This window comes from Xiphias gladius, chromosome 20 (genome assembly GCF_016859285.1).
Source record: "Xiphias gladius isolate SHS-SW01 ecotype Sanya breed wild chromosome 20, ASM1685928v1, whole genome shotgun sequence".
Taxonomy (NCBI): domain Eukaryota; kingdom Metazoa; phylum Chordata; class Actinopteri; order Istiophoriformes; family Xiphiidae; genus Xiphias; species Xiphias gladius.
In genome coordinates this window covers 17,033,487-17,090,534 of record NC_053419.1, presented here as the reverse complement: position 1 = coordinate 17,090,534, position 57,048 = coordinate 17,033,487, and the positions used below count along the sequence as shown (strand labels likewise).

The window sequence follows — 57,048 nt, the reverse complement described above, 5'->3', positions numbered from 1 at the left end:
TTTAATGTATGCCTGGCATGTGCCAGCCACATCCCCTGGTCCTGGAAAATCAGCACATTACAAATGAGTTAAATTCCAGTCTATATGGGAGGTGGTGATATGTAAACAATAATTACCTCCACAAAATCAAATCATCAGGATGACAGTTAGTTTATTTACAAAATCCCATTAAGTATATGTGAATGGGGGTGAATCTGACTGGTGTGGAGTGTGTTGTGGTGCGATTCTGGGAGACCTAGTTGAGGAAGGTGACAGAGGACTGCCACAGTGTTGAATGTGGAGGAGGAGATGTCAGCAAACATGATCCTGGCTGGGTTATTAAGGTGTTGGAGGGTCAAGTGTAGGGCCAGGCTAAGCACATATTGTATTGATCTGTTTGATCAATAGGGTCAAAGCAGTCAAGCAAGAGTGGGGTCAGAGTAAATGACATACGCTGTCAAATGATCACTCAAAGAGTCAGCAGCAGTACGTGAATCTGTCCAAACCTTCCAGGCACGTGTGCGTTTCTTCGGCAGCCATCATTATGAGACTTAAACCCTGAATGTAACTTATTGGAAAGCGCTGGATATTTGCAGTGTGGTTGTTCATTTGTTGCTACAGCGCAACCAAAAAATCATCCGTTTGGCACACTGACCTTGCTACATCTGCTATGTCCAGCGCTTGCTCTTGCGCATTAACCGTTAGGTGTACTTGGTTGCACACTTTTTGCACTTTTTGAGTCCTCTTTGTCACTTTTTGTTACCCAATTTGAAACGTCCTTATTAAACTGAATAGCATGTAATTGAAAGACTAATTCTCAAAATGATTTTTTTTTTTCATTTTCAGCTGTGAAAAGATATTTATATTCAACAGTGAACTTTGAGAATATAGTAGAATTCGTTCATTCCAATAAAGTTGAATCACCACACAGAAGGTGAGTTTTTCAGGTGTCATTAGAAAGCCTCATTAGATCAAATGAAGATTAAATGAAACGTTGAGAACAAACAAAAGTAGAGTCTGAGCCATCTGTCCTCAGCCATCCCTCAGCATGTTCTATAATATTTGCAGGACATGGAATGCTGAACATGAAACACTGTGACCTTGTGACGTAAGAAGTGGCCATCTGTAAACAAACTGGAGCTGCATCTACTCCCGTGAGATACTCGGGGGGACTCTATCTGATAGCAGATAACTCATAAGAGTAGAACTGAAGAATCTTCGCAGAGGAAGCCTCTGGGAATTAAAATATTCTCAATGGGTCTGCTGTTCTCATGGCCTTCGAGTCAGGGGTTTTGGACAGTTGGTGACTTCTGGACAGATAATGAAAATCTTTTCAAGGCCCACAGACAAAAAGCCTCTCCCAGTGGACTGAGAGGACACTAGGACTCAGTTATTTGATGTTATGATTTTCAGGCTACTACCATTGCAATATTAATATGTAGTACCCACTTTTGACCTCTCACTGCTCTGTACTTACGGCTATAGGTAAATGTTTGATATTTAATAGTGTGTTGCATGGTATAAATACTGATATTGTGAATGAAAGCAGTAGTTGAACAACATCGGTTGGTCAGTGTCCAGAGTGTGTGCATGACCTCTGTTGGCAAGTGTCCGGCAATGGCAGCAGTTCCTGTACACATCAAGTAGTGAATATCAACAGAAAGGAAAAAGTTGTTTGTGTAAACATGTGTGTGTAGCCAAAGAGAGCAGTCCAACCATACAGAGAAAAAAAAAGGCTGGAAGACTGACAAAGAACTAAAGAAGCTTTTAGATGCAAAAAGATGCATTTTTTTAAAGCAACAACAATCAATACTTTGATATTATCAGAGGTGAAAAAAACCTTAAAAACCCAATGTGGGCCCATCACCAAGCAGCAGAGAGACAAAGTTAGCAACTAGCTGGTGAGCATATTGAAGCATTTAGCAGCTAGTATTTATATAGAAGCCAAATATTTTGGCAATTATAGCTCTGTTTTGGTATCCGCCAAAACAGAGCTATAAGAGGGTGAATAGTGGAGTTAAATTCATCAAGTGAACATAAACATGGCTTAAAATGAATGCTACTCTTTCTTTGTATCTGCTGGACGCGTCGATCGGCAACTGTTTGCCAAGAAATTCGCCCCATCAACTTAAATAGGGGTGATCACATGTCCATGTTTACACTTTGTTTCTGCTGCCCCCAAATGGCCAAGATCAATCATTGCCAGTTTAATATCCAAAAAGATGACCATGACAAAAATTGCTTTCTGTCATAACAACATCATCAGCAAAACAGCAAAGTAATAAATAAAATTCTTAGTAATTGAAAGTGCTGATCATGAACCACAATGTCTGGGGTTGAACTCCATCCCATCTCGCTCTTCCCTCATTTCCTGTCAGCTTTCCACCGTTGACTCTCAAATGAAAGCATAAAATGCAAAAAAGTAGATGGTACTTACAAGAGTCTATGAAGGAGTACACTATGCTGTTGTCTGTCAAGGTCAAGGTCACCCCCTACGTCGTTTTATAGACGTCACCTTGTGTCCCAATTTTGTCTCCTGACCTAAACTGAGAAACAAAAATACAGGAGGAAGGCTGCATTCCGTCTTTTAACTTGCTGACACTTGTTTTGAAAGGTCAACAGAAACACACAGACCCAGGCAAAGACATGTCCAGACTACAGTAAGTAAGTGCACACACACACACACAACTCTTTCTTTTATTTATTTGTCTGCGCCTGGGGCATTTTTTCCTCCTCCCATCTGCATTAAACTGAAAAATCCACTTGACCTTGACTTCCATAAACTGGAAACATCTCTTAACCTCTACGTATGCCAATACTGCACCTTAGTATTTATAGTTTTTTCTTTACTACTGCAATAGCCTAATTTTCCAATAAAGTTGATCTTTTCTTGGGAGACAGCAGTGCCAGCTTTTCTCCACACCAAAGATCATGTCTCATTGTTTTCCTTGATGCAATATTGCTCTCTGGTGGTGACTTCTGTAACTTTTGGATCAGGAAATTTAACAAGCTTGTTTATAGCTATTTCTCTTCATCTTTAAAGTCGTGCACACACATTAATAGTCATCACATTAATGTATTATTAGAAGAAATTATTTGTATGCTGACGTACTGCACTGTGACAGTAGGCCATCATTAGCGTTGGGTGAATGATGTAAAATTCATATCAGATTTAATGCAAATAGATGGACATAAAACCCAAATTAAAAACAATCAATTGGTAAAATCTCAGACTGTAGTATCTGTCAGTGCTTCAGGAAAAAAAACGAACGGAAAATAAATGCAAAATACGTATATGATACAATACCATCAAGGAGCCACCAGAGGTCCGTGTGTCATACCAGAATAAGGCACTCAAAAATCATTGTTCATGCATTTTAAAACCCTGGACTAAATGTGTATTATTTATGAGTAGTTTTTCACAGCACCAAAAGTTTTGTTTTATCATTATATGATGCACACTCACCGAGCAATTTATTAGGAACACCTGTATACCTGTGTATTCATGCAATTATCCAATAAGCGACTCCTGTGGCAGCAGTGCAATGCGTAAAATCATGCAGATACAGGATTTCAGTGACTTTGACCATGGTATGATCGAATCTGGATTTCTGCTGAGATGCGCAGATGTAAGGGTCAGAATTTGGTATCAGCAGCATCAATCCATGGACCCAACCTGCCTTGTGTTAACGGTCCAGGCTGGTGGCGGTGGTGTAATGGTGTGGGGAATGTTTCCTTGCCACGCTTTGTGCCCCTGAATACCAATCAATCATCGTCTAAATGCCACAGCCTGTTCGAGTATTTTAGCTTCGAAAATGTGCATCTCTTTATGGCCACAATTTACCATCTTCTAATGGACACTTCTAGCATGCACCATGTAACAAAGCAAAAGTCGTCTAATACCGGTTTCATGAACACGACAATGAGTTCAGGGGACTTCAGTGGCCTCCCCAGTCACCAGATCTGAATCCAGTAAGACACCTTTGGGATGTGGTAGAACAGGAGGTTGGCAGCATGAATGTGCATCTGACAAATCTGCAGAAATGATGTGATGCACGATTCATGTCAACACGGACCAGAATCTCAAAGTAATTTTTCCAACTTCTTGTGTAATAATATGGTGTCCCTAAGGCCCGGTGACTTTACTTCTGGCGCAGGGAGAGTAGCAGAAAAAGGACAAAATGTCAATCAGTAGGAGGGAATTTGTAAGCCAAACAAAATACTCCAACTAATTATGACCAAAATGACCAAAATATGATTCCACCAATCATGTAACAGGAAACCACACTCAAAGTAGTACAATTACATCAAGAGACTACCTGACAGTTATGCAATATTTTGATTTATTTTTTTGGCTGGCTTCTAAAACTAACATTAAAAAAAAAACTATCCATAATCTTGTGGGGTCAGCCATTATTAAAAAAGAAAAAAAAAAAAACCCGCTGGAAAATGTTCCCTCTGACGTCACATTGTCAAGAAAAAGACAATCCCTCCAGGGGTCAGCAGCCTGTCGGGTCGATGAGGTCAGGGCTACGGCTGCTTGTCTGGCCAGTGCCAGTTAACTGCGAAATGTTTCTGAGAACTATTAAAAAAAAAAAAAAAAAAAAAAAAAGACAAAGAGAAAAAGTAGGGGGAAACCCTGGGATGAAAGAGCCACAGAATTTCAATAATCAGACTGGGTTCCACTTGTTGAATCTAGTGACGCCGCGGTGAGGGACCTAGAGGGCTTCTTGTTACTTTTCATAAGCCCCAGTTTCGATATCTGCTGTCAATGTAATCAATCGTATCACTTAATTTCCTCGTTCACGGTGTCTATGTGTTGTCTCCAATAAGCCTTGTCATTCTGCAGCTACAATAAACAACCTGTTGAGGCAGGGCCAAACTGTAAATACCAGAACATCTATTTGCAGTAAATCAGTGTTATTTACTACTCCGTTCACGCACCTTTGTTTCTGCAGAGGCGGCAGTGACGTGTTCAGGGAGTCAGATAAAGAGTATTTCTCACCAACGCTTTCCTGTTATTTTCCAGGGTCCTTTGTTTGGTTGCGAGGCCTCGGCCTGTCGGTTCTCAGGGGAATGAGAGGAACATTCAAGTCTGAGCACTAAGAACACTCCTGCTCCCATACCTGTATCGCCGCGTCTGTGTGTGTATGTGCATGCGCGCGTGCACGTCACTTTGTCCTTGGATTGAGGAGATACATCCCTGTAGTGAGTTCATGTCTTGCAGGGAACTTTACTCTTTATCAATTTGACAGTTGTGTGATCATACAAAATTGTGAAGACTGGGAAATAAATTTCGCTATACATTAATATGCATTATTGCTCTGGTTTAGATTCAGAACTACATTAATTCTAAGTTTGATCCTGCAGATTTTTTTAGTCCCTCTTGTAACATTTATATTTGTAATTTTTCGATTCCAATTTTTTTTTTTTACCGAAAACATGACTTAAAACTATAATGTAGAGTTATAGAATAACTCTTTGTCACTCATATTAACCTGATTAATACATACAAGTTAACCCTATTTCAAAATTTGTCTCAGAGACAGTGTGTTTGTTGAGTGGTGTTTAGGTGTTGAGCTTTCATTTAAATCATAATTGAATAAATTAGATAGGAAGTGTCCCCTTCTAACTACCAACAAGAGGATAAGGCCTCTGCAGTTGTGTGTCACTTAGAAATTCCAAGCTTTTGGAGTGTCACTTGAAAAAAATCCTTGCTTTTAAATTCCTGTCCTGGACAGACACAACAACAACAGGAAGAAGGGCCATTTTCACAGGTGTCAGGAAGCACAGGAAATAAACAAGCTGAATACTGGAAAACATTTTTGTACCAGTAAGAGTCAGAGGTGAGGCTAATAAGAGATATATTTAACGGGGACAGGATTATTTTGAAATTTTAATCAAATTTAATGAAATTTTATTTTATTTTATTTTAAAATTATTTTATTCTTAGGCTAAGTGCCATTGGATATTGGTGTGCCACTCACGTACAAAATGAAGATATCTGGGTCTACTCTCTCAGGAAAATGATTCAGTTCAGTTCTACTGCATAAACTGAAATTCTCAGGATTGAGAGAAGAGCTGAAAGACCTGAATGGGTCATGAATAGGTCATGAGTGGGTCAAGATTGAATAAATGTTTTCCTCCAGTAAGGAAATTCTATCATATGCATTTCCCAAGAAAGATCTTGAGAATTGTCTCAAAATTTAAGTAATTTCTATTTCTATAATTTCTATATTTTTTTCCCATGTTGACTAATGTAAGTCTCTCCTCTTGGCTCATCTGTTTCAATACAGCTTTATAGGCAAAGCCACGTTGAGAAAAAATTCTCCATATAGCTCCAAAGACGTCTCCAAATTCTCTCCCACCAGTGAGAGAATTTTCACAAATGACACTCTCATTTGTAAAGCCTTTAAACCCCTGTTTTTGCTCTTCAGTTTTTATTCTATTAGTGGTAAAAGTATTTTTCCATGACTGAGAGGTTTTTTGCATGGGAAGAAAGAATATTTTGCCATTTGTGGAAGCTGAGAAAGTAGGGCGTTCCACAAGGATGCCTGACAAGGATTCCTGAACGATTCTCAGCACCAATAACCATTTCTGCTCCTGTGTTTGGATATACTTACTCATATCATCATGGGAAACAAGAATTCCTTTTCCTCCAAAGACATACTTCTATCCAGACTTCTTAGCATTTTTGCAATTTTTCCACCTCCCATAAATAATGTTATCCTGAGAATATAAATATCTCCCCCTCTCTTTTCATAGAAATCCTATTCAGAATTTAATTTACTACAGTTTCTGGGTCCACCCAATTTTCAAAGGTGCAAGGTGTCTCTGCAACATGTAGATGTTTCAAATTCTTCTAGAAATCCTGCATAAATTTCACACACAAGTCCTAAACTTTGCATGTCGGAGATCCTCCTCAGTCTTCAGGACTATCACTCAAAGTCAGCCGGCAGTTTATTTGCCTTTAATCATGGAACAAAAAACAAAAAAAAAACAAAACAAAACAAAATACAACAAAAAAAACACAATCCCAAAGATGTTTAAGTAAGAACTTTTATTCCAACATGGTCCAGAAGTGCCCCAGCCTCCACATGAATACAATTACCGATAATCTTATAATTTATATTAATTTCTGTGTCCCACTGTAACAGAGATTTGTAGCTCCCCTGCAAAGAGAGAATCTGCCTGATAGACATCAGTCTCTGCAGCATTTATGCGACTACTGTCTCTACTTAGAGTAGAGAGGCTACAGAGAGGTGAAATACAGGTAACCACTCTTCACCTAGATAATACAAACCCTGAGTGCGTGAGAGCGCTGGTCTTGGATCTTGGCATCACGCCATTGTTTGCGGCCATATGACAGTAGACTGAAGTGTACAGCCAAGACAACACTGGAGTCTTTCAATACTTTTGTCATCCCCCTCCCAAGCCCAGGCCTGGACTTGGGAGACCACACAGTTTGGGAGGTTTCAGACTTTCCAAATCCAGATCTGTAAGGCCGACAGCGACAGTCCCAGAAAGGGCAGGAAGCTGTGATAGGTGCTCACAGTGTTTCAATAATGCACTGAGGAAATAGTCAGAAGAAAACTTATCTTTTCATCTTTTGCTTTACTTTTCCAATTTACGTAATGTACTTTGCCCATGGTCATTTGATCGTTATTTGTCCTTCTCATTTGGTGATTGTGGGTTATGTATCTTTTATTTTATAGCATTTGTTTGTTTAGCTACCCTGTCACGGGATGTTTCAGTCACAGGATAGTATATTAAATTCCGTCTATAGATTTTATACTGCAGTTAGTTAGGTGGCATTTACTTTTGCCTGAAATATAAATCTGCAACGAGCTAGATTGTGACTGACAACGTCATAAAACCACTGAATGTTTTTTAGTCATGGTTGTGTGATGATGCAGTCAGTGTACGAAATGATGCTCAGCTCATAAAATTAACTGGGCAATGAAAATCAAATGACAACAGTCAGTGGTAACTTTGGTTTAATGTTAAGAGCATTCTTTACATTGGCTGGTGTCATATACATATTTCCCGTATATACAGTACAAATAAAATATCACCATGGAGAACTTCAAAACATTGCTTTATCCAGTTTGAAAATAAACGCATTGCCCTTTCTCGTGACATTGACTCTCACTTCTTCAACAATAATGTACGAAGGCACACTAAATGAGAGAATCAGATCTACACTGAAGCTAATGGGAAGTGGATAATTTTAGTTAATTTACTCTACATACAAATAAAGAACAATAAAAGAGACATAGAGACTTTAAAAGATAATTACATAGTCTGAATATTTCATTAGAAAAGATGATGGTGTCAAACAAGGACCTAATAAACCAAATAAAAACTTCAAAATGCTGTAAAAAAGTCTTTTTTATCATTTAACATAATAAAATATATCTTTCAGCTCATTTATAAGTTAATGCTACATTTACACTGAATAGATTCAGTCTTGTCAGCACTTGTCAGCGAGGGCTGAGCCGCTTTGGAGCAGTGGATCCGTCTCTGTGTTGATCTGTGTTCTGGGTATTGCTGACCTCTCCTGAGCCCACCTCTCCCCCTGGAAATATAAGGGAAAGAAATCATTAATGCTTCAGTCCATGGAACCGTGGAATCTCACACCCCGGGTGTCTTTTCAACACTTAATTTAGTCCTCTTGGTGAGACATTTGACGACTACCGGCCCACTGGGAAATTTAGTAATGATACAAACGATTTTAAAAAAGCGGTATTTTAAGAAGTCTCACTAATTTTTACCTGCTTGTGGCTCAGTCTTGAGCTTGCTGGCGATTTTGGCAAAGAATTTGAGACAAGTTCCTGTCTCCCTGTCACAAATGCCCCCTTTGCAGTTGCATGTCTTGCGGCACTCAATCCCATAGGTTCCATACATACAGTCTGTAAAGAAGAAAAAAAAAAAAAAAAAAAACTTAAAAATTTAGAACAAAGAATAGACAGGGGAAAAGATTTCTGTGCCTGAATGGCTCTGATACGGGTCTCACTTCTTAGTTAGTTAGTGTTACAGACTCATATACAGAGTCAACATGAGAATCAGTGATCAACTGATCAGTGATCAGCAGCAGCAGCACTGATGTTTCAGTGCTTTAACTCAAAGCCTCAGATGGTAGAAAAGATAATGGACAAATCATCAAGTTAAATAACCAATTCATATTTGAAGCAGGGATGCACAGGTCTGCACGTGTGCCTCTATAAAGATTGGCTATATGGCAGTGGTGCTATTTATTGTCATAATTAATGAAATACAGCCTAAAAGACTGAAATAACATCATGGGATACTGGATTTGGTGCAGCAGAGCATCAGTCTATTCGAAATGCAGCACGCGGAGACAGCAGCAAGATTTTCAAATAGGCTATTTAATGGGAATATACCTTTGCAAATTCCGTATTCGTCACCATAGTCGTCTTCGTCTTTGTAGAACTCGCAGAATAATCCTGGTCCGCACTTCGCCCCGTGCATCCCCGACACCGTGCGGTAACAGTGCTCCCCTCTGCCGGCGGCACAGACCTGGCAACAGCCGCAGTCGTCCAGGACCGTCCGTGCGCACCGCTGTGTCCCGCCGCAGCGCTCCGCGTTGCATCTGTCGGGGCAGTTCACCGCGTACTTGACATTGGCGCCCCACGCCTCAGCATCTCGCACGAGAAGTGAAGACAGGGCCGTGAAGAGGAGAAAGGACATCACTGGATGCAGGGAGAGTCCGGGGGGCTTGCGGAAGGCGGCTGTCATTTGGGTGAGCGCTTGTTCGGGGAGAGGCAGAGAAGCGGGTCGCCTCTGGGAGACTCGAGCGGAGTGACCTCCGGTTCATCAGGTTGCACGGTTATCAGCGATGGACAACTTTGTTTTGCACATGGTTTGCCCTCGTCAATTTCCTCATTCCGGTGTTGTCGTCCCTTCTGCCAGTCAGCCCCCTTTTTAGAAATCCGGCTTGGAAGTGGGATTAACTCTGAACCGCCATCCAGGAATTGAAATCCGTGCGACCTGATGTCATAAATTATCTTGGGTTTGTTTTTGTGTGAGTGACGGAACCCCCAAACCTCCGACAGGTTTGTCGTGACTGGTCCGGCTTTGAAGAACTCACTCTAGTGCCCAGATGTTTTCAGTCACAACGTCCTATGATGGGAAATCACACTCACGATATTTAGCACAGTAGAAGATAAATCGATGTTTGGCTCAGCGAAGCAATCTGGAGGGCTCGCGTGAAAATTAATTAAGTACATTTCTTGAATTAAGATTGTGTGAAATTAAAAATTCTTAACTTTAAAGGTGAAAAATGAGATGAGACGTAAAAGGCGTTTATTTAACATAAACTCTGGCTGAGAAGCAAAAAGAAGAAAAGAGCATGAAATTATGGATTAGCCTACATGGACAGACACCTGTAAATTATGTTTTAAATATAAAACCCTAGATTAGTCTCTTGTCATATTATTATTATTATTATCGAATTCTGTAACAAAGAAGAAGGAACTGACTAAAAATTAACCATGCCACCAAATGATGCAACAGCAGTTTAAACCACTATTTAAATTGGGAGTATTTTAAAGTTTCCCAGAAGAGCCTGACCTGTAGTTGTTGATTTTGTCTTTCATTTTTCCTCCATTTAAAAAAAAAAAAAGAGTAAAATTGATTAATTGATTGGTAATACGGGAAAAATACAATGCTATTAGGGTATAAAAGAGACAAATCATCTTAAAATAACAAACACAAGCGAATCACAAATGCAAAGTGCTTTAAAGGGGTACTTCAGCAATTTAGCAGTGCAGTGCCTCAAACTTGCGCGACTCGCAAGACTAAAAAAGAAAAAAAGAAAAAAGAAAACAAAGAATTGATGAAGCAGAGGGCCTGAGATATCCCGATCTTTAGTCCCGACTGTGGGTCAAGGTCCAAAAAACACACTGGCTCCCACTTTTCCCACAATGCGGCGTCGTCAAGGTTATTTTCTCAGACCTGACAATGCTCCGTCCAGAGCCACAGAGGGACGTCGTGATGCGTCTGTTATCACAGGCCGAGTAGTGAACCTCGTGACAAGTAAACTGCCCTTCATGTTAAACCTAAATCAGTGGATTGGCCCTTTAGGTAGCCCGTTTTTGTCTTTCCCTGTTTATTATAGTCTGCCGCTAGAATAATAAACACATATTTACATCCAATAAAGGTATGCTGAATGGAGTCGTTGTTTTATTGGCTGAATTTGGGTTCCTTTTATTTTTATTTTTTTAATTATCTTAATATAGGTTTAAGGATATGGGGTTGGGGGCCCCGGAAATACTCGGGTCTGGTCATGCATCGGGGCTTCATGAAACCAGAAAACCACGGGCCAGGAAGCCGTGCAGAGGATGCAGACGCGTTGACACATAAACCGGACTGTGTCTGTGTCAGGCAGGCGTCCGGCCTGGAATGGAAAATAGAAGAAAAATTAAAGATGGATGAATAAAAACCTTGACGATGACCGTCCCCACTCCGTGACACGGGGGGGCGGTAGTGTGGTCAGCCGCCGGTGGTCTGCCGTCAGTTGGTCGAGACTCGAGCAGACGAAGAAGAAGAGGTCCGAGGAGAAGGTTGATATGATATTTGCGTCCGAGGGAGACCTCACTGGGACGGGACAGGTAACGCATACCGTTTATCGGCGGAGGTTTACTGCTCAAGGTAACTTGAGGTGCCTGCGGTCCGTTTTAATTTTTACAACACCCAGGTTGACATATTTGCGCGACGTCGACGAGCCGCGGGAGTGTTTTGCCGAGAGCTGTCAGCGAAGAAGCGGAGGGGCTTGGTCGGTTTCTGACAGCCATGGAGCAGACTAGCAACTGCAGTGCAGCCCGCGTTAGCTCAGCTGTCACCGCAGATGCAGAATAATGTTACCGGCGTCCTGTGAATGACACGGCGGAGACTGCGTTTCAGATTCACATATTTCGCCGTCTATGTCGGCGCGGCGAATGTGGGCTACACGAGCTAACCCATGCCAGACACGAAAAGCACATAACCTTAACGCCACAAGATGTTGACAGATGCTTCAAAGTAAGAAAGCCAGATAGCCATGATGGATAATGTCGTTAATTGTAAATTACTTAAATTGTCCCGTCAGCTTAAGTCGGTAGCATGAATGCCCGACTCAGTGCCTAACTTCTGTCAACATGATAATGTACCTTATATTGAATATAAAGGTATGTTGTACCTTGCTGTCTTTTTTTTTTTTTTTTGGCCTAGCCGCTTAAGATAATTAAATTGCTGCCGGACAGTATGTAGCTCATACTGGGGATGAATTAATGTCCCCTGATACCACCTATCCACTGCTTACATTGGCGAGTTTTTTTTTTAAATTAAATCATCCATGCGTCCATTGTTAAAATGCTTATTGTGGTCAGGGTTGTCCTGGCAACAGCAGCCCAAACGTCCCTTGGCCCAGCAACTTCCTCCAGCTCATTCTGGGTGATTTTTTTTTTCAGGGCCCCATCTGGTCACAGGGGAAAAGTAAAACCGTATCTCTTGTTATGGGTCTTCCAAGGGGGTCTTTCACCAAATGGAAGTTGCCAAGGGGCCAAGGGGCCATGCAGGTGCCAAAACCATCTTGACCGGCTTCTCTCAATGTAAAAGAGGATGGATTTGATACAGAGATACAGAGCTCCTGCTCTTCTAGACTGAGTCCTGCTATCCTGCAGAAAAATGCAGTCTTGGCCAAACATAGTTATGCAATGTCATCAGTTCATCATGACCCTAGGTGGGTGATTGTGTGCTATTTTTCTTGAAAATTCAATATCTTTGGGGTTTGGATGGTTAGTTGGACAAAATAAGCAATTCGGAGATGTACGCTGTGGGAAATTGTGATGGGCATTTTTCACCTTTCTATTGTTTTATAAAGTAAATAATGAATAGGTTAATAGAAGAACTAATTTACATACATTCGATGATGAAAATGGTCATTAATTGCAATCCCAGTTAGAATTAAGATTTTTAGAATAAGAGCTTTTCTTAATAGTGTAACTCATCTTTCTCTGTGGCATCATGGTCCAATAAGAAGCATGTGTTACTGCAGCTGATTCCACTAACCAGCATTCAGTATTGTGACAGCTATTTGGAAAAAGAAGACACGTTGACAAAACTTTGAATCAAATGTGACCCAGTTCCACAGTCGCTCCCTCTAATATCACTGACATTTACTTTTCCGCTGATCAGTCATTGATATTGTTTTTTGTTTTTATCATGTACGCTTACACATGAGCCCACATGTAAGCCTTTACGTTTTTATTATTTTTTAATATTATTTTACTTTTATAGCTTAGTGGAAATTTGTTGGGATATTTGGCTCAATTTGTAGTCTGTAATTAATAAAAAGTAACATAAGATGTTTTTGGTGTGGGCATCGTTTTAAATGGATCGACAATTGTGAACTGTGTATTGCAGGCTAGATAAAGTCTAAAGCTAGCTAGGCTGAAGGAAAAAGAGAGCCAAACCCAAAAGGTGTCCTGAATCTTTGTGGCCTACTCCTTCAGATAGTTTGTAATCTGTGATGGTTGCGCCTAACATTGCTGGTGGTTGCTTGCTGTTGGTTATCTGACCGAAGAGCCCATTACTATATCAATGCTTGCTGTTATTTTTGGCCAAAGTGGAAACCATATAGCCCCACAGGCCTCGGCCAAGGCAGGAGAGATGAGACTCTGTTACTGTGGACTATAGTGAAAGTGGCATGCTCACATGTTTAGCAGGCTGTAGCTAGCACTCTCTCATTCATACCGGTTCATGTTTTTGTATCAGTTTTAATTATAGCAGGAGTCTCAGCCATGTCCTGAGAGTATGGAGATTTCTATTCTACACATCTGCTGATTTCACTCGTTAGTTTATCCTCAACCTTGTGTGTTGCTTGATAGGAATGAAAAGAGAAATGCATTTGTACTGCACTTAATATCATGCAACTGATATTCCCATTTAATTACCCACTAAACTATGAATGTTGACCTCCATATTGTGACTGTCACATTTTAAGCTCCATGTAAGGAAAGGATTACATGGTTTTCAAGTGGTTCGGACCTGTTAACAAACCTACATATGATTTTCTAAAATGCAAGCTTGGAAAACTAAAATCTTTATTTCTTAGTTCTGGGAAAGCTGTTCCTTTGGAGATCTAAAATTTCCACTCAACAACAGTCTGGCTCTTTATTTGTTTGGAAAGCTGACAGGCAGAGTGGGGTTTAGGTGGAACCCCAGTGATCTTTACAGGAGATTGTATGTCAGAGCATCAGGTGATCAACTTTGAGACGTTGACAGAGACAGAGAATATGAATATACTCACAGGGGGATTATATTATTATCACCAGTAGGCCTAATCTCTCAAAGCAGGTTTCATTCTTTGGCCATATTATGAAACTATTACTTTTAAATGAAGATGGACAGAATACATGTCTTTATAGTGTGTACCACAACGGCTTGTGAGACAGAAGTCCCTGCATTAGCGTGGGTGTGTTAGACGTAGTCATAGGGTGACCTGAACTATTTCAGTGATACCCAATGGGTCTGTGGCAGTAGCCTGGATATACTGTATATTGGAGAAACCTGACACATTTAAAGTGAATTTACTTGACAGGAATGTCATTAGAATATTGGCATTCAGCAGCAAATGTTGCCTGTAATTTGATGATGGAGATAAAAGTGCCATTTCATTATATTAATCAACTGTGAGTGATATGTGTGAATTCTATAAATTTGCCACTATACGTTCCTCATTAGCTCTTATCATATTTCCCTCTCTTTTTTCCAGGTGAACATCAGAGTATAGATAATGCTCAGACATGGTGCCTTGTCAGACCCATGTATTGCTAAAGTGGCAGGAGCATTTCAATAGCTCCTGGGCAGCAGAAGATAGTGTACAGACAGCCAAGAGGCATGGAGCTGCTGTGCTCTACAGTAAGCTTCTTCACAACAAGGAAGTGGTGACTCTGGCCCAGCCTGTTCAAGAACTTGTCGGCCCACGCCTGCCAGACTTTGAGTGTGAGTCCAGTGCCTCAGAGGAGAAGGAAGAGTACTTGTCATCCCTGCTTCACAGCCAGCGATGGCTGGCTCACCGCATGCTGACGCAAACCTCCTACACCTTGGGCCTCCACCACAGGCTGGTAGTTCTCCAGAGGATCTACTATGCACTTCACAGCAAATACCATGACAAATTCCGTGTGCAGCTGCCCTCCCAGTCCACAGACAGTGGAACTGAATGTGGCCAACTTGAGCTGGCCTCAGAGCCTTGTCTGCCAGGAGGAGCATCCAAAGTCAAGTCGGGTACAGATGTTCTGATCGAGATGGGTGTGAGGACAGGTTTGAGTTTGCTCTTCTCGTTACTGCAGCAGAACTGGAGATACGCAGCTTCTGTGCATCCTGAGTCGGTGCTTTGCAATGATGTGCTTGCCACAGCGTCCTCGGTGCTGGCTTCGCTACCACCACTCTCTCTGGCCAATGAGAATAAGATCCCGTCAGTGGGGCTGGACTGCCTGGCGCAGGTGGCTGACTTCCTTAAGAAGACATCCGTGAGCAGCGGGACTGGTGGGGCAGACCCCACTGGTCGGAGGCTAGCACTAGAGCTGCTGCTTGGCCTGGCCATGCAGAGGGGTTCTCTGAAGTTTCTGCTGGAGTGGGTGGAGGTAGCTTTGGCTGCTTCCATGTCCTCCTGCACCTCTACACTGTCTTCCTCCTCCTCACTGAGCTCCCAGCAGTCAGCTGGTGTTGGCTTTGATGTAATCCATCAAACCCTTTTCCAAATGAGGCAATATTCGGTATGTCACATGTTATTCTAATTTGGACCTTTGTTTTTTTTTTGGTTTCTTTTGGGTTGATCTTTTTTTTGGTTTTATGTTCTACCAACTCTATTCAGTCACAACTGTTATTATGAACACCACTGGTGTCTATGTTATAGAATGTTGGCAGCATTTATCAAGCTACATGTGGACTAATATTAAATTCCTTTGTCTTGAGATCAGGACAAAGAAAATTGGATTAATTATTTTTTATTAGTTTTTAGAAGTTTAACATTTCCAGAACATAACATTGGATCATATGTAGTAACACACAAATGTATTTCCAATGGCAGCAGTGGTTAGTTCATACATTTCGATGTAACTTACATAAACATTTATGAATATTCCGATAAATGAGGCCCTTTGCCTGTTGAGAAGGAAAATGGTTCTTCACTGCCAAATCCCTCCCTGCTGTAGATTGTTCTTTTGAACGGTCTCATTTGATTCTTGGAGTGATGCATTAGTGTGCAAATAAGGATTAAGATTGAGTCAGTTTTCCTGTACTCTCTAGATATGCGTATTGAGTCATCCTTAAGCAGGCTAATCAGTTTTGCAATATTTCTGTACAAATGAGAGCTAAGGCTGACTGGGCATTGCCAACAACCTCATGATACTGTACATGATTACAGATTTTCAGATTACAGATTTAGGAGTTTGCATGTACATCCCACGTATAAGATAAAATAAAAACCTGTGGGATCACACCTTTTAAATACAGTTTAGTTTTGGTTTCCGGTGAAAGAAAAAGGGGAAAGCAGCTTGCTGCTCTCTCCACTATGTAGTATCGCCACAAAGAGCTGTGTCATATCCGCTTTGTCATTATTTCCTTCACCGTGTACCTGATCATGCAATGATATGTCACTTTTTTTGTTCCGATATATACCTCTGGTGTAGAATTAATGAATTAATCCCCAGTAAAATAATATTTAAACACACTGAGTTATATTTAAAATACTATGTTGGAGGCTAAACATGATTTTTTTTTTTTTTTTTTTTCAGGGTTTCCGAGGAGACTCTGTTAATACTCAGGTGCTGAAGAAGGATGCAGATGGACTTTGTCGGCTCTCTCATGCAGCTCTCTGCCTCTTTGAGGAGGTATCAGTAGTCAATACTCACATACTATAACATATAGACACAATTAAGAACTGTTATACTTCCCAGTAACTGATTTAAAGGACCTCACCTTCCTCCCCTTTGGCAGATTTGTAACCTAGCATCCTACTGCCTGTGCTCCTGCAGCACTGATGCAGCTTCTCCTGGTACAGAGAGCGACACAGTCATGGTGTATGTGTGGGGCAGCAACAGTAGCCATCAGCTGGCAGAGGGAACTCTGGAGAAAATCCTGCTGCCAAAACTGACGCAAGGCTTCAGTGATGCCCAAATGGTATGGCTACCCATAAGGACAGGGCTAACACTAACGACAGATGTCACATCATTCCCATTTTACAGGTTTACTTATTTTTATACTTTATTCATTATCATTATTCATATTAAGTCATTACAATTTAGAATATTCAATATATTAAAAGAACTAATTAGAAATCAGATTTATATACAGTATAAATATAGAACATTTTTAACTTTATCAACCTTTTTTAAATTTGTTAGAAGTTCTTTTTCTCTTTCTCTCATGTCAATTCAAAGTACATCTCACTCCGTTATGTAACTACTTATGATATTTCTTTATTTTTTAGATCGTACAAAGTTGTGCACGTCCATTTCAAGTCTGTTTTGTTCTTTCAGCAAAAACATACATATGTCACTTGTCTGCTTGTGTCATTTTCATTGTCCCATATGTAATGCCAGCATCAGATAGGCATAGTAATTTTATAATCAGAAATATTGTGCTAGATGTAATATAAATCACATATGCCATATATACCACAATCACTGCAATTTGGATTATTGACTTCTGTGTTCATCTATGCGTGGGAAAAACTGAAAGCATGCCAGAAAATTTAAAGCCTATTTTTTACATATGTTTTTAAAATAATATTATTCTGCTGCATAACATCTCATACTTTAATATTCTTACTATTATCTATTTTTTTTTTTCTTTAAGATTGAGGCGGGTCAGTACTGTACATTCTCAGTATCTGCAGATGGTTCAGTGAAAGCATGTGGAAAAGGCAGCTATGGCCGTCTGGGCCTGGGGGACTCAAACAACCAATCCGTGCCCAAGAAACTTGTGCTGGAGCCACATAGGAACATGAAGAAAGTGTCATCCTCCAAGGGCTCTGATGGTCACACTTTGGCCATCACTGTAGAGGGAGAGGTAAGAAGTTAAAATGACTGCTGGAACTGAAATGACTTGTGATTGCTTGTCGATATTTCAAAGGTTTGTAGACTGCATTTTGACAGTGTTTTTTTTCCGCACTGTTTCTGTTACATAATACAAATGAGTAATGGTTTTTCTCCAAATGTATTAAAGTAGTTTATATTTACTATAAACTACACCAGCAGTGTGAAATCAAACAACAAAGCAAAAACACATGAGAGTAAAAATTCCACTTCCACTTACTCTGTCGGTATTTGAGAGATTTTAACTGAAAGATAAAATTCTGGACTTTCTTTATTAAGAAATTTAAGATTTTAAAAATATTTCTTCCAGGTGTTCAGCTGGGGTGATGGAGAGTATGGGAAGCTGGGCCATGGCAACAGTGCTACGCAGAAATATCCCAAAATCATACAAGGACCGCTGTTAGGCAAAGTAAGCATGTAGGAAACACATCAGCTTGTAGGGAGTGGCCATGTACATTTATCATATGTAGTTTTTGAAAAGGCACAAAGGGATTTCTAATTTTTTTTTATGACCATCTCTCTGCCAGATTGTCGTTTGTGTGTCTGCTGGCTACAGACACAGCGCTGCTGTGACTAACGATGGAGAGCTTTATACGTGGGGAGAAGGGGACTTTGGCAGACTTGGTACACATCTTATTTTTGAAGTGGCTTGTGCTTATTTGACTCAACATTTTCAAAGGGAAATCAATACTCTGGTATGGTAGCAACATGCTATGTTTCTCCCCGACCAGGTCACAGTGACAGCCAGAGTCGGAACGTGCCCACACTAGTGAAGGACGTCAGTGGTGTAGGTCAGGTGGCCTGTGGCAGCTCCCACACTATTGCTGTGGCACAGGACGGACACACCGTGTGGTCCTTTGGAGGAGGGGACAATGGTATGTTGACAGATGACATGGCAGTTTGAAATCACACACTTACTAAAAGGCTCTCCTTTGTGTACAAAATATGAAAATTTCATAACAGAAATGTCTTGAGCTAGTGTGAACTGATACTGATATGACTCATCCTTGCAGGTAAACTAGGTCATGGAGACACCAATCGTGTGTATCGCCCCAAGGTCATAGAGGCCCTGCATGGGTTCATCATCAGGAAAGTGTGTGCTGGCAGCCAATCATCTCTGGCCCTTACCTCTGCAGGACAGGTGAGAAGTGGCATTTTGGCTTAGAGATTATTTATTATTCAAAGTCAGAACTGACTGGTACCATATGACAGTTGTTTACAATTTAATACCAAAGTTTGTGCCTATAGCTCTTTGAAAAAACACCTTACTTATATAAAACTGATATTCTGACAAAAAAAACAGTCTAACCAATTTTTGACTAATTTTACAATAGATAATTCAGCTCTTTCTAAATTCTCTTTGGTGGCAAACTTTTATTTTGAAGTAGCATACTAACATCACCTTAACAATTGTCACTCTCATTCTTCATCAGCACTTGATATGTTCGGTCCAAATAATGTATTTGCATTTGATTACATCCTAAATACAAGGACTAGATATGAGTAATGCTTAGCTTTTGTTTATTCATGTTATTTTTGTAGGTGTTTGCATGGGGCTGTGGCTCTTGTTTAGGGTGTGGCTCTTCTGAGACGACCTCTCTGAGGCCCAGGTTCATAGAGGACCTGAGTATCACCAAGATCATTGATATCTCATGTGGAGACAGCCACTGTCTGGCTCTCTCCCATGGTAAGATACCTTCTTACAGCTAATAATCAGATACTCAGATGATTAGATGATTTAAAAACTGTTGTAACCTTGCTTTCAGAATTATTTTTTAATTTAGGGTAAGAATTATAATTTTTAGGTTTGTAAATGGAATGTTAAAATTGTGAATGTGCTCTGACGGCAGTGCATGCTGCTCTTCTTTCATCAGACAATGAAGTGTATGCCTGGGGGAACAACACCATGGGCCAGTGTGGGCAAGGCCACACTTCTACACCTATTACCAAACCTAAGAAAGTGCTTGGTCTAGATGGGGTGTCGATTCAGCAGATCACTGCTGGCACCTCTCACAGCCTGGCTTGGACTGCAGTTCCAACAGACAGGTAAAGCCTCCACTCAATATATTCTGTTCCTCTGCAATGTAAACATATGTGATCTCACCAAAAAAATCAGAGTAGCATCTGTTTGTTGCAACACTTCCATTGAGTGTGCAGAGTTTTGCTGTTGAACTTTTCTTATCCCTTGTCAAGTCAGTGGTTCTATCTTATCAGTTCTGCCACCTTTGTGCTGGCATAGATCTTTTTGAGTGACTTAGTCTTTTTCCAGGCAACTGGTGGCTTGGCACAGGCCCTTTTGTGTTGACTTGGAAGAGAGTACATTTGCCTACCTACGCAACTTCCTTGAAAGTTACTGTGATGGCATTGGGAATGACACTCCCCCTGCTCCGTTCTTATCTAAAAGGTATGAAATTAGCATACATTAACAATCAGTTATGATAACATACTCAGTTACCTCAAGGTTGTATTTTCTTATCTCTGTTTGAAACTGTAATCAGTGTAGAATCACACACAAAAAATGTTTTTCACCGCCAACAGGGAGGCCAAGCGAACTCCCAAACACTTACTCCCTACCCGCTGAACCCGCACTCATAATGCTCTCTGTACTTGTTCCTTAGGGACCACCATCAGTTTCTTTTGTTGTGCATGAAGCTGCTGGCCATCCACTTGTCTTTGGCCCATGCTGGTGGGACTGGTGCCATGGTTTTGGGGGCTCAGAGCAGACCCCTCAGAAACCTGCTCTTCAGGCTCATAGATACTAACATGCCGGACTCCATACAACAGGTAAACTAAAAGTCTGTCCTAGCTAAATTATTTTAATAATATCCCTATGGTCACATGTGACAGGAGGATTTGGAGGAATTGTTTGTGTCGACTGATGGAATAAAAACTATTCATAATAACTATTAATAACTATTCATTTTGTCTAAATCAAAGTGTGAATTGAGTTGTTATAGCCTATTTTATACTAATTTTGTTTTATTTATTGCTTGCAGTACACATTAACTCATCCTTGATCCCCATGTGTATTTTCATATTGTGCTGATATTCCATCCTCAGGCAGTTTTGAACACACTGTCCATTGGTGCTTCTCTGCTGCTGCCTCCACTGAGGGAAAGAACAGAACTGCTCCTCTCCCTCTTGCCTCAGGGCCCTCAGAGCTTGAATGTCCTCTCCAAAGGCCAGGTATGTAGAGTTCCTTTATGACATTTTAAAAATTGTATCACGTGTCATTATACAGTAGTCATGCTGTTCATTATGACCAAATGAAGTTTAAATGCATTTTGTCTGCACTATATTGAAGACGTTGGTGTAAAAGCAGGACACAATTCAACCATTTAAACTGCCATAAAAAAATCATGAATTCTGGCATGGCTGCTTGGCTTCCCTCATTTTAACTATGACTGATCCAGAGAGATGGCTAGAAAATGGACGGTGCTAGCAAACAGTGTATTTGGCAAAATCCCAGTGCCAACTTGGAGCGTTGCTAGGCGATATGCGAAGGCTGCCTGAATGTTGTGAAAATATGTTGCTGTAAAAACATTGTTTTCTTCACTACAGAATTGTCTTCTTAGAAATGTTGTAACCTCACACTTAAATGATCAAATACTAGACAGTTTTCTCTTCTTCTTTCATCTGTATCTTTCAAAGCGTCTTCAGTTAGACATGGTTCTCAGCAGCCTTCAGGATCAGAGCCATGTTGCTTCTCTACTAGGTTACAGCAATTTTGGGGAGGTGACAGCCCTGGGACCCCCTCTGACACCTGCTATGTCAGTCCGGCCACCCTCTTCATCCAGCTCTGTTGAGGCCTATGACCCTCTGCACCTAGCAGAGGTGCTCCTCAGAACCCTGCTCCTCAGCATAGGCTTTTACACGGTATGGATCAGAGGACCTCATGTGTTTGTGTGTAACTTTGTGTCTTAATTGTGTTTAATGGGGGAGTGATTTTCAATTTAATTTTTGGGGCTAATGTAGAGCATTGTTTTATCTGTTTCACCACAGTTCCTTTAACTTCTGGTGCACATTGTTACCATTAAATTAGAATGATGTTCCTACTCCTCTAGATGAATTTTCTCTTTGTGTGTGTTCATACAGGAGCGGGCATTTGGGGAATTGGAGAAAAACAGTGACAAGCAGCTTTCTAGCGATAGCCAGGGACAGACTGATCCTCCCTGTCACTTCCATCAACTGCTGTCTGGACTTCATAAACACCTGCTCGCCCATTGCTATATCCATTCCAGCCCTGAGGTACGCTACAGGAACAGCTATACAAAAAAATGTACAGTACATTAATATTACAAAAATAACTGACAGGAACTGGGGCCATCCATTTTTCTGTGAAACAGTACACAATGGTCTGATGCTGATAGGTCTTGTATATTTGAACCTCATATTTTATTCAGAGTTCTGTGGTGTTATAGTTGCATTTAGGCTCACACTGATTCTGCTGTTCTGCAGGATGACAGCAGTGTAACTCTGCTTCGTGAGCATCTTTATCTGCTGCTCCCCTGTGCTGCTGAGACACTAAGGAGGTCCACCAAACTTTTGAAGGAGAGTTCCCTGGATAAGCAAATGATCAAGAATCTGAACAGTAAGAATAATGGCTGTTGACAAGTAACAAGTGTATGTCATTATAAGCTAGTTACACTACAGTCCCAAATATTTTTTGACGTTATGTGAGTTGTGTGCATAGAAAACATCAGGAAAGTGATTTTATTTTCCTTTTTCTCACTTGATGACCAGTCAAAGGGTATTCTCAAACATTTATACAGCAGATATCTATGCTGCCTGTACCAAAGACAGCATCAGGTATAATTACCTGTCTTTACACATTTATATAGTGGCCCTTTCAGGTCCATAGATTTAAAAGCAGTGTAAAGTTGAGTCAGTCAACGCTGAGGTGTCAGTGGATCTTATGACAAGCGCATATACACATTCAACAAATGGATTTTAAAATCCATAATTTAATCTTATACGTTGCCTCTACAGCTGTTGTCCGTCTGTATTTCTCATTTATTTTACCCCTTTATACCCCTCTCTTGTCTCACCCCTTGTCCCAGTGGTGTTGTACAACTCAGTGGCTGGCAGCCTGTTGTGCCAGGTAATGTACTCCTTGCTGCTGCTCCCTCTGGGCACAGTTCAACCTCTCCTGAGCCATTTACTGGCCTTGTTGGAGCACCTCAATGATTTCAATAGGTTGCTGCCAGAGACAAGCCTCCTGGAGGAACAAGAACTAGGGATGGAGGCTCAAAAAACCTGTTTAGGTCAGTGGATTTTGACCTATCTGCTTGACTCCCAGATTTATGCTTGATGATTACTATTATTGGTCACAGTGTTATCACGGATATAGTTTTTAAAAAAAGGATGGCACATTTTTACACTTAAGATAGAACTTCTTTTCTACAGATAGAAGTGACGAAAACACATGCCTTGGACAGCAGCAACCGGAGGAGGAGGAGTGCAAGTGGGTTTGGCTGTTGGACCTGGAACGGTCTGTTGCGCTGGCAGTCGGCCGTTGCCTTGGTGGTATGCTGCAAGGCCCGCCAACTTCACTCCAGGAGAAAACCTCAGAGTTCTGGCTATCAAATGTCCTCCTGAGGAACGGCCTTGAGATGGACTTTGAACAGCTGGGTAGGAAAACTAGCTGCTTGCTCTCCATGTGTTCACATCTGCTAATTTTTAGGCAAATAGATACCAAATGAATGCAGGTTTCATTCCAACATTAACATTCCACCAATGTGTCCACATTCTGTTTGGAAACACTAATAATAAAACCACATTGTTAGCTACATTGCAGCACACAAAAGTACACCACATGTTTTTTAAGACTGTTGGCAAAATTGATGTTATGGAGACTACTAATGAGTGAAGAGGAATGTTTAAGATTTTTTTTTTGTTTCATTGGGTAGATGACAATAGAGATAGAGTGAGGGGGATTAGAAGCAACAAAGTTACCTTGCTTACCTTACATGTTATACATTTTAGATCAAGAGGCCACAGGGACACCCTGAAGGGCATCTGTAACTTAAAGATATAATTTTATCATGCTAACAAGGGAAATAAAATGTATTTTTCTAAATGTTGTGTGTAGTTTTCACTTGTTCACTTGTCCTGTGTCGGATATCATGCGTTGTCCTGTAGACTCTAGCATGGCATGGCTGACTGAGGCAGTGCTCCTGGGCTGCAGTGATGCCAGGCTGCCAGAGCTGACTGTGAATGAGGAAACCAGGACTTTGCTGGAACTGGCACTGGGATCCTCCAGAGGACCTGCAAGTGGACTGCGGCGGAAGATGGAGGAGTATGCGCACAGCAAAGGTACTTTCACTTGTACTTTTCTGTTTGTGTGTGAGCACATGCCTGTGTAAGATTTTATGATGTAAATATCCAGGTGATAACGGACTAACTGCTGTTCTTTTTTGAAAATCTTGCTGGAAAGAGAACTGATGAATATTAACATACTTGCTGTGATAATTTGCTTTACAATATACATCGTAGATTAATTTTTATTATTTTTCCTGTTTGTACTTTGTTACTTTTTAACTTTCTAATTAAGCTGTATTGTTTGCTGTGAGAGCAGAATGGGAGAGCGGAGACTCCTCGGGTGACTGTTTGCTGCAGACTGTCTGTCGTTGCAGTCTGGCTGCTCTTCTGAAACACACAGGTCTGCAGAATGAGGCCGGTTGGCAGGACAGGTTAGTAACACAAGTGTAGTATTTACTGAAATGCCTACTCATTTATTTTGACACAGTAAAGATCGACAGTACTTAAATGTTGAGGTTTATCAGTTTTATAACTTTTAAGGGATAGAAAGATGTGAATGAATTGTTACTGTATAACATCTGTATGTATAACATCATTGCAGTGTGGAACAATACTAATTATCCACTCTATTTACCCACTCTATCTTGAGACAGATATGAGCCCTGTGAGATGCTGTTAGATGTCTATGAAACAGTTTATAAAATCAGAAGCAATCTTTTGGCACATAAAAAGTCTCTAAGGACGTCACAGGTGCAGGCTGCTGCCAAACAGGTAACATTACTAAAATTTCCCCACTTTATGTCACAATTAAACACATGTAGTGCAGTTACTTTTGACAAAGTTAAACAATTATAGAGCAAAAATGAGTGATTTCTAAAAAATGTATAGATTAATATTTGTACTGTGAATATTACACTTTGTATTCAAGGGACATATTTTCTTTCATTACTCATTTTTCCACTACATTAAAAAGGACTCAGACATCATCTGATTTAAAAAAGGAGAAAAACACAGGTGTATTTAACATATTTATAAACTATGGTTTTGTTTTCTTGAAATGCAGACCGCTCAATCTCCCCAAAGTCCTGATGCAGACCGGCAAGAGCCAGGGACCTCAGTGGAGCAAGCGGGAAAGGGTCGTGAGCAGCAGTCAGGAGGTCACTGTAGCAAAGAGGTGCAAGCGACCCCTCCTCCCACAGCCAACCACAACCAGGAGGAGGTTGCAGAGGAAGATACATTTGGCAATAGTCGTATGTACCTGTCAGGTTAGAAATACATATCTCTATTTCTGCCCTGACCCCAGTATTGTTAAAAATTGACTTTGTATTACTTCTTAAAGTTTTCAATTCAATTCAGTCAACAGCGCCAAACAGAACAACACATTACATACACAGAAATCAGCATAACAACACATCTGGTTCTCAGGTGTCTTTCCTCTCTCTGCAGAAGTCCTAGAATCATTCATGGCCACACGGGAGGCCATGCAAGTACAGCAGAACGTGACAGTGTACGAGTCCTTTGGCACTTCCACCCTCCCCAGCAGCATGGAAAGCCCTGTCAGCCCGGTCAGGGAGCTAGATCCCAAGCAGCAGTGGGAGAAGCAGAGGGAGTCTGAGGAAAGCTTGTCTTTCCCTGCCGCCTGCCATCTGGTGGTGTCCCGCTGTCTTTTCCTCCTGCTGGGAGTCAGGCCTGCTTGGGTGGAGCCAAGCGAAAGGGAGAATAGTCAGGCTATGAACACTGGAGCAAGGTAGAGTTTGTGTCAGGCAGTGTCTGCTTGTTTCTTTGATTTGTTAAAAAGCAGTTGTGGTTTCTGTGAACTGTTCCTGAAGTGTCCGCATCATCCCATTTTCAGGAAATCATCAACAGAATCCTTTACGATGGCTGGTGATGGCCGACAACAGGTTAGTCTTTCTACAGTACAAAAATTTGGCTTTGCCCCTCCTTATCAGTGCTAATATACTGCATTTGTCTCATTTAGTCTGACCAATCCAAAACCTCATTGGGATCTTCCAAGAATAAAAGGGGTAAGTGTAACAGGTTTAATCGTAAATGTTTGTACAATTAACGCATTTAAAAAAAAAATATTATACCCCGCAGTATCGTATTATTAAATGATTTGCATACATGAAAGATCAATACCACTCTCAGATCTATTTCCTAAGCATAAGGCTGCATCTAGCAGCCCGTTAGCTTAGCTTAGCAAACGACTGCAAACAGGGAGAAAAAGCCGTAAAAATCCACAAATCCGTCACTTTTACACCGCAGTTTTTGAATGAATGAATTTAACAAGATATAAGGTTTCTAATTTCCCAGAAAACAAAGTCAGGAAAAAAGGCACACTCCAGAGGTCAAAACCAGCTAAAGAATCACCTCATGTGTTGACCGTCAGGACAGAGCCAAGCTGTTTTCTACGGTTTCCAGTCTTTATGCCATAGCCTTATATGTAGTGGACAGATATGGCGGTGGCATCAATCTTCTCATCTAACTCAGCAGGAAAGTGAATTCTATGGAAAGATGAAATCAAGATTAACTTGTACCAGAATAATGGTAAGAGAAGAGTATGGAGAAATAAAGCAACGGCTCATGATCCAAAGCACACCAGATCATCTGTCAACATTGTGGAGGCAGCCCTAATGGCATGAGCATGTATGGTTGCCAATGGAACTGGGTCATTGATTTTTATTGAGGTTGTGACTGCTGATAGAAGCAGCAGGATGAATTCTGAAATTTATAGGGCTATTCCATCTGCGCAGATTCAGCCAAATGCTGCAAAACCGATAGGACGGTGCTCCACAACACTGACCCAAAACATACTGCCAAAGCTACCCAAGAGCTTCACAAGGCAAACATATGGAATATGAGGGCAGAGAGACCCACAACCAAGCAGCAACTGAAGGCAGCTAACAGTAAACGCCTTGCAAAGCATCTCAAGGGAGGAAACTCAGCGTTTGGTGGTGTCCATGGGGGTGTGCAAAGGATTTTCATCCAAGTATTAAAAATAATCCTTATATTTATAATTATGTTAGTTTGTGCAATTGCTTTTGAGCCTATGAAAATGAGGGACTATGCATAAAAATGTAAATACTAAATGGTTAAGGCAATATTTTTGTTAAAGCCCATGAATTAAAAGTTGAAAGTCTTTTGATCCTCTTCTATACAGTGCCTACAGATAAAGGTGATATACTTGAACAAAACTACATGGAAAATTATTTATTCCTTTTATTCAACAAATATATCAATAGATGTAATATTCTTATGTGAAAAAAAAGAAAGCACACCCTCGGCTTCAGAAGCTAGTATTCCCCCCTTTAGCAGAAAGAACTCGTTGTAGGCGTTTGCATAATTGTCCACAACTCCCTGACATTGGTTTGCTGAAATTTTTGACCACTCTTCAGCTACAAGATGTTTCACGTTTTTTTTTACATGTACTCCCTGTTTCAAATCCCCCCACAACATTTCAATGGCATTCAAATCTGGGATTTGACTAGGCCATTCCATAACCCTGCATTTCTTCTTCTTGAGCAATTCCTTGGTGGATCTGGTAGTGTGCTTAGGGTCATTTATCCTGGTGAAAGATCCACTTACAGTTCAACTTACACTTTCAGACAGATGGCCGGACACTATCTTCAAGCACTCTTTGATATGATGCAGGATTCATAGTTAAATGACTGCAAGTTGCCCAGTCCCTGAGGCAGCAAAGAAACCATAAGCCCCAAAAATTGCCACCACTGCAGTTTGTGTTGAGGTTCTTCTCCTGAAAAGCTGTTTTTGGTCTGTGTCAAACCTGTCTACTGTTACTGTGGGCAAACAACTCTTAACTTTGATTCATCTGTCCAGAGCACATTAATCGAGAAGGCCTGGTCCGTGCCTATAAGTTCATTGCCACACTCATAGGCATCCACAACCTTTTATTCTGAAGGGCCTTAGAGAGGTCTTTTGATCTTGGCTGTTTCAATAGAAAGAACATCACCGGACCCTAGATATTTAAATAAAACAGGTTCCACCTGCAATCCTTAAGAAAGTTTTAATCATTGGTAAGAAAAGATGGACTCTTTTGTCAGTAGGTTTTGTCAGTATGAAAATGTTTTTACCAAAAAATACTACGGTGATTTTCTTTCACTGACAAAAAAAAAAAATGCATACACAAGAGCAGGGAAATTCCAACAAGAAAATCACCCAAGTATTTTTTCGTACAAAAATTAAAAGTGAATGATTAACACTAAAAGAGGTGTTAAAGTATTATTACAGAAAAGACTGCGACAATATTTGCCTTTATTCCTCTGCTCTGTCTGTTCCAGGCTTACCTCTGTGTTCTCTGGGCATCATGAAGGACGCATGGGATCGCCTGCGACAGTGTATCAGCCCAGCCACCGCTATGTCCCACTATGGCAACAACACTTTGCCAATTCTTAACCAGGTCTTCCACTTTGTATGTGGAAGCCTGATCCACTTATCATCCTCCTCACCAACACTGCCGGGCGGACAGATGTGTAGTCAGGCAGACCCAAAGGCCATTACTTTTGCTATACTGCAGCAGCAACAGAGGGCCGAGGTAATTAGACTCTTGTTTGTTATACGATATTACAAGCAAAACTTAAAGAATGCTGCGGATGAATTATACCTCGTCCAAAATTTTTCATACTGACAAATTACAAATTTTACCTCTGTAGCACCTCCAGCTGTTTTTTTAATTATCGGTTTCATTATGTCTGTAGTGTTTTACATATCATTTATTAAAATAGATGTAATCAGCCACATAGACCTAATTGTAGGTGGAAATGATAAAAAAATAGCAACAAAATATGCAAAATGCAGTTGCTTAAATGATTTGAAACACATAATGGTGTTCTATTATTACATTTCCACGGCCTAATCAACTACTAACTGTTCCCTTGTTATCAGATGCGTCTTGAGGCGTTGTGTCAGATGTCATCCTTCCTATCCAAGATGGAGGAAAAGAGCAGCGGGTTCACAGTCACCCCTCAATTTCCTGTGTTGATGCAGTCCGTGCAGCTTCAGTTCCTGTCTGGATGCTTTGCTTTGGGAACACAAATCATTGGATCTCACTCAGTACCTAATTATGAGATGCAGCATTACATGGTACTTCTAGTAATCATGCTATCACATTGTTTGTGCAGATGTTTATGATTAGATAAGATGGAAAGAAAGGAATAACTAATATTCAATCCAGCCAGATGGAGAGACGGGAAACACTGATATTATAATAATTTTATAAGTGTCTTTTTCATGAACGCGTTGTTGTATAAATCACTCTCCAATTCGTCTTATCTCCATCCAGTCTGGTACACATTCAGCTTGTTTGGATACGCAAAGAGAGCTACAATCTGCAGCCCACACCTTCTACCAGCAAGTAGTACGTGTCCTCAGACAGAGGGCCCTGCTGGAAAAAGAACATACAGGTTTGTTCATTATTTAATTTTGCATCTGTTTAACATGTCAGTTTCATTTGAACATCATTGTACAACTCCCCCTTTTTTTTTTGCAGTTTTCATTTTCATTTGCATATAGTTGAGATACTGTCTGTATCATACTCAGGTTCCTGCCAACACCTTCTCCTAGCCACAATGTTTGCACTGAATTTCTGCTACCAACCAGTGGACCTGGTGCTGGTCATCAAATGTGGCATCCTGGAAATCCTTTCCATGCTGACAGACAACAGTTGTGCTCTGATGAACCAGAGCTGGTTTTCAGCCTCTACATCTGGATCCATGCTACTGAGTGGGGCTGTCAGACTAGCTTGTACGCGCCTGCTTCAGATATTGACTGTAGCTGCAAGGTGAGGACATGGAGACTGTTGACAGCTGTAAAGAATTGGGCATAATTTCTACTATTTAGTTCACAGAAAAATTAAAATTCAGTCAAATACACACACTTCTGTTTATATTTGCATAACAAACTGTCCTTTGTTCTCAGCTCCTGTGAGGATTCACTGCCTATTGATGTATCCCATGCTCTAATGGAAGTGATGTGTGAGCAGCTCCAAAGTGTCCTGCACACTTTCCACCAACAGCAGACATCAGAAAGAGGAACAACTGAGAAAACAGATCTGGACTCCAGCAGCAAGAGCGAAAATCTAGTTGGTGTGGCAAATTTGGCTATATTGAACATCACTGAAATATTTTACAAAATCCTGTCAATGCAATGTAATTAAAGAGCACAATTAAATGTATTATTTTAATGTATAATATGTATTATATTCTTCCTGGTGTTTTCTGTTTTAGGAGTGGAAAGCAGCAAAGTGGTTGAATCTCAGCTTGCGGATTTCTTGGTGTTTCTGAGGCGTGTACTGTCATTAAGAGTAATGAAAACACTTTCTACTTTTGTCAAATGGATTGATCCACTCATGGGCATTATTTCACACAAGTGCCCTTTAGGTAAGACACTTTAAAATAATATTTTAAAACGGCATTGATTTTGCTTACAGTTCAGAACAGTTTACATGTGTTCCATTCGATTCCCTTTTCACCACCACCATCCTCTTTTCAGGATCTCCTTGCTTCCAGAACCTTCGTACTAAGCTCTTGGCCTTTCATGTTTTAGAAAGACTGCTACCTGCTTGTTCTGAGCCGGTTCAAATTCAACAGGTATGATGCAAAATGCAGTTATTTAAAAAAAAAAAAAAAATCTACTCAGCATGGCAAGAAATCATTAGGTTAAAGTAACTGAAGAAGATATGAATGCGGTCATAATGAAAGTGACTGGCGCACTGATGTGTTTGTTTGAAATTGTACATTAAGATGGAGGCATTGTCCATTAAGTTTTCCCCTTTTTTTTGTCTTCTTGTAGATTGTTAAACAACTCTTTCAGCTCTTGTCAGTTTATATGTGGGAGGAACCACTAGGTGAGAGGAACCGTGAGGAGACGGCTGAAAAAGACACAGGGGTAATAAAGTCGTATTATTTTAATAACACTGTATACTTACATAAAACATGCGTACACACGTCCTACTATCTAATACTTTTTATTATATTACATTGCTATACAACCAATAATAATTATTATTTCTATTACTGTGTCAAACAAAATTGTCCCTGCAGTTCCATGGTATGTCACCTAATATATATGAAAAAGAGGCAACTATTCTCCTTTTCCTTGCAGAATCAGAGTAATAAACCATTTGTAATTTTTAAGGTGTAAATTATCCCACCTGCACTGTAGCCTGCTTACCTGTCAGAAGACAATGTATTCAAAATGTTTCTACAAACCCTTTAGCTTAATTTATTTGTTCTTATTTATTCATTATGTGTTTGTTTTTGTTTTTTTTTAATTTGCAGAAATTAACAAAAGCGATTACAAAATTCATGCATTCTACATGCATGGTGTATAAATTTCTAGGCTAAGCTTTTTGTTCATGTCATTGGATCACATTGCGACGCATTCACAATTCTGTCAAAATGTTCACAAAGATCCAGGCTATTACCTTAATAGCATTAATATAAGAGAAAGCTGTTGGTGTGTATTAGAGGTTGAAAATAGTGAACGAATGCAGTATTCCCAGAGAAAATGCTGTGTTTAGGAAGAATGTGCTCCTGACAGGATGAAACTGAAAACAGCAGGGCTACTTGACTTAAGAGATGTGCTTGTTCTCAATGGCGGGGGCATGACTGTGTCGTATTACAAAGAATATTACATGAATTTACATGAATATAAAATATAACCCATGAGTATAAAATGATAATTAGCATTTGAAAATGTGATTTAGTAAGGACTGATAATTTATTTAAAGTTGAACTCTGTCAGCCAGTTAGTTAGTTAGAATTGTTTTCCATTTTCTCGTGATTTTGCAGTTCACGTATTTTTACATTTTAGTGACATTTGTAATTTCGTGTGTCTCATTGGGTTGAGTGAAGCACTTAATGTAACTTAATTTGCAAAGTGTCATATATCATGTTGTTGTGTCACTTCATCTTTATATAATTTTTTTTACATTTATCCACTGCTATTCGACATTGCAACATGTAATTTATTTATTTATTCAGGTGATGGACATTGCTGGTATTCGGTAGTTAAGTGTTATCCAACGCATGTTTTGCAGAATCCTGGCAGCTACGAGGAATGTATTCCCATTGGAGATTTTTCCTTTGACCCACACAAGCTAATCTGCTGTTCTTTGGAGAGTGGGAACATCCTCTCCCATGGTTCAGGAGGGAAAGGTTACGGCCTGGCAACCACTGCCATCACCTCTGGCTGTTTCATATGGAAGGTAATGACTGGTAGCTGCTTTCTCAATCTGGTTTATTGACCAAATTTTACCACTCAAATGTGCTGAGAAAACATCTCCAATTACTTCATATGTATCCAACTTCTCTCCTCAGTTTTACATTACCAAAGAGAACAGAGGCAATGAGGGCACATGTATTGGCGTTTCACGCTGGCCAGTCAGAGATCACAACCACCATACCACCACTGACATGTGGCTGTATCGTGCTTATAGTGGCAACCTGTACCATGGAGGGGAACTAGTCCGCACGCTTCCCTCTTTTACCCAGGGTGACACCATCACCTGTATCCTGGACATGGAGGCTCACACCATATCATTTGCTAAGAATGACAAGGTCTGACCAAATATTCACAGGTAGCACCCAGGAGTTTTGCTCTAATTGACTGTTGAGCTTTTCTGCAACCATTGTGTGTTTGTGTTTTTCTGCTAGGAGCCAAAGTTGGCATTTGAAGGTGTGGTTGCCTCTGAACTGTACCCCTGTGTGTTGTTCTACAGCAGTAATCCTGGAGAGAAGGTACTTGATATACTGTACATACCGAAGGCACTTACTCCATAGGGCAAAACGCACTTGTGTTTTTGACCCCAGACATTTTCGTTATTCATAACCATGGTCTTTAGCCACAGTTAGAATGAAAATAACTGTGCATTGCATTCATAGTAAGACCCAGGAACTCCAAAAAATCACCTAAAGTTAAAGACAAGGATAACATACAGCCACCCACTCAGTGAAATGACAACAAAGTAAATATAAATATATAGATATAGCTATAGATATGTAGATATATCTATAGCTAGACATATACACCTATATATCTTTAGCCATAGATACATAGATAGATATCTTTTATTAGTAAATTGTAAAGTGAAAAGAAATGGGTTTGCTTGGTTATTTCAGGAAATGTTCTGAAATTTCAAATGCAGTAATTTAGTTCAAAGTTGCAATATTTTGTAGTGCAACAAAACCGTGCCTCTGTGTTTCTCTCAGGTGGCACTGCGTGACCTCCAGATGAGAGGCATGCCCAGTAATCTACTTCCTGGGGAGCCTCTCTGCAGCCCTCGGACGACGGTGCTGTTGGAGTCAACAGTGCAGCTCCTCCGTAGGCTCCATCAGTGTGACCAGTGGGCCTTGCACATCAACCAGTACATACATGCCCACCTGGAACTGATTGGTCCCTTACTGAAAGAGGATGACTTAGGAAGCATCGGTCAAGGTCAGGCACGAGTTTAGACAATTAAGTCTGCTGTTTTGTACTCTAAGTAGGCCACACTTCAGTTTTGTTTTTTATACCACTTGGTCAGTGCAGGAAAACTTTATATCTTCAACTTTTTCCAAGTGAGATTAAAAAATATGCTATTGTCAGTAGTGAACAGATGCATCACAATTTTACTTTGAAGGCAGGCGATGCGTTTGTAGTTGATTCCATGTACCAAGACCTATCAAACTGATATGCAAATTTATTATTAAAAATAGAGTGGTGAATAATTACAGTGCGCTTAAATCCTCAAACAAGCTGCCTTCACCGTGCTGACGCATTACCTCATGAACTTGAAAAGTCAGACATACCTCTAAGTTTTTTAGGGACACAGGAAGGGCATTCGTTTTCTCTTTGACCAATTTAGGTTTCACATTATCTTTCAGTTATGTGAAACTAAATGGAAGTTACTAATAGCGACTTTAAACAATTGCCTGTCAATTACAGTCCATCTGTTGTAGACCCAGGAGTGAACAGCTGGTGTGAAGAACAGATGGAGGAAACCAGACTGTATTTGATTTTGAGTACATCTGGGGCTTGAGCATCTGACACTCACTGTTAGAGAACATCCAGTATTTGAGTATCAATATTGAAGGCAACTGATTAAGTTTATGTAAATTTATGTGAAATGTTTTCCATTTTCTAAATGGGTTTTACTCTTTGTTGATTGTCACTGTCTTCCATTCTCTTACAGACTTCAGTCCCACACACTTTGAGAAAGAAGAAAATGAGAGAGACAAAGACCTGGCTGGAGATGACACAGGGGAAGTGCTAGGACATCACCGGTCCCTGTCAGAGGCCAAGCTGGCTGCTCTTTGCAATGAAGTATGGCCAGTACTAGCCCTGATCGGAGGAGTGGACAGCGGTCTGCGGGCTGGAGGTCTGTGCCTGCACAAGCCCAGTGGACGCAGGGCTATTCTGCTTGGTGTCCTGAAAGAAGGAAGCAACCTGGCCAAGCTTCAGTGGGAGGAGGCAGACCTCTCTGTCAGGTATTACTAATATGTATTCATATGCCCTCTTATTTATGATGAAATGTCTTTTCATATGTTTCTTAAATGATGATTCTCATTAACTTCCATTAAACAGTTATTATATTTTTCTTGTCTCGGTCCTTTCAGCATGTTTATAACTGTATAATTCTTTTCGTTTAGTTATTTGTCCTCCTCTGTAATTTGTCTAAGATTTTACTTTATTTTCATCATTTACCCCTCTGATTTTGCTTTCTTCTTGCCTCTTCTTCTTCATTCTTAAATCCATTAATCCCTGTTGAATCCGTCCTGGTGTCAATCCATGCTCTATCTGTGGGTTCTTCCCATCCTTCCCAATAACTAAGCTCCATGAATTCTTGGTCACCCAGCGACATGCCGATCATCTCATTGGAGCCCTGTGACATATCCTGCTGCGATGTCACCCAACTCGGAGGCCTCAAACCAACGGTGTTGTTAGATCTGATTTTTTTGATGGGGCGGCTGGAGGAGCAGGGGTGGATGGGGGCTTATCCAGCCCCCAAAAGGAAGCACTCAGAGGAGAATGTGAAACAGGGTGAGACACAGAGCTGTCTGGATGAAGACATGTCAGATGAAGTCAGGTGGCTTACAGAAGACGAGAGGAAAAAGTTTAAGGATCAGAATGTTGAGACAGACCCCTTCATATCACCGCCCTCAACCAAAGATGCCACAAAGATCGTGGACCATCAGGAGTCGACCTGTCTACCCCTACCTCACCAAACATCCCACACATCCAAAGTGGATGCCTTTGCACTTGAACTGAGAGCAGTTAGAGTCTCATATCTTCTCATTGGAGCTTTGAAATCCCTTACTGTCATTTTTAGCTGTGAGAAGCTGTCAGATTTGCTTCTAGTGCCTAAACACGACCCTTCCAACCCTTCAGTGAGTCCCCTTTCCAGCCTAAACCCTGACCAGGCTAAGGCCAGCAGCAAACAATGGGATGAGAGTACTGAGCTGAGATCAGTGCTACAATATGTGGTGCAGAGCATGGTGAAGTGGGCAGTCAGACCCTGTCCCATCAAACAGAGCATGTCACTAACCGACCTGGAAAGGGCTCAGGTCATGATCTACAAAGGAGCCCTTAACAGACTGCAGGAGGACAAAGAGCGCAAAGGTATCTAAATTTATGGATTAGATTTGGTAGTTGTTTTTGTTAGGTTACTGTGTATCAGAGCGGGAGACTTGAAACTTGGACTTGTGTCAGACTTAAGTCACAAAAATAACAACATAGGACTTGAGTTGGTCTTGAGTTGTCAAGTCTGAAGGTGACATTTTCCTCTGTCTTATTTTGTCACAGCAACAGTTGAAAACCCAAAGATTTTCCATTTGCAATAGAGTCCGGTCTTGGAAAACATTATATTCTGACATTGGAGAAGTTGGAGCCAAAAAACTGTCAAATTAGCGGATTAATTTTCTGTCGATCAGCTAATCGTAGCAGCTCTAGTTGGTATGTAAAAAACCCTATTAAAACATCTTGAAAAGGAAAATGTTGAAATGAAACGACTAATTTCATATAATAATAATCTACATTCACACCTGAAAGACTTGAATCTTGACCTGCAATTTGCTTATGAAGACTTGACTTAGACTACTCCTCAAGGACTAGGGAGTTGCACAGACAGACTTAACGACAGCTCTGTTGTGTTGTATTCAGGATCAAAATAAAAAATATAGTATAATAAAAACTAATGGGTGTGATCTAACCTTCATCACTGCATTTTCCTTGCAGAATCAGGCCACCAGTTATCCTCTCAGCCCATTTCCAAGTCCTCCAGCTCTGTGTCCTTGTACAGCGCATGTTCAGAAGGCACTGCCATCTTTGGCCAATCAAACAGAGCCTCTGCCTCATCCTCTAATACTGACTTGGCATCCTCTCTGCCAGCAAACATGCAGGCAGATGGCCTTGATCATTTCAACCCTTTCCTCCCCATCAGCCTCCTCCAGTGAGTATAGTTTGGGTTCATTATGAAAAATATTCCTTTGATTTAACTTTTGTTTGAGTAAGTCACAGTAAAAGCTTAGTAAAGCTCATACTCAGAAATTTCTTGAACGGACACAAATGCAGTAACTAGAGTTATGGTCAATTCTCATGTTACTGATTGCTACAGACCTGTATCCTTTGGCAGCAGCAGCTTGTCTGAAGTCCAGGGAATGGGTGAGTTAGGATCTTACATGAAAAAAAGAGAGTGAGGATTCTGCTTGCACTGTCTTTAGTCTAGGCTGCAGCTCTGCCGGCTTGTTTTTCTCCTAACCCAGCCAGCTGACCAGAGTGTCATTGTTATTCCTGCTTTCAAGAGGCGAACAAACAAACAGCTTCAGGGTTATGTAATAAAACAGAAAATAAAGTCAAAGCCCTCCAGGGAGGAGAATTTTGAGAAGAATAGTGCCAAGCTCTTTGCCAAAAGACTCCCACAGTACATAGCACATATTATACTACCTTCTCTAGTTACCAGGCTTAAGCAAAATGTGGACATAAGAGGATACATGCATGACTTACTGTTATTTTCAGGCATCTTAAATCAGGTTAAATAAGCTCACTTAATGCTTTTAATACTTAATATTTCAAACGTTTGTCTGGGACTGACGACTGGTAGTGTAGCACTGCTTGCACTGTTTTATTACTGTATATACTGTATCTTCACTCCTTCTAGGCACATGGTGCTAACTCGGTTCCCTACGCTTACCGGCCTGGTTAGCGCTCCCCCCATTCTGCACCCTTGCTTCAGCCTGGCCAGCTCTGCTTCTTGTGATGCCTTCACAGAACAGCAGACTAGCTTCATGGAACCAGGTCCCTGCAGCACACAGGCCAGAAGCAGCCTGGGTAAGCACAAACGCAGAGACGTCAATGGGGGAAAAGCTGTCGGACATCGCAGTACATAGAAAAGAAAAAAATCCTCAACCTAAATTTATCTCCTAATTTAAAGTTACTGATAAACAACACAATATTTTAAAGAGAATAGCTTTGCTAATTGCTGCAGAATTGCAGGCCAGTTCAGTTTTTAAAAAACTTTTTCCCCATGCTGGCTCCATATTCAAACATGCTATTAATGTAATTGGAAAATGAATTTAATTCAGCCAAACTTCTGTGTTATCACAGGAGGACAACAGAACAATGATAACTCACTGAAAACTCTGTCTCTTGCATCGTTTTATATGTTCAGCTATTTGTCACAACTTATCTGCTGCTCAAAACAGCATGTGTTTTGCTCTGCTATTGCACAAATATGATATCAAGACTATCAATTGCATGCATTACACAGTTTGTGCACTTAAAGGCTTGAATGGCACCATTTTTTTCATTGTCACTTATGTTGGTGTTTTCTTTGAACGTTGCTGGGAAGTGCTTTAAACTTAAAGTCATTGTTCTGACTTTCATATCTTATATTAGGATTAACTATCAACCAGTTGATAGGTAGGTGTAATCATTCATTGAGGATAAAACTAAATTGAAAAGGAGTACTGTACCTTGGCTGGAAAGGCTTTTCTTTGTCTATAGACTAATAAAACAGCATAAAATAAGGAAAAGAAATAAAACAAAATGTGAAGATATTTTATTTATCTGCTACATTCCACAGCGGTCTACACATATGAAAATTTCAAAATCTAGCTGTAGGCTTGTATTTGTTTCCTGTTTTTTGTGTACTTTTCTTTTTCTCCTCAACCACCAGAACGGACACAAATGTTTGTCACCAGTCGGTTGCTAGAAATGGGATTCTCTATGAGACATATCTACTGGGCCATGGAAGCAGCAGGTACTGCTTTGTGGAGTGTGTCTGATACCACAAAATTTTTTCTTCATGTGCTCTCTATTTTAAACATCTGTCCTTCACTTTGTGCTGAAGCCTTCCTGTAGTATCCGTAATAAGAAAAAAAATGCATTTTCTTTGATAGAAGACTTAATTTATTAGTTTTAGGATCAACACAATGCTGCTACTAAGGGTGGACATTAACTAAGACTTCAGTATATGTTATTTTCTAGTTTTAATGCAAAAATAACAAGCATCAATATTACAATTACCATATATTTGATACATCTTCTTATTATAAATGTGTTCAAAGAGCACATGTTGTACACCTGCTTTTCTGCCTTAAAACAATCTGTACCTCAGAGACTGCACCCTCTGGAGCAATGTAATTTGTTGGATGGTCATCAGATTTTCCCTACTTCTAATCAGAAAAAGAAAAAAAAAAAATCATTGCAAGTCTTTAAATTTATTTACTAAGATTCCTACAAGACTACATGTTTAAATTGTTGCTCTGCCGTTTTGCATTTCATGTAAATGTCATTTTCACTAAAATGTTGCTAACAAGCTTCTAAGGCTAAAATTGCACCTCATGGTTCCGAATTTTTGTTCAGGTTGTGCAAAGATCATTTATGTATTATAAGCATGTAAACTAGCAAGTGTATGAATATTTTCACTTAAACAAATAGCACCAATATACATTGTCACCCTTTTTATTACTTAAATTCCCCCATTATCCAGATTTTAGTCCTGTCCTCACTTACTGTGTCACAAATTTCACACCACCCCTTTTCACACACTATAGTTTCAGAGCAGATGTGCCAGCCTGACCTTAAATAGTACACAGAAGTGTGATCATCTGGTGGTGATGTCCGACATGAAGTAGCAATGCAACACTCTATGATCCATCCTTTTTTTTTTTTCTTCAACTTCCCTGTGGTCCCTACCAGATGTAGCAGGTGACTTGGACTCTCAAACCATTGAGGTATTGGCCAGCTGGATGCTAGAGCACCCCCTGACTGAGGAGCAGCAGGCAGCTGAGTCACCTAGACCGGAGGGTGCTCCCGAGACACCATCCCCAGATGGGCCAGAGACTGTGCAATGTCCTGAGCGCCCCATCAGCCAACCCAATGAAAGGTCGGGGATTTCAAGAACATACCGACATTTTCGCAATTGGTACTGTATTATTGTTATATATGCAACCAGTCTGGTGATGGACTGCATGCTATTTTGTTATTTTCAGCCTGTTGCCAGGGTTGGACTGGATAGAGAGGGAGAACTTCTTGGATGTCCACCTGACCAGGAACAGACCTCCTCCAGCACGGCGGCGACGCTCAGGCCCAACTCAGAGGACCTCCTTCCGAAGAGCAGGTCAGAGTTTGATTCAGAAATGAAATGTGAACATCAAAGCTGAGTTAGATCATGTTTTGGTTTGAAAGCGGACCTGAAACATTGTAAGAGGATCAAAAAAAACATTCATGCTTCCATTACCTGTTTGAAATATCGTTATCAACGTGTGTGTCTCACAATAACATCCCGCCACAAAATTCACACATTTACTCTACATTTTTCTGAGCGTTTTCATTTGAAACAAACTACCTACTCTTTTCAGACTTGCCGTCACCCAACCCCCTCCCACAGCTGTACCAACAACACACAGCAGTCGGTGAATGGCCAGAGCAGGTGGAGTTTCATCCTTACGCTGCTGAGGAAGAGTCAGAGTTGGGCTACATGGATGACCCGTACCATGAGGAAACTTATGAGGACCTGCTCACCCCGTCATTCTTCAGTTTGGAGAGAGACACACTCCAGATAGTGGAGGTGACACACAAATGATCAACACTAAGGCTACAAGACATGAACAAAATAAAAATCAAATTTTGATTACTTAAATAAATATATGTGATGACTTCAAATGCAAAATGACAAACATTGTAGTCAAACCCTCAGATGAACTTGTGACAAACATCAAATCATAGCCAATAAAATGAACAAATGGCAAAAATGAAGTGAAAAAAATGATGAATCTGCATATGCACATACTGATTTTGTAGTATTCATTCCTACAGACGGAACTGGAACACAGAGTTGCTTGTAGGCCTGATTTGTTGTTTTATGTCTAGGCTTGCTTTGCTTACAGCATGTTTAAAACAGTCATGCATACTGTTCTCATACTGTTTGCTTCTTGTCCGTATACCAGAATTATTGTCATTCATCTTGTCACCCTTGTTTTAGGCTGGAGAAGAACACAGTCAGATGGTGAAGTGTGAGCTGTGCAACACCCTTACCCTGCAGTTTAACAATCATATAAAGCGGCGTCACCCAGGTTGTGGGCAGAGTGCTGCGCGAAAGGGCTACGACAGCACCGGGGCCTACGTGGATGTCTGGTTCAAAGGGGAGTGTGGCTCCAACTTTCCCTTCTACCTCCTCTGCAGCTCCTGCAGGGAAAAGTATCTATCTGCAAACCTGAGTGACACAAGTTCTAAATGCGAAAGGTAAAGCAGATATGTGTGAATTAATGTATGCAGGAAATGATGATTGGATGCGTGCAACTCAATTCGTATAGCAACCTCTAGCTCGTTTCTTGTTCTCATACTTTTATAAAAACTTTTGATGTTGGTAAATGTAACTGGTTACAATATAATGCCTATTATTTATCATCGTTTTGTTCTGCTTTTGCTTTTAGGATTAAAGGTCTGACATCTGATTTGATTGGCCAATTGGACAGCACATCTGATGGTAGGGAAGGGTACTTTCACTCTAAAATGGGAGTCATTTGGTACTCGTAATGCATTTTTTAAAATATGAATGGTACTTCTGTTTGCTCAGATGATTGGGAAATGAGCCACGGAGACAATTGTGACACAGACAAGCTGACAGGACTGGAGGACTTTGGGCTCTTGCTGAGACCACTGGGGCTGACTGAAAAGAAGCTGGTACCAGACCCAATTGCCTTTACTGAACCAGATCCACTTGGAGCCTGGGTTTACAGCTCTGCTGACCCAACAAGAACAGTAGCTCCCAAAGGTACTTGGTGTTTATTAAAGTAGCTAGATGTGGTCCAGCACTGATGACTTCAAAAAGTGTCTCAGAATATATTATTCACAAAAGTATTAGTAGTTAAAACAAATTATGACCTTTGACATTCTTGCATACTGTGTGATATTTACAGCATGAACAGATGTAGAACTGGAAAAAAAAAGAAAAAAGCGGTTGCATGCAAACCTGTACATTATGGAGCAGTCATATCCTGGGTACAGGAAAGGATCACAGGTCACTTTTTCTGTAGATCTACCATGACCCTAGGACAGTCTGACACCAAACCAACTACCCATGACTATAATAAAAATTCTGGTATCCACACAACTCATTGCTGGTCATGTACAACAGAATGGCAGGTCAAGTTTACTCAGTGATGAACTCTCCTCTTCTTCCTGTTTCAATGGTTGTTTCTTTCACTCTATCTCTGATGAGACATTTAGCCCACTTGTTGTAACACACACCCACATTCCCTCTGTGCTTGTTGGCAGCATCCGCAATCCATCCACATTCAAACTTACTGCAGCATAATGATTCATTACTAATTTATCATAGCAGGGCATCTGAAGCACACATACTCCCAGTTGTCCAGTATGGTGTTGTTTTTTTTTCCCCTTCTTGCATGCCATTGTTTTCATGTTCTGTCAGAGTGTTTTAAAATGTGAGTTAACGAGATGTATCAGGGATTTTTCCTATAATTATTACAATGCCCTCTGATGTGTTTTTTCCTCAACAGGGAATGCCCTTGTTGAGCAGAAGACCTCTCTGAGCCTTGGACAGCAGGCAGTATCACTGAGGGACTCTCATGATAGACTGAAAGCTTTAAGAAGAGTCACCTCCACAGCCCAGATTCTGCTAGCTTACAGCATGGTGATGAGAGCACTGTCTCAGACTGCCTCTAGGTACAGTACATTTGACCAGTATATAGCCTTGTCGATAATTTTTTTTTTTTTCACCAATTCATTATGGTTTCAAGAGTCCTCCTTTATCTTCCTTTCCAGTGCATCACTGTGCAGCCAGTCCAATGGCCTAGAGTCCTTGGGTCTGGCGGATATCCGTATCCTGGTGCGTTTGATGACTCTAGCAGCAGGGGGCAGGGCTCACACCTGTGTGGACACACAGTCAGGTGTGAAGGGCCTGGCAGCAGAACGCAGCAACTCCGCCTGCCTCAGCTTCCTTACCTCAGCCATCGGGAGCGTGGTATCCCATAGCTCTACTGCTTACAGACAGCTAGTGGAGATATGCACTCAGGTCAGTTTTCTTTGGCCAATCCACTATTTATAATATATAAATATTTTATAATATATAAATATTGTATATGCTATTTATTAGCGTTGGGCGATATGATGTAAATTTTTCATCACAATAATTATATCACTATATCATTTCAATATCACAGTGTCACATATGGCTTTGAATAACAATAAATGAACATATTTTTTTACTACATCAGTAAATGTTGGATTACTTTTTCCATATTGGTCTGAATTAATTTTAGTGTAATCAGTTAGACTTTGGAATTCTGGACCGGAATTTAGGCTCATTGGTTGGTTGGACATCTGGTTCAATATAATTGGTTGTTGTATGTTTTCTCAATTTAATGATATGGGAATAAGGTCAAGTATTTATTGGAAACTGATGAAAGCAAATTTAGGTTGCTAAATGATTATTTACAGTGAGCTTCAAGAATGGCTTAAAACCAACAGATGTACAGCACAATAAAAATACAAAGATACAGTCATTATGATTAAAATAAGGAGCATAGCAAATTATAAATGATGAAATTATGACGCATTGAAATAAGGAATTATCCTTGCATTAAGGGATTATTTAATTGTGAACATAAATGCTGGCAAATGGATGGAAATTCAAAAATGTGTATATCCTTTAATATTGGTGCCTGTAGAACCTAATGGCAGCAGCTACAGGGGTGAACATTGGGGCCATCATTGACCCACAGCAGAGAGGTTGTCTGAACTCGGGCCTAACAGCTGCAGCCCAGGGAGCCCAGCAGCAGCCCAGGGACTACAGTGACCAGACGCCCCCAACATTCGTGGTCACACAAAGTTTGGTGTCCCTGCTGACTGAAAAGGGTGTTCACTGTTACAGCCCAGACAGGGCTGAACATGAGACTAATGGTGAGAGAGAGTAGGTTACTAAGTAGTTGTGTTGTTATGTGTAATTATTTATGACAGTGTTTGAAATATTGGGATTTCATTATTCATAGCAGCGCTCCTCTGCTTATGTGTCTCTTTAACCAAGATGCAGGAAACCAGGGGGTGTCTTCTTCGTCCTTGCCTCCTTCCCCTTTACCCCACTCTAGTGCCAGAGTGGGCCCTCTGGAGCTGGCTAATGCGTTGGCAGCTTGTGTCCTGTCTGCCAGGCTGACCAGTAAACATCGCCAGTGGGCAGCACAGCAGCTAGTGCAGGCCTTGGCCGCCACAGGAAGGGACAGTCCTAATCGTCCCCAAACATACAGTGACCTGGCTGGTGACTTGCGCAAATGCCCTCTCAAGAGGCTGGAAGGACATTACAACAGGGTGAGGGGATTAGAGTGGTTCAGTCAGTTCAGTACAATTTATTTGAACAATCTGCATTATAGCAATGCTTAAAATAACAGCTATATGCATTGTTTCTTAAATTCCTTTAAAGTATTCAATACATATATTATTCGAGTCTGGACAGGCACGGATGTAAACTGCAACTTGACTGGTTGGCGGAAGCATACAACCGCGGGGTGGTAATTCTAATTTCATAGAACAAACCGGATTCTCCTTTGTTCTGATAACAGGATGAGATGTTTTTTAGGGTTTTTGTTTTTTTGATGGGAAAATTTGATTTGCTGATGTGTATGTTCAGGTGTAATAAAAAAAATTGTATTTAGAGTATTGTATTTATTGAGAATATGAAGAACTTTAATCACACTTCTAACCATTACTGTGCACAGCAGTAAGTAGTCTATAAAACATCTACCAAGACAAGTATTATTTTAGTGGTACAGGGGTGACATTTCCCTGCTTATCATATGCAATGTAGTGAAAGTATCTTTGTATTATTTCTGTTCTGTTCAGGTGGCCAGCTGTTCCTGGAGCAGTGAGCAGAGTTTGCTGGCTACATGCTCTCAGGACAAGGTGGTACAACTATGGAGCATCAGCCAGAATGCAGTGGAGTTACAGACCACCTTCTCCTGTATTACGAGGTTGTCTGCTTGATCTAGTATTGTATTGATCCAATTTTATAAAAGGATATCTGATCATATAACACCCCAAACCTTAATTTTATTCATGGGTAAAAATCTATATTAATAATTTGTAATCTAGAAAGTATAATATACTTGCACGGAAAGACATACATTTTAGCCTTAATTAAACAAATTCATATATTGCTTTAGACCAAACCTGTAGGATTCTGAAAATCTCACAGAGGGGTTACTATTAAAAGATTGGATTATAAACTCAAATTTTCCTCCCTTTGCCTCTCTCCAGTAAGACGGACAGATCAAACAGTGACAGGGCCGGTAGATGCCATCACATGTCTCCTGTATACTGGAGTACGGGGAGAAACTTCTTGGCTGCCCCTGAGAACAAACACATCAACATCATGAACATCAGGGGTAAATCTATTTGTCTTTTTCGCGAGTCAGTCACAGTTTTGAGTGGAGGGGGACTTTAAACAGCTGTAAGATGCCTAATAATTACAGTAGTAGTTGCCACAATTAGAATTTTTCTGTCACTTTACAGGATCTCACTGTCATGTGGAGGCTCAGATGTCTACAGTCACAGCCCTTTGTTGGGCTCAGACCTTCAGCTTGTGGGTTCTTGACCAGGCAGCGGCCTGTAAGAATAGACCTGCTGAGAGCCTGTTGGTGGGTCGGCTGGATGGCTCTCTATGCTGGCTGCAGGTCACAATGCAGGAAATGGAGTTGCATGTGAAGAGCACTGAACTGACCCATTGCCACAGAAAAGAGGGTGAGGAGGCTACTATACACACTGTTACTACACACTGAAAATGCTCATATCACACTCAGATTTTAATGTAAATATAAAGGGAGACATTACATTAAATGATATACAGAGACATACAGAGAAGATTTAAAATTGATTAGGAACTTATTCTTAATGGTTAAACATTACATTACATCACTACAATTTTCTCTTAAATTAAATTTCTATTGTTGATAATTCCTTTTCGGAGATGTGTTTGAATGTACTCCTCTAGGCTCATACCATTTTTACACATTTTAGACTTAAAGGAATAGTTCAGCTTTTTGAGAAATACGCTTATTTGCTTTCTTGCTGAGAGTTAGATGAGAAGATCAACACCACTTTGATTTCTGTATGGTAAATATGAGGCTAAAGTCAGCAGTCAATTAGCATAGCTTAGCATAAAGTCTGGAAGGAGGGGGAAACAGCTAGCCTGCCTCTGTCCAAAAGCAAAAAAAAAAAAAATTGCATACCAGCACCTCTAAAGCTCATTAATTTACTTGTAATTATCGTGTCTTGTTTTAACCTATAAACAAATTTAAACGAAATGTAAAAAATGACAAGTTGTGGATATACAGGGAGTTCCATGCTGGAATTACTTCTTGGTCATGCCGTGATTTCCTGGAGGTTTTTTAGGTTCGGACAGAGCCGAGCTAGCTGTTTCCCCTTGCTTCCAGTCTTTAAGCTAAGCTAAGCCAATCAATCCTGACTCAACCTTCATATTTAGCATACAACCATGAGAGTGGTTATCAATCTTCTCATGTGACTCTTGGCCAGAAAGCAAACATGTGCATCTTTCAAAATATCAGCCTATTCAGTTAAACGATTGATCTTCTCCCCTGATTTCTCCAAGCCCCCCAGTGTGTCGCCTGGCACAGTGAGGACAAGCCTTTTGCAGTGGGCTATCCCAATGGAAAGATCCTTTTGGCCACAACTGAGACCTATGAGAATGAGCAGCCTGTAGTGCTGTCTGTCTTCCAGGTTTGTCTACGAAGTTTACTCCAAACTCATTTTAAATGCAGTAGAGAGCCCTACAAAAGAGACAAAGAACTGCATGAACTGAACTAAGTATGTGACTCTGTTGTCTGCACACTGTGATATAGAATTTACATAGAATAATTTTCCACTCTATTTACTCTTATTGACCGCTCCACTCTCCCTCCCTTCACTCTACAGGACAGCGTGAGTTCTCTAAAATGGGACCCCACAGGATACTTGCTGCTCTGTTTGGGCAGGTCAGAGGTAACAAAGATACTGGGACGCTCTGGGGGGACCTGGGTGACCCTGCATTCCCTCATTCACATGAGTGCCGTTAACATTGCTGAATGGTGCCCGCTCGCTGGCAGAGCACCTGATCCCCGGCTCATGTTGGCTGCGTGAGTTTAAATAACTCATTCTTCATTCTTTCTCTGAATATTCTTCCTCTTTTTCAACAATTTTAGAAAATGATTTAGGAAGAATGGGTGAAAATTCAACATATCTATATAGTTGCATGTAGGACTATTCTTTTTTCATATGTTCGTTTCATATGTTCTAGATACTTCTTTTTTTATCTCCATGTTTCTGTAGAGGTTGTCAGAATGGCTCTGTGTATGTCTGGACACTGCCACAGGGGGGTACCATTGTGTCTTTGCCCAACATACTGAACAACTCTCCAGGCCAAGATGAAAACAATGATGTCAAGGTCAGTTTGGCTCTGCTGCTGGAGGCCTTCTTGCAGACCCGGTTCTACTAATATCTTGAAATGATGAAAATGTCATCAGGATTTTATGCACCAGTTATTTAAGCTCATGAAATCACCTGTTTCTGTTCCTTTTTACAGCAGGACAGTGCAAAGTGTGTGTTTGTACTTCATGGCCACATTACAGCAGTGAAGTCCCTTTCATTTTGCTCCAGTGGACTGACTCTGGTTTCTGGGGGGATAGGGGGACTGCTCAACATCTGGTCCTTACAGGTCAGAAAACAATATTTACTGCTCCTGCCACTTTCTAATCTAAAGTCAATACAAAAATCACTTATTTAACAATCAACATTATCAGACATTGAAACTATTATTATATATTACTCTAAAATAAATGTTTCAGAAGTCTGATTTCAGAATTTGAATGTCCCCGCCTCTCTGTGCTTCTTGCAGGATGGTTCAGTCTTACAGACTGTTACAGGTTTGGGTTCAGTCGTCAGTACTACCTGGATATCAAACTTGGGCGTAGCTGCCTGCTTTGGGAGGTCAAAGGTAATTTGGATCACTCATAACTTAAATTTCATCAAACCTTAAAGGAAAAGTTCAACATATTTGTTTATTTGCAGAGAGTTAGATGGGAAGATTGATACCATTCTTATATCTGTCCCTTAAATATGACTTAAGAGCTGTGTTCTGTCATTCTTTCTTTCCCAGGACGTTTTGTTGATCTGCTGCACCCCCGATTGGATCAGTCAAAATCATGTGCTATCTTCCTGTCGTATGATTCTCAGAAGCCAGAACATCCTGGGTCTAAATCGGGCACCTTGTTTGGCTGTCTTCCTGGAGAGACTGCCCTTGCTGTTGCAGGAGCAATACAACTATGAGCGGGTCATGAATGAAACTAAACTAATTTTAAAGTAGTTTATTTTAATTGTGTCTAATTTCATTTTCATTACTGGGGACACCTTACCTCTTTCCATTCATGTTGATGTTCATGTTTTGTCCCTTCTGTTAACTTTCTGTTTTTATATCCCGATCAACAGCAATCAAAACATTTCACTGGTAGTTTATGTATGTTTGTGTCCATGTGAGCTTCAGCTGGGACTTAATTTTGAATGCCTTCTGTTAATACAGACCCACATTGCAGCGGGTGACCAGCTAGTCCACAGTGCCTTTCTTCAGAGCCTGGCCTCCTTGACTGTTGGTTTGTCCTTAGAGAAACACCTGTGTCGTTTCCCACACTCTCCACACCACACCAGTCCTGATGCCCACGCCTGCCCGCCAGAGTGGAGCTGGCTTGCCACCTACGCCACTACTGTCCGCAGTGCTGAGGCTATTGCCAGTGGTACTGCCTTCCCAGAATCCTTCATTGTTTCAGAGTTTCAGGAGGTGGAAGACACTGAAATCCTCAAGGCACTGGTGAGTAGTGACAAACCTCTTTGTGCTGTTTTTTGTTTAGGGAGTAGCTGGATATGTTTCGGGAATCTGAACTGACTCAAATATACATACGTTTCCCTAATGTAGGCATCTATTGAGACACTTATCTTTCTTCTAGGACAACAGCAAGTGGAGCTATCGGATGGATGAACAGCTGATGTCTTGGGCAACCACCAGACCAGAGGTAACAGCTCTGCCATCTTTAAACTGTGCACAATAAACCCCGTTTTTAAAAAAAAACAATTGCTAAACTAAAAAAGATTAATTCTTCAGTTTACTTTCTTTTTGCACAATCTTTTAGCTGGAGAGTGTTATAATATACATATAATATAATATAATATATAATTTCACCTGCTGTGTTTCTTAGGACTGGCAAAAAGGAGGGAAGAGTGAGGTATACCTGTGGGGGAATGGACGTTACGGACAGTTGGCAGGAATGGGAACCAACCTCATGATGCCTACTCTTGCACCCTCTCTATTACAGACACAACAGGTAGCAACTTTTTCTCACAGGACACAGACTTTTCTTCCTACATTGCTGCTGTTTTCTAACATTTCTTTCTCCTTTTGTGGGTGTTTTCCAGGTTGTGTGTGGTCAGAACTGTACCTTCCTGGTCCAGTCCAATGGGACTGTATTAGCTGTAGGAGAGGGACAATATGGCAGACTGGGCCAGGGGAATTCTGATGATCTCTATGTCCCCACTGTTATCTTTGCTTTTCAAGGTACAGTATTCATGGAGGGCCAAAAAACCCAAGTCTGAGTTGGTCTGCTTTTTATATGTAACCTTTTTTTATTGCCTCAGAAAACTTTTTATCCATAACGGAAAGGACAAAAATATTTTGATTGTACTACTGCAGTTTGATTTGGTAGCTTCCATTTAGGCCTAATTATTAATTAATGCTCTCTAAATTCTTATCTTTATAAGTTGAGCTTTACTGACTTTTTATTTTATTTACAGGGTATGTGGTGACTCAGCTGGTGACGTCTTGCGGGTCTGATGGACACTCCATGGCCCTGACTGAGACTGGGGAGGTGTTCAGCTGGGGGGATGGCGATTTTGGAAAACTGGGGCACGGCAACAGCGAAAGGCAGAGGAGACCCAAACAGATAGAGGCCTTACAAGGAGAAGAGGTCATTCAGGTAGAGATAAAGTCTGCTCTGAACTCCTATGTGATATTTTTGTGCTTTTATGCTATATTGTTGGAAGTTATTAGTAAAATCATCAACTCGTAATGCAACCAACATGTTGAAGAGGCCAATGTAAGTGACATAGACACAGCAATTTAACCGTTTACTGAAACTTTCATATTGCTTTTTTTTCTCTTTCCAGCTTGCTTGTGGTTTCCGGCACTCTGCTGTGGTAACAGCAGATGGGAAACTGTTCACCTTTGGCAGTGGTGAATCTGGCCGCCTGGGTCAGAGGTCGACATCCAACAAGATGCTGCCTGAACGGGTGGCAGCATTAGAGGGATATCACGTGGGGCAGGTAAGGAGTAGACCATGCTTGTCTTGATTCTTAAACTCTGATTGGGATACTGCGTATTGTGGTCTCCACTGTGAAAAAAGAAAAAATGATCAAATTTTAACCAAACAAAGCTAACTTGATCCCCTTCCCCAGGTGTCATGTGGTCTCAACCACACCCTGGTGCTATCCCTTGATGGAATGGTTGTGTGGGCATTTGGAGATGGGGATTATGGCAAATTAGGAACCGGTTCTTCTACAGCGAAATACTACCCCCACGTAAGTTATTAGGAAGGAATACTAGAGTCATGCTTTTCATAACTCGTTTATATTCATTGCTTAAACTGTTTATTAATTCATTTTAATTTAGTGCTTTTCCTTAATGTATTTACAGGTACTTCTATACTGTTGTTATTGTAAATGAAATATTATTTTTGGTCGTTCCTGTTTTCAGAAAGTGGAGCAGCTGTGCAACAAGGGAATTAAGAAGGTCAGTTGTGGAACTCAGTTTTCTGTAGCATTGGCCTGCGATGGACGTGTTTACACATTTGGACAAGGTACATTTCCATGCTAAACTGGATTTTAAAAATGTTTGCAATTTTAGTAACACTGTTGTTGATGTACTGCTTTAGACCGTGTCTTCTTTTACAACACCCAGAGTGTTATATAATTATGCCATAACTGAGGCAACAATGGTAATTGTATTGACCTCCATTGCCAATTGTCACAGTTTCTTTTCTTGATTGATTCTACCACTTAAAGTCACTGCAGCCAGAATAAGAAAGGATTAGTGCTTGACATGGAGGGAATGTTTTTTTAACTCATTTTATAAATCAATTTACCAACTTAGTTGGCACAATTTTGAAAGCTGCATGCAGAAGAAATATACAATGTTGCTGGTTTATTTTTAGAGTACACTCACATATACCCTCTGTTCATCCTTCAGAGCGTCTGATCGGCCTGCCAGACTCCATGCTGAAGAATAAATCCTGCCCCCAGGTGGTGCCATCCTTGGAGGGGATGTTCATAGAAGACATTGCTGTGGGCTGTGAACATGTCCTTGCCCTGTCCTCCACTGGAGACGTCTATGCCTGGGGCTGCAACAGTGAGGGACAGGTAACCAATGTGCTGAAATATAAAACTATACACTCTGGAGTTTGTTTTTGTTGCACATCAGAAGCACTCTAACGACTGCACTGTTGCGTTCCAGCTTGGTCTTGGACACTCCAACCCAGTGAAAGAGCCCACACTCATAACGGCCCTCCAGGGGAAAAACATCCGACAGATCTCCGCTGGCCGCTGCCACAGTTCAGCATGGACCACCCCCACTACCTCGATGAAAACCTCAGGTGCACACACAGTCCTACAGTACCTGTACACAAGCAAATATTCTTTGCATCTATGATCCATGAAACAGGATAGACATGGAACTCTACATGAACATTCATTACCTTCATCTTCAGGTGGCTCTGGAAATTTCCAGCTTGGCCTTCCCCAGTCAGTCCCTCCCCAGTACAACACCTTGAAAGACAGCAGCCCTGACGTCCTTCGCATGCGCCTCAGGGTACTCTACCACTTTTCTGATCTCATGTACAAGTCCTGGAGGCTGCTCAACCTGGACACCAAGAATCCGGTAATCAGTTATCCTATTTTCTGCCCTTTTAATCCATTAAAAGAATAAATGTTAGAAAAAAATAACTGAATTCTTGCTGGTAATCACATACCTCCCGATCACTCTTTCAGTGTGATGCCTCATTCACCTCCTCCTGTTTTATTTCCTGTCCTTCCCTCCATTCAGGTGTCCACTTCACGGTATAGTTCAGGGACGACAGCTATCATCCGGGGCGAGCTCAGAGGCCTTCTATCACCCAAGGTCAACACTCTGCCTCTAGTGCGCTCCATTGGCAGAACAATGACCCAGGGCAAAACATATGGGCCACAGATCACTGTGAAACGGATTTCCACCAGGTAAGTGTGACCATGGCAGGATCTGTATGTCTTCAGGGATCCGCTGGTGGAAAGACAGACTTCAACTTGCTGCATTTCCAGCCTGCCAGCAGTGCTTATTAGCGGAATTTCAGGACTTTTACCTGCCACCTTGGTTGTTTTGCTTGCAAGTTGCAGAGTTCTTAAAGAACTCTTATGATTGCAGCAATCTGTTTGTTTTCTTGATGATTGATGTTCCCTCTCTTACACTCCTACAGAGGGCGTTCGAGCAAACCCATCTTTGTGCAGATCGCAAAGCAGGTGGTGAGCTTGAATCCTCTGGAGCTTCGGCTGCCATCACGAGCCTGGAAGGTCAAACTTGTTGGAGAGGGAGCTGACGATGCCGGAGGAGTGTTTGATGACACCATCACTGAGATGTGCCAGGTAGGATGAAAATCACACCAAGAAGGTCTAAGAGCAACAGAAATAGCATTTAATGCAGCCTGAATATTCTGCTTTATGTAAATTGTCAATTTGGCAATGTGTTTTCCCCAGGAGCTGCAGTCTGGTGTGGTGGATCTTCTGATTCATACTCCCAACAGCTTTGCAGATGTGGGCAGTAACACTGACAGGTGCACATTGTGTAGTCTTCTTTTGATAACCACCAACACCCTTAAAATATAGCAAAACATCAAATTTTCAAAAGTGATCTTTACCTCTGGCATTCGCTGTGTACCCTTACAGGTTCCTGCTGAATCCAGTAGCACTTTCAGAGGATCACATGGTCCAGTTTCGCTTCCTGGGCATTCTTATGGCTGTGGCTATTCGCACCAAGAAGCCTCTGGACTTGCATTTGGCTCCTTGGGTGTGGAAACAGCTCTGCTCGATGCCACTGGGAGGGCCTGACCTTGAGGAGGTAGACCTGCTCACCTACCGCACCCTCCAAGGCATCCTTCATCTAGAAAACAGTGGAATCACAGACGATAATTTCCATGTGGTGAGATGTGATGCAAATTGCCTTATTGCAGAGTTCATTAAGATTCCTGTAGATCTTCAACTTTCCAAACCGAAAGCTATTTAACTGACATTTCATTCTCTACTTCCCAACCCCTCTCTTTATTTTTCTGAATTGTCCTTCTTTCCATCCTGCCATATCCTCTGTCTGAAGATGATCCCACTGGACTCGTTCATGGCCCACAGTGCTGATGGAAGGCTGGTACCTGTGGTTCCTGGAGGTCAAAACATAAGCCTGACCTTTGCCAACAGGACTGAATATGTGGAGAGAGCTCTGGACCACAGACTGCATGAGATGGATTCACAGGTATTAAGGGATGAACAGTTAAAGAATGATCTGGGGGTATTAAGCAGAGCTGCCAGAATGTCAGAGGATGATCTGCAAGCATACAAACTGCTACATATTTACACATTAGGGAATACTGAATTCTTTAGGATAGACCAAAGTATTAAGTCTACACCATGTGTCAGTATCTATCTCTCGGCCCCTGCTGTGCAGACTGTAGTAGCTTCTATCAGTCCACAAGGAAGGAAGGAAGGAACATTCTACACCTTAATCAGCAACCTGGACACAGTCAACTGGTCATTTGCAAACCGAAACTCCTTGTTTCTGCCGTGACTCTACATTATGTAAAATGTTATTTCTGCAGTTCCAGCCTCTCAAAATATGATGGGCATTTTTTAAACTATTTTCTGACAAATGATTAATTGAGAAAATAATCAGCTGATCAAATTAGTCTTTATTTGTTGGCCTGGTAGAATCCTTAACAAAAATCTTAGACCCTCAGCAAATAAACCAATCCTTTAATGCATTAGAATGAGACTTTAAAGCGACAGATGTAAAACAAAAACAAAAAAACTTGAAAAAAAATTATTTAACTATATTCACCAACCAGAACCTGGCCCACATAGGCAGTATTATTGTTCAATAATAACTTTGGTGTGGATTTCTCTCTACTGTATGTGAGACACTGCATCCATCTTAAACATTCAGTCTGCCCAGCAGTTTTCTATTAGCGCTCACTAGACAACCTGTTTGTTGTTCCCGTCGTTGTTCTCTTTATCTCGTCCTAAGCGGTATCAAAGCTGACGTCGGTCTGTTGTGTCCAGGTGGCAGCAGTCAGAGAAGGCATGTCCACCATCATCCCTGTGCCCCTCCTCTCCCTGCTGACAGCACAGCAGCTGGAGCAGCTGGTCTGTGGCCTGCCAGAGGTCTCTGTCGAGATGCTGAAGAAGCTGGTGCGTTACCGTGACATCACTGAGAGCCACCTGCTCATTGGCTGGTTTTGGCAGAGCTTGGAGGAGTTTACCAACGAGGAGAGGGTGCTTTTCCTACGTTTCGTCTCTGGCAGGTCCCGGTTGCCTTCCAACCTGGCTGATATCACACAGAAGTTCCAAATCATCAAGGTTGACAGGGTAAGGTCTTTGCTAACAAAGTGATAAGCCTATTTACAAAAAGAAATACTAATAGTTCCGAAAAACAAAACAAAAACAAATGTCCCCCTTATTACCTCCTCCAGCCCGTCAACGGCCTCCCTACTGCTCAGACCTGCTTCTTCCTGCTTCGCCTGCCCCCGTACACAAGTCAGGCTATTCTCACTGAGCGCCTGCGTTACTCCATCCACAACTGCCCCTCCATCGACATGGACAACTACATGCTGACCCACAACACCGACCCAGCAGATAGCTCTGACACCGAGGACTGAGGCAGAAAGCGGCGGTTAACAAACAGGGTGATGAATGTATCTTCTCCGATGCCATGCACATTATGCACTGAACATGGATTTTTATTCGCCAAAACCTGGATGGTAGTGTACTGTTTATATGTTTGTTGATTTCAGGATATATGTAGTTTTGATTTTCCAACTGTGCAAGGTGTTGTAATTATTGCAGTGCTTACTCTGAATGAAAACTACAGGGATACAGAACAAGATTTTAAAAAATATAGGTGATTAAGCCACAATAAAGGATGTGCCTGTTTATTTGAAAATATGTAATAATTTAATGACCTGTCACACATAGGTAGTATTATTGTAAAATAAAGAGTGTTTAAATAAGGATTTTGGTGTACTGTATTTGAAATTTCTGCATCCAAATGAGTAGTTAATTTGTTTCTTAAGAAGATCAATGAAACCATCACTAGTTTCACCCAGTAAATAGCGGCACTTTCACATTGTCAGTTAATTTGATAGTAGGTAAATGAATACAGTAGCAGTACATGGACTTACATGGCAACTGCATGTCGTGCATAGAACAAGTGACAAGAGGAAAAAGGATGTGTAAATAGAGTATAAATATGTAGAGGCCAAAGAGTGGATAGATTTAGGCCAGCAGGATAAACGTAGAAAAAGAGTACGAGAGCTGGACTGGGTACTCGAGTTACACTACTGTATGTTGTAGGTTAGCTATCTCACATATAATTAACAGTAATTTCATTTAGTAATGGCAAATATAGCTCATTCACCTACACTGTTTTTCCCCAATATGAGCCATCGCCCTCCGACATTTTAACCAAACATTTTGAGAATGATACAAGAAATAGAGACACGGACATGATTTGGTCGACCGATTCTATGACTTTTAAGAATTTTTGTCATTGTCTCAAGTACAAAAAAAGTGAGAGGCTGTAAATTTGATTTGTCTTTGCATTATTTATTCAATATTTAGTTTTTTCTTATTTTATTCCTCTACATGATAGTAGTATTCTTCACAACGTTTTGGTGGAGATATACAGTACTAAATGCATTTATTTTATAGTAATTCACCTCAATGAGTTAGCAAACAGCTGCACTTTCTAAGGCAGCTCACTGCCTGAAAGCTTTGACAAAAAATAAATTACTTTAAGATCAGCGTGTTTTATCGATCATCAGTAAGGACGCTCCAATCAGCTCAAGACTTTATGGCATGCAAACAGAATCAGAACAGAGCATTACCACCACCCCCCTTTACTACAGAAAGATTTAAGCTCTGAAGAAGTGTCTTCTATGTTTAGAACAAATCTAATTGGAAGCATCATCTTTGGTCCATTAGTCAGTCAACCTTCTCTGAATCTTATACCCAAAATTAGGGCACTTCAGAAGTATTGGTAATTTGAGGGTCTAAGCTATGTTTTCTGCGAAGCCCATATGAGTGATTTTTTTTTTTTTTTTTTTTTTTGAAAGATGACTCAGGCTCTGGCTTCGAAGAGAAATAATAAAGCAAAAAAATTGCTGTAGTTTCTTGCCTAAAATTGCTCAGAGGTACTTAAAGAAGCATTTAATTCATCGCTGTCTTACTGTAGGATGTGGTAAAGAGTCCTCCTTTGCCCAGGGAATACTTTGCATTGGAAATGTTGCATTTATATTATGCATTAGTGTTTACTGCAACCTAATGGATATTTCCTCAGGCCTTACAAGGTCCAGATATCAATGACTTATTAATTATCTACTGTGATAGTCTTCAAAAACTAGAAGTAAAACAAAATCTGAAATCTTGGCTATGTACAGTATAATATAGTACATTCTTCCAGTGTATTTCCAGCTTTAAAGCCCATGAAGTTAAATATCTTGACTAAATAAGCAACAATCAATTTAATTTTGGGGGGAAAAAAACTCCTCGGGTATTATTTACTGAGAGTTTATCAGTCAAAATCTCCACTAATCTGCCTCAACCAGGGGTTTGCTTGGTAACATGAGCAAAAAAAGCCTCACAACTGGCAAAACATTTTGATTCGGATGTCGCTAAATCCTGATTGGTGCATGGAAGTGTGTGACATAACATTTTTCCAGCAGAGCCCCACCCACGTCAAAACACTGGTGAGAGCACGGACGAAAGCACACAAATACAGAAATCTGTCGTATGAAAAACCGTCCAACTTTGAGAGCAAATGATGTGTTGATGTACGATCTCTTCTTTCATAGTAAGAACCTGATTGAAAAAT

The 57,048-nt window shown here is 40.8% G+C and overlaps 2 protein-coding genes across 9 annotated transcripts; one reads left to right on the top strand and one right to left on the bottom strand.

The window, feature by feature from the left end:
* Nucleotides 1-8,015: 8,015 nt before the first annotated feature.
* On the bottom strand, nucleotides 8,016-9,784 carry esm1 (endothelial cell-specific molecule 1). The gene is made up of 3 exons (XM_040157943.1): nucleotides 9,384-9,784; nucleotides 8,754-8,891; nucleotides 8,016-8,557 (listed from the first exon to the last, which is right to left on the bottom strand). The coding sequence occupies exons 1-3, from the start codon at nucleotides 9,736-9,738 to the stop codon at nucleotides 8,463-8,465; spliced, it is 588 nt and encodes a 195-aa protein (XP_040013877.1). The 5' UTR covers nucleotides 9,739-9,784; the 3' UTR covers nucleotides 8,016-8,462.
* Nucleotides 9,785-11,544: 1,760 nt separating this feature from the next.
* Nucleotides 11,545-55,179, top strand: LOC120806109 (probable E3 ubiquitin-protein ligase HERC1). 8 transcript variants are annotated; one of them, XM_040156850.1, is made up of 80 exons: nucleotides 11,545-11,612; nucleotides 14,756-15,758; nucleotides 16,779-16,874; nucleotides 16,981-17,163; nucleotides 17,842-18,054; nucleotides 18,391-18,489; nucleotides 18,608-18,704; nucleotides 18,812-18,955; nucleotides 19,094-19,221; nucleotides 19,623-19,767; nucleotides 19,955-20,126; nucleotides 20,350-20,484; nucleotides 20,699-20,864; nucleotides 21,141-21,266; nucleotides 21,732-21,956; nucleotides 22,176-22,328; nucleotides 22,539-22,671; nucleotides 23,141-23,344; nucleotides 23,487-23,711; nucleotides 24,222-24,395; nucleotides 24,658-24,772; nucleotides 24,995-25,112; nucleotides 25,405-25,606; nucleotides 25,788-26,088; nucleotides 26,194-26,242; nucleotides 26,320-26,365; nucleotides 28,640-28,893; nucleotides 29,244-29,441; nucleotides 29,641-29,761; nucleotides 29,898-30,138; nucleotides 30,276-30,442; nucleotides 30,584-30,736; nucleotides 30,849-30,946; nucleotides 31,149-31,244; nucleotides 32,398-32,565; nucleotides 32,678-32,917; nucleotides 33,014-33,097; nucleotides 33,569-33,794; nucleotides 34,531-34,825; nucleotides 35,170-35,957; nucleotides 36,573-36,786; nucleotides 37,495-37,664; nucleotides 38,512-38,595; nucleotides 39,537-39,723; nucleotides 39,830-39,957; nucleotides 40,199-40,407; nucleotides 40,822-41,081; nucleotides 41,273-41,325; nucleotides 41,416-41,613; nucleotides 42,362-42,527; nucleotides 42,627-42,876; nucleotides 43,532-43,763; nucleotides 43,888-44,165; nucleotides 44,697-44,824; nucleotides 45,111-45,238; nucleotides 45,366-45,593; nucleotides 46,462-46,589; nucleotides 46,785-46,984; nucleotides 47,178-47,292; nucleotides 47,431-47,562; nucleotides 47,743-47,841; nucleotides 48,004-48,177; nucleotides 48,424-48,708; nucleotides 48,845-48,910; nucleotides 49,094-49,219; nucleotides 49,311-49,449; nucleotides 49,686-49,867; nucleotides 50,058-50,213; nucleotides 50,346-50,468; nucleotides 50,644-50,746; nucleotides 51,136-51,305; nucleotides 51,400-51,538; nucleotides 51,653-51,822; nucleotides 51,988-52,157; nucleotides 52,394-52,559; nucleotides 52,671-52,747; nucleotides 52,860-53,112; nucleotides 53,284-53,436; nucleotides 54,240-54,545; nucleotides 54,650-55,179. In XM_040156850.1, the coding sequence occupies exons 2-80, from the start codon at nucleotides 14,787-14,789 to the stop codon at nucleotides 54,833-54,835; spliced, it is 14,481 nt and encodes a 4,826-aa protein (XP_040012784.1). In that variant the 5' UTR covers nucleotides 11,545-11,612; nucleotides 14,756-14,786; the 3' UTR covers nucleotides 54,836-55,179. The 8 variants fall into 8 exon arrangements, with proteins under 8 accessions (XP_040012784.1, XP_040012787.1, XP_040012786.1 ...); XM_040156853.1 differs by having other exon boundaries at nucleotides 11,588-11,652; nucleotides 35,194-35,957; XM_040156852.1 differs by having other exon boundaries at nucleotides 11,588-11,652; nucleotides 43,894-44,165.
* Nucleotides 55,180-57,048: the final 1,869 nt, after the last annotated feature.

Coding starts and splice junctions, on each gene's coding strand:
- LOC120806109 (XM_040156850.1), top strand. CDS start 14,787: ATGGTGCCTTGTCAGACCCATGTATTGCTAAAGTGGCAGGAGCATTTC. Junction 18,705..18,811: donor AGGGGACTTTGGCAGACTTG/GTACACATCTTA, acceptor CTCCCCGACCAG/GTCACAGTGACAGCCAGAGT. Junction 25,113..25,404: donor TGCAGGCTGCTGCCAAACAG/GTAACATTACTA, acceptor CTTGAAATGCAG/ACCGCTCAATCTCCCCAAAG.
- esm1 (XM_040157943.1), bottom strand. CDS start 9,738: ATGACAGCCGCCTTCCGCAAGCCCCCCGGACTCTCCCTGCATCCAGTG. Junction 8,892..9,383: donor CGAATACGGAATTTGCAAAG/GTATATTCCCAT, acceptor TCTTCTTTACAG/ACTGTATGTATGGAACCTAT. Junction 8,558..8,753: donor CAAGACTGAGCCACAAGCAG/GTAAAAATTAGT, acceptor TTATATTTCCAG/GGGGAGAGGTGGGCTCAGGA.